At 36.8% G+C, this 72,089-nt stretch overlaps 1 protein-coding gene across 2 annotated transcripts; it reads right to left on the bottom strand.

The window, feature by feature from the left end:
- Positions 1-14,909: 14,909 nt before the first annotated feature.
- NUAK1 (NUAK family kinase 1) lies at positions 14,910-71,704 on the bottom strand. 2 transcript variants are annotated; one of them, XM_007430381.4, is made up of 7 exons: positions 70,670-71,704; positions 47,744-47,864; positions 32,904-33,055; positions 30,898-30,963; positions 20,899-21,018; positions 20,430-20,562; positions 14,910-17,239 (listed from the first exon to the last, which is right to left on the bottom strand). In XM_007430381.4, the coding sequence occupies exons 1-7, from the start codon at positions 70,997-70,999 to the stop codon at positions 16,098-16,100; spliced, it is 2,064 nt and encodes a 687-aa protein (XP_007430443.2). In that variant the 5' UTR covers positions 71,000-71,704; the 3' UTR covers positions 14,910-16,097. The 2 variants fall into 2 exon arrangements, with proteins under 2 accessions (XP_007430443.2, XP_087997221.1); XM_088141095.1 differs by lacking the exon at positions 20,899-21,018.
- Between the last annotated feature and the right edge of the window lie 385 nt (positions 71,705-72,089).

The following is a 72,089-nucleotide window of genomic DNA, read 5'->3' as shown; positions in this document are numbered from 1 at the left end:
CTGAAATATTCAAAACAAAATATATAAGTTATTTACATGTGATAATTATTATTAAATGCAGGTTATTTTCTTATCTTCTCCCAGCCCTTTGGAAAAACCTGAACACATTCCATGCCCATACATTTTTTTAATGTATGGTAATGCCTCACCATGGTAATGCCTCACTATAAAACACAATTTGTTTCAGTTACGCTGTAGCATATGGGTTAATTTACACTAAGTTGCCTGCACTTACCATTTTAGCTGCTTCTGTCCTGTGTTCATGCCAAATTGTCTGTCTTTGTTTTTCTGTGTCTGTTTCCATCTTCAGTGCCTTTACAGATGCTATTGTAATACTGCTTCTTGCACCTTCTAATAACTCTCTGAAATTCTAGCGAAGTTCCTTTGTGAGAACTTTGTCTTTCTTGGCTTTGGCTTCTCTTCTCCTTTTGGCAATTTCAACATCTATTCTGACATCTAGTTTGGTTTCTTCTGTTTCTTGGCCTTTGGCAGCCTCTCTTCACATTCATCTTAACAATTTCTTTGATTACATTCCACAGTTCTTCTAGTTCTCTATCAATGAGTTTCAGGATTTTGAATTCTTGATGAGGTCCTTGCAAATGGCGCATATATGTTCAATATCATATTGCAGAAACTGGTTGGCTTTGTTCTTCCACCTTAGCTTGATTTGGAACCTGGATATGAGCAGTTTGTGATCTGTTCCACAGTCAGCCCCTGGCCATGTCTTTGCTGTTATAATGAGCTCTTCTACCTCCTTATACCAATAATAGAGTTGATGTGATATCTGGTGATGTGAGTGTTTTGATTCTTTAAAGAATGTGTAAGCAATGAAGACATTACTGGATTGGCAGAAACTGATAAGTTGCTCTCCTGCTTCATTACTGTTACTTAGGCCATGCAGTCAAACTATGTTTTCCTCCTTACTTGGCATTCCAATCTCCAACTACAAGCAGCACATCTTGCTTTCATGTTCTGTCAATTTCAGATTGAAATTGACCATAAAACTCATCAACCTCCTCTTTTTCAGCATCATTGGTAGGAGCATAAACTGGTATAACTGTCATAATAGTTATCCATGAAATCTAATTGATATTGCAGGTAGTCCTCAGTTAATGACTTCCCTGTTTAGCAACCATTCAAACTTACAGCATAAAAGTAGGTTTACGACTGGTCCTCCAACTTACAATAGTCGCAGCATCCCCACAGTCACATGATCGGAATTTGGGTGCTTGGCAACCAGTGTACATTTACGACAGTCACAACATCCTGTGGTCACATGATTGCCATTTGCGAACTTCACAGCCAGCTTCCAACAAGCAAAGCTAATGGGGAAGCTGGCAGCAAGTCACAAGTTGCAGTCGCATGATGTCGGGCTTAATGACTGCAGGTGATTCATTTAAATGACTGCAGCGGAACTAAAGTTGTGAGGTGTGGTCGTGTGATATTTCACTTAACGACCACATCACTTAACGATGGAGTTGCCAGTCCCAAATGTGGTCGTTAAGTGAGGACTACTTCTATTCAATCACTGACTGCAATGTACCTAAGTACTGTCATTGCTATATCCTTCTTGACTATAAAAGCAATACCATTTTTCATATCCTGAATAATAAATAGCATGATCTTTCATTTCATTTCACTGATGCATAAGATATCAATGCGTAGTCGATTCATTACATTTTTCATGGTGTTGAGTTTTCCCATGCTTCTTATGTTCCATGTTCCCACTTTAATGTGATCTTTGCAGCTTCAGATTTTCTTCTTTTAAGCATTTTAATGGTTTTAATATAGCCACATCATAAACACCATTAGAATTTGGAAAGATCCTCAGCTCTTTCTTAATAACATGTTGAGCGCCATTTGATCTGAGAGGCCTATCATCCAGCAGTATATCAACAATCATTTGTCTATCCATGTGGTTTTCTTGGTAAAAGTACACGAGTGGTTTACCACTGCCTTCTCCTATACTGAATGATCTTTTCTGTTGTCACTAAAGTTATCATCTACCTCCAGCATCTACATCACTGCTGCCCAATATAGGTGCCTGCTTGATTTAGCTGGGCAGCTGGCATGACCTTCATGTCTTGGCTGACCCTGATGGTAGTACATACTCCTGGTCTACACTCTTAGTGTTCTCCAGTCATCCCTCTGCCCCCCCCCCAATGATGAAGCACTATAGCAAGACTTGGAGGGAACAGTTGTGAATGACAATTGCTTAAAAGTTGCCTGACCAGCTGAGGAGGGATGTGTGCAACTGCTTTTTTTTTTAAGCACCTAAAATGGCAGCACAAATGAGGGGAAATTAAAAAAAAAAACTTACTGGACTTCATTGGAGGCTGAACCACCCATGCAAGGCAACCTTCACTCCTGTACACAGGCTTAAAAAGAAACAAAATGTTCTGAGACCCCAGCATCCCCTACTGCTTTCCCCACAATTTCAAGGCTATTGATGGTACCCATGACCTTTTCAGCTCTGCTTGCTTCACCCACCTCAGAACACTTTGTATGGACAGGGGGCACTCGCTTGTGCTATAGACCTGGTAGACTCTATGCTGCATGACATCAGCCTTCTGAGCAACCGATCCATTTTAAACCAAAATAGAAGCAAATAGATGCCTCAGAAATGAAAGCGTTTCCAGTGGAGACAGTTCCTACGTATTTCTTTAAGGCTTTGGTCATGGTTGGTGGATCCTGGGTTCTTATTAAAAAAATAAATAAATAAAACTACATACATCCTGCAAGATCAGTGCCTGCCCACGCTCATCTTACATAACTCTGGTGACGGAAACAACGAGCTTGTTCCCTTGCCATAGCAATTGTGTAGAGCTGCTAATCCCGGAAATGCACGGCTTCTCTATTTGCTTAGAAAAGAATTAATAGCCCTCATTTCTGACTACAACCTCCCACACCTCACCCTAGCTATGGAAAGCAGACAAAGTCAGCCTACTAGAGTACTTAAGCCAGTGTTGTCCAAACTTGGCCACTTTAAGATGAGTGGACTTCAACTCCCAGAATTCCCCAGCCAGCATGCTGGGTGGGGAATTCTGGGAGATGAAGTCCATTCATCTTAAAGTGGTCAAGTTTGGACAACACTGATTTAAGCAGTGCTCTATAACAAAAGTCCTGCGTGCCATGCAGGATGGTTGCTAATGAGACCTAATAATTCTCTCATTGTTATTCTAACACGGTGCACCAAGACAAGTGAGCCTACAAACAGAGATCCAACTAAAATAAAACCATTACAATTGCAGCCTGGACTGTAAATCACTGGCTAGGGTATTCTACTGTGGTTTGACTGCAAGCCAGGGAATAGTCAAATAATCAAACTGCAGATGGTAAGGCAACAAATGTACTTTCATTTAAACAGTGGCAATGCTCCAAACACGCGGAAAAATGCTTTGTACAAGACAAGAATTCCCCCATTTCTCCATTTCTTGTTAACTAGCTCTGTAAAATAACCAGACACGTTAACCAATATAATGTTGCTTCTTAACTAGTGTGTGTGCCAGGGTGGGTTCATAGGTTTGACTGATCCATTATAAGATATTCCAATTACCTCTATTACTGCTCATAATTAACATTTCATTTCCAGACTGCAATGCTCTGGAAAGGTGATTCTTGGTGTGAGGAAAAATCCAGGCAGTTCAACCCTTTCAGAGTGCAGAAATCTAGTTTTGACACATAAAATAAAAAAAAAGAATTCTTTGCTCCCATTGTTCAAGCTATGTTGCCAGGACACTAAAGGAATTGACTGCAGGCCCTGCAGTTGACTTAAGGCTGTTAAGATGCTCAGGGATGAAGCCTGGTGGAACAAAATCTGAAAATGAATACCATGCTGTGATGACAAAAAATGCCTCTTTTGTTGTTGCAATTGTTTATACTTTAGCAGCCTTTCCTTATTTGACACCACAGTCTTTTCTTGAATTATATATAAACAGTCTGTAAAGTCGCATGAGGCTTTTGGAACAGCAGAATGCTTGTTCCCATTCTGGGTTTCAGTTGATGGATCCAAATAATTACCAACTTCTTCTCTTCAGCTGTTCCCTAGTTTACCATCTTCTTTCCAATGTGTTTTCAAAATAGCTATATTATGTTTACATTGATACGTCCACTTCAATTACACTTTCCTGCTTTTTGAAAGTTACAGCACTGGACAAGCATTCTTGAAATAAATATACAGTTTAAAATTTGGTGGAAGGCTATGGCATAGGAACAGTGTCCACATTTAATAAAACCTGCCAAAATCTAGCGCGGTATAGTGGTTAAGATGTTGAACTAGGAAGACTCAGATTCAAAACCACCACCTGTTCACCCACCAGACCAATGAATCTAAATGGCCCAGGGCAGCATTTAAGGATTGTGATGTTTATGGCTGAAGGGGAATTAAGACTTTGCAGAAATCTACCAGCATACTCATACTTTTTGAAGAAACTGACCTCTTATTTCTGGTTTCTTACCTCAAATGTATTTCCTTTATTTGGACACTTAGACAATAATCTATATGACTCTTGAAACTTTAATCAAAACTGGAATCCTTATGGCCATTAATTGTGTTTTCCTTGATGTGTTTCAAAAGTTAAAGAAAAAAAATTAAAAAAAAAACAACCAGGAAGATCTGGTGTAAAATGTTGATTTGCACGGGGAATGGATATGCTACTACACAGGAGAGTTGGCCGTATAGAATTGACATGTCAAACTGGACCTTAGGTAGTGTTTGGGGCTGCTTCCTGGAGCCAGAGTCTTTATCACTGATAGTAAACAGTGGTATGTTGGCATACAGCATTAACCCTTTTCCATTGTTTCATGAAAAGATTAGTATTAACATTATAAACCTCTTTAAGGAAAAGTTCGATTCCATTTATTTCTCTGCTGATCAAAGGCAATCAAAATGACTGGATCAGAAACTTGTGGTTAGTAAAGATATATAAATATATAAATAATGCTCTGCATCACATATTTATCATGTAAAGTAACAAAAGAACTATAAAATATAGCAATCAAACATGTCTCTATAAAATAACTTCTTTGAGCATTTTATATATTTATTCCTCTTCTTTCTCTTCCAGAAATACTTAGCATTTATCCTGTCAGTCATTTTGTGGTTTAAAAAGAGAAAAATCCCATTACCCAACAAGCAAACAGGTCAATATTCTCCTTAAACTAGTATATATAAAAAATTCCAATTCTTTAACAAGAGTAGCTTTTCAGATGTGGAACAGACCGTGTAGAATAAGGAAAGTCTATGTAGAAAGTGTTTATTCCCAAATTGACTCATAAATTCATTTTACCAGGTTTTTCTAAAACCTCACAGAGGCTTTTCATGCTGCTCTAAAGAGGAGGTAACTGATGAGAACTGCATTTTAAAGTTTATATTTCTGACTATTAAGGAAAACATTAAACTGTCTTTACTGTGTCTCTAGTGTAGTACTTTCCATAAAATGTTAGATGTTACACTTGCTTTGCCACTGGGGAAAACTTATCCTTTCTCTGGGAAGAACTAGAGAGACACTTTGCATCCTTGTGGTTGGAACTCCTGGTCATCAGCTTCAGTCTAGAATAAATTACCATTTCCCTTTATTACTCTCAGTAAATCTGTGGCAGCTCATTGCGGGACAGCCTTTGTTCGAGTAGAAGCTTCAAAGATTTCAAGACAAGAAGGAATACAAAACACTTCCTGGTTTGGTTGACACTGATTAAGCCTTAACAGCCTGGCCGGCTTTCATATGTTTTGCTGTTTTCTGGCTGTGCTCTTCTGCCACAACTTTTGGCTCCTCCCTCCTTGCTTCTTATTCCCCTCTGAATGTGGTTTTTCAGTTCTAAAAGCCCAAGAGCGGACAGGATTCTAGGTGCTTCTAATCACAGCAATGGACCGCCTGCCCTTGATTCTCCACAAAGCAGACAAGAAGCTGCATCCCAAAGATATCCAGGTAGGACAAGCTCCAATTTGACACTGTTACCAGCCTCCTAAAACTTGGAGCCATCCTTGATAAGTTTCATCAGGTATAGTATTCCCCTGCTTTCTTGCAGTTTTGTTTGGGTCCAAAAGCTGCAGTCATCAATGTAAGTGATGATTACTTATTCCAAAGTAAGTGTGATTACTTATTATTACAATACAGGTAGTCTTTGTTTAGCGACCACAATCGGGACCAGCAAAACAGTCATTAAGCAAAGCAGTTGCTAAGTGAAACCGTGATTGCACTTACGATCTTACTTCAGCTTTCCTTTGCTTTACAGACCTGCGAAGGTCATAAATGCAAGGATTGGTCACAAAGTTACTTTCTCATCACTGTTGTAACTATGAGCAATCGCTAAATGAGGACTACCTGTAATAACACTTTTATTTTTGCTTAGAAGGAACATACTCACTAAATGATTCTATTGACTGCAGGGCACACCAAGAAATGTTATTGGCTGAACTGAAGGACAAGACGGCCCATTCTATCTACAAAGCCAACTAGACTGATGGCTGAACCTAACTTCAATATTGGGACGAGGTGGTGTTCACTACTACATTCAAGGGGATCATGGTAATCAAGAGCAGAGAAAGCAGGGCTGCATAATGCATAGTTGGTCCTCCTACAGAGAAAAATTATGGCACTAAGGAGAAATGGTAGGGATTGCCTCTGCTACCTTATCCACACCCTGTCTATGATCTATATATACTCCTAAAGTCCAGAGACAGCAGGATTTAGATAAGCACTTTTATATCAAAATCTCTGTTTCTCTGCAGACCTGAGTTCCAATATGTGTTCTTTTCCAAGAAATAAAGCACTGTGTGCTCCCAGCCCAAGTGCGGAAACTGCTGTCTGGACAAGTCCCTATTCTTACTTCCTTTTCAAGGGACATTAAGTTCTTTACAAAATGGAAAAGTCTACAAAATTCCCCTCTTAAATATAACATTAAACGGAAGCAAACTTTATACGGGAAAGCATTGCTTCTACATTATTATGTTGGCTTGTACACTTCCAGTATTTCCTCTCTGCTGCATTGAAGCTGACACATGTTCTTCAGATATTTTTTTAATGCCATTCTTTCAGACCTAGGTTTACTGTAAATCAGCATTGCTAAGAGGAAACTAGCAGAGAAGCCCTCATTTCCTTTAATACATTCCTAAGTCTTTAATTTGGAGAACAAAATTGGTCTAGTATGTGATTTAATGCAGCATCCTTTGATTGCCTTCTTCAAGATAAAACAATGTAACCTGCCATTGCTGTAATATTATGCACCAGCACTGGATCAGAATTAAGTTGGCATCTTTGAAAACATACCAAAAGGTAAAGAACCCTCATTCTTTTCTTTTCTGTTTTGTAGTTCAGAGCATGAAACAAAAAAATCACAGCAAACAATTGAACTTGGGTTGAAAATCCCTGCCAAGCCATAACATTCACTGAGAGCTCTTAGGCCATTATTCTCGCTTAGGTATGTAATTTTATGAAATGTTTCTGTAGTGGCCCCCAAGACTTGGAATTGCATTCTAAGGAAGGCCTGTCTTTTCCTCGTATCTTACTAGAAATTAGTGAAGATATTCCTTTTCAGGAGCGCGTTCTACGTGCAATCTTCCTTTTTGATTGGAATGAGTTTTTCTCCTGCTGTTTTTTTAAAATACATATTTCCATTATCTGTTGAATTCAGGGGAGGATATAAATATTTTAAATAAATTAATGCTTTTTAAAGAAAAACTGGGATAATTCCACATACACTGTTCGAATTTTGGAGGAATTCTGGGATAGAGATATGTATGTAATTTTGAATTTTTGAAAGGGATAGTCTTGTTATCTGGAATTAGAGAGAGGAATGGTGTACCTTTAGCCCAAGATCATCCAATAAGTTCATAACTGAAATGAGATTTGAAGCTAACATTCTGGGCCCACAATGCAGGAAACAGTGTAATTCAGATACAAGAGACAAGAATATATGTAGCTTGGGGTTAAACTGTTGGGTCCTTGGTGCTCTCTGAGCTTGGTTGTCTTCATTACCCAACTAGGTAACATCATCAGTGTGAGGGAGAGTGGAATTTGCTGGCTACTATATATAGGAAACATCAGTTAGGGAAGACATACAAAGTTTCTTACTACAGATCTATTCTTGAAAAATAGTTGCATCTCTGTTTATTATAAAATATAAATGACAAGTTCCTAAATGGTCTTAAAATATCATGTATTTACATATGTGATTATGCAGTTTAAAGCATAAAAATATGATCACTGAAAAAAAGAAGTTAATGGGTGTTATACCCTGGTACCAAATTCAGGTAGTCCTCGCTTACCAATAGTAATTGGGATCAGGAATTCCGTTGCTAAGCAACATGGTCGTAATGTACAATGTCATGTGACTGTGCTGACTTATGACAGCAATTCCAGCAGTCCCAGTTGCCATTAGGCAAATCCTGCAGGGCCGGTGTTTTGTGGCCACATGATTGTGATTCAGGCACTTGGCAACTGGCTCACAGTTATGACGTCACAGAGTCCCGCGGTCATATGATCACCATTTGTGACCTTGACTGCCAGCTTCCCCTAAGCAAAGTCAATGGGGAAACCAGCAGGAGGTCGCAAATGGTGATCACGTGACCATGGGATGCTGCAATGGCTACAACTACGAGGACCTGTCATAAGTCCCCCTCATTCAGCACCTTTGTAACTTTGAACAGTCACTTTGAACGAGTGGACCTTAAGTGAGAACTACCTGTGTTTTCTTCTCCATAATTTGTTGGTTCATGTGTTTATGGTAGTATAATGAGGATGGGGGTGTGGGTAGGGATCGGAAAAAAGCAAAGGAGGCCACAGAAACCCAGCAACAGCCAGATTTCACATAGGGACTGATGGGCCAGACAAAAGTGATTGAACAGGAACAGCCTGTAAAATTCACAACTAGCACTGAGAGAAGATATTATGAACTGCAGCAGGGAGAAGCTGGTACAGCTAACATAATAGGAAAGATTTTTAGAAAGCCAGTCAGAATGGGCAGTGAAGGTTTGGAACCCTGCTTTCTCAGACAAAGGACGCACACAAGTCTATAATCATGACGTTTATTTGGGATACTCACTTATCTATGCCTGTCTCTATTATAGCAAGCTCTTGATATAAGCACATAGGAATGGGGAAAAGCCTGTGTTACCATCTGACCCCAGAAGGACTTTTCTCTTGAAATAAATGTTCTGCTATCTTTGCAGGCAGGATCTGCAATAACATCTTTAAAATGTGTTATTTTTTGCAATTTGTCCCTCTTCAACGACCAAAGCAAATGGAGATGACCTTTAAACAATAGTTTGTTTCTGCTCTGCTGGGTCTGAACAAAAAGCTTTCTATTCCATATGCATGTCTATGCAGCTGTAGATATTTCTATGGTGAAAGGTCAAGGCTTTTCATGACCTTTGCAATGGATGACCTAACTGAAAAATCACTACGGCCTCTTCTATTATTTTTTTGTTGCAATTTCAGAAAGGGTTCTCAAAATGTTCTAATTCCTTAAGGTTTGTGGAAATTACTGAAGTGCATCTAGCAGTTCTGATTTATTTGACTGACAAAAATTGAGTCAAATTATAATTCAAGTCATCGTGAATGAACACTAAGTCTTGAGGCTTGTTACTTGCAAAGATGTTAACTTACAGTTACAGCAATTTAATCATTACACTAGAAGAAATAAGGTCATTTTATTTCCTCCCTTGCTTAAAAAAAAAAAAATGGAGCACCCTGTGTTCCTTCCTTTAAGCATTTCTCAATGCACTGGAAGCAAGTTATTCTTACACCTGAACTGATTTAGCTGTTTTGGCTCCATTCATAAATTTACAGGAACTGCATTTCAGTGGCTTCAGAAATAGAATTTTTCAGACTTGTATGGAAGCTATACTATATGGGACAAACTTCTCTAATACTCTGAAGAATGATCTATTAGACAGAGCAGACCACTGTGGATAGATATATAGCTTCGCATTCTCAGTGTATCTGGAAGTTACCACATTGAGGAAGATAAATAGTCAGACCTACATTCCTGGCATCACAGCTGTCTAACCTTAGAAATATTAACTGTATTATGAACAACCTTTAAGTTCACTTGGATTCTAATTTCCAAGAACCCTTTTATTATTTTTGTTTAAATGAAAGTTTCTTTGGTATAAGCTCAGAAAAGATTTCCACTGGCAAAAAACAACAGAGAATCTGTGTTATAGGATAAAAGATATTTTATCCCAATAGTTAAATCTGTTAACTGTGTACCTGTTCATAAACATTAGATTGGACTGAATTTAAATTTCATTTAAAAATTGTTCAGTGTTCTGCCACGAATACAATCTTAACAAGTAACACATGCCAAGGTATGATGTGCGCTTTCATTTTTAAATGCAGAATTAGTTAATTATATTAGCCACACAGTCCAAGTGACAGATTATTCCATGTATATGTTTCTGGATATTCCTTCTTCCATTTGGGTATAATCATAACTAATTTTCTCCCCAGATCTCATGCTATTTTCAATCATTTGAGATTAAGAAATTATTCCTATTTTGAAAGTTTAAAGAGAATTCATGTGACAAAGAGATTCTACTTTTACATCATAAAAGAAAAGGAGATTTTCAGATTCTTATCTGCATTTCTGGCATAATTTAGACCATCAGTCAAGGGAAACCTTATTCCCTGTTATGTTAGTAAGCGTTACCTCCTCCCAAACCTAACTATTGAGTTATAGAGGCTCAGGGTTCTTGTTATGTTAATAAGTACTGTCCTAATCTGCACAAAATACAGTGAATACACTTTTCAATTTACATATCTATAATTTCCTGTCAATACCACAGCTAGAGATTTGCATAAGAGTCATCTGCTAGGCTTTCACTGAACTATGTTGATTAGATTAGATTATGATCTACCTTTTTGAAGTCAGTGACTCTTTTCACAGTATGTAGCTAAACAAGTCAGCCACTCCATCAGACAGCTGACCTATTTCTGTGAGCCAGCTGCACAGAATCACGGATAACCCAGTCAGATGCTGCAAAGAAAGTTCAGAGACTGCAAATTCATTCTGACCCAAGTGAAAAAAAAGTTTTAAAAAAATGTGGCATTCATGAGGAATGGCGCTATCATGGATATTGGGTGGCTCATCCCACCCTAAGGGATGACACATAAAAAGATGGAGGTCCTAGAGGGACCCCATATTCACATGGCATGGCACACAGGGTCAATGTTAACAAAAAATATCTGATCTGATCTTTCTGCACCAAAGATAAAAGCCAGAAGAATATGGCAATAGAATCAAATAAGGATATATATCTAAAGGAGATATGGGAACAAAGCAAAATGGCTTTCAGGAATATTACTCTATCAAAAATATTGTAATAAATAAAATATGGAATATGATTGGTAGGGTTTTTTGTTTTTGTTTTTTGGTATTTTCTCAGGCAATGTTTCTGAAAATTAAATTCTGTTTTCTTTCAGTCACTGAAGATCATGACAGATTGTAGCCAGCATTTTGTCTAATTATGACTTGTATTATGCAAACACTAACAGCTTTTTTTCTCTTTTAATATAATGTATAATTTCGGTTCTTTTATACTATGTATTAGGAAAGTCCATGTATTAGATTATAAATTAAGTAAATATTTCTTTTAAAAACATAAGCTGTGTTTTCATTAGAAATACTGCTTTTTACTAAATCAGGAAGCAGAAACCTCTTTAAACATTTATTTGCTCTATTTGGCTAATTCTGTTTATTTTAATTTGCTACCGTTTAGAACTTTTTTTTTATTTTTGTAAACTATCTTAAACCTTTCACATTTAAATGATATGATCTAAATTCTACAGATGGAAATAATTATCTCAGTTCTTTTAGTCCATTATATCTCTTGTAACATTCATGTTTCAAACTCTACTCCCACACCATATCTGGACACAACTGAATGGTGGGATATAAATTATGTAAATGAAGATAAAATTCTTGGCATCATCTTCTGATACATATCCACAGAAAACAAGACTTGAGAAGGGGCATTTCCACACTGCCACCTTCTACACTCCCCAATCCTTCAAAAGCAATTTGAAGCACAAAATAGGGTGAGGCAAGAGTTCCTGTCAATGGAAAGACAGTCCATTCACAATGCTCCGCAGAGCTTCCATGTTTCAATGGGAAATCAACTTCAGTGTGATTCCAGATGTTCTATACCTTAAGCTGAAACCTAAGAGACTCAGCTGCCAAACAATGGTATGAGATCATGAAGATGCTAAGCTGATTGTAGAGCATTGCAAAAACTACATATCAGGGTAACATCAACTCTCTAGCGCATTTTTTAGGAAATTTCACAGCATTCCTTAAAATGATCATTAAATACTACTACAAAGCTGATTTCTAAAAGAGGACACGGTGAAGATGGGAAATTGATGTGATTCACATTTTATTGATTTTTATTTAATAAAAAAAGACAGGATCAGATTAAAAATACAAACACTTTGGGTGATTATCCAGCGTTTCCCTCTGCTTCAAAGTAATCGAACCAACAATAAGCATAATGAAAAACAAAACAAAACATTTTTTAAGGTAACGTTTTGGCCAAAGCTGTAAAATAATGCAGAACCAATTAAATTATACCAAAATATATTATTATACCTTTGAAATGGCTTTCAGACCAATAAATTAAAAGAAGACAAATAAAAAGTCAACTTTAAAGACAAAAAAAAATCTTTGCAAATTAAATAAGGAAAAAAAAATTACACAGCACTAGTAATAACAATGTGCAGTCAAGAGTTCTGGTTCTTCTAGGAATGATAATATGCCAGTAAGTCCCTACAGAACATTTTCCAGTTTGGCAGCAATCAGTTAATCAGTCATTCACATTTGTATACAAGATGACAGGCCTGGGCCACAACTTAGATAGAGCTCCATTTGAGGACAATTCTTAGTTCTTCCCAGGAGCTGTTGAGAGTTCCCTTTTCTTCTCAAAATTTATTAACTGCATGTTAAACTGAGCTTGAGGACAGGTAGCAAAAGTTAGCAGTGTTCTACTCTAAGACAACTCAGACCAGTCCTGTCTTAGTTTTCAAAGGAGAAAGGTTTGCATATTCCTGGATCAAAGCATGGTCTTTAACTTAAAGCAAAATTTATCCAGATTACTGAAACATGCTGTTTTCTTTTCTTTTTTTTTAAGTTGTGTCTTTAAGCATATGTACCTTTCTAAGGCGGAAATCACTTAGCATAGCAAACATAAGATCTCACCAGTGAACTCAGTGAGGCTGATTAAGTAAACATAGTTTTGGGCTACACATTTAGCACTTGGAATTAAAATTCAAAAAGACTTGGAAGAGCTCATTATGAAAGTAAAAATAAAAAGTGAGACATCCAAATTAATGTTAGATATTAAGAAGACAAAGAGCATCGACATGAAGATTTTTTGGTTTTTTGAACTCAATAATAAGGATGAACTGTATGCTGGAGAACTGATGAGTAGATTGATTAAGAAGGAATGCGGTAACAAACTTATACAAAATCATGAAAGAGAAAGATACATCAACGTCAACAAAGTTCAGAATACTTAAAGCAATGGTAATTGCAGTGGTAATGGACAGCTGTGAAAATGGACACTAAGAGACAGTGAGAAGATAGATGACTTTGAATTATGGATTTAGGGTTATTAAGCATAAAATGACTTGCTGGAAGAACAAGTGAATCAGTCCAAGCCCAAATAAAATCTGATTGCTCACCTGAGACAATGATTAGCAAGCAAAAACATGCATACTTTAGGCATATGGTACAAGTAGATGATGGAACAGAAAAAAAAATGCTTGGCAAGGTTGAAGGAAGTATACGAACTGGAAGACAAAAGATATGGTAGGTGGATACAATCAATTAGTAAATTACTAGAATATCTTTGGAAGCATTTCTATTTAGTATCTAAGACAGGTCAAGATGACAAGTATTGTAGGGATACTGTAGGCATTTAGTGCCATTTTGGATCATTTCATCCAATGCTTTGTGGAGGGATGCAACCATCTTCCCATTATTCTGGGAAAGGAAATTAATTAGTTCAGTAGTCTTAATGGTAACATGGTGCCTAGAGATACCTGTCATGGTGCCCATCAGGCTCCCTGCTGCTTCTGTTTAATTTTTAAGACATTATTATTTTTTTTTAAAGGGGAACTGATTTGCTACAAAGCAAACCTCTATAGGCTCCAAAGACATTCTTAGAACATAAAAAATGTTTGGACGTGTGCACACCTCTCCAGAAACAATGCAAAATTAAGCTGGAGTATGCAGCATTCTGTGGACAGAAGCTAGAGAAGGCAATTGGAAGAAACTTGCCAGTCTGTCTTTTAGTAATAGTGTGTTTTGTAATTGAGCAGGATCATATGGCATCCATTTTAGGAACATTTAAGTCCACTCCCCATGCCAGCTATTTCATAAAAGCATCCATAACATATTCCCAAAATTCCGAATGCATCCACTTTTCCAAAAAGATTGCCTACCTCTGACCTGTGTGTTTAGATTTGAACACAAAATAATTTCAACTTAATTATGAGAAATATACAGCCAAACTGTCCACTAACTCTAATATTTTAATATCTTTACTTTGAAATCCCTTGGAATTGGCACTAGATTCCTGTAATTTTGGAGCCCCAAATTAAAGGGGGCCAAATTATGTTCTTTGTAATGAAGCTGGCATAGCTTAAATGAAGGAAATACTCTCAGTCTATTAAGTGTTGTTAGATCTGAGTTTGCCTTTTTTCTTTTAAAAGTTGCAACACTTTGATTCTGTAAACTAGTTTAATAACGTTACTGTATTGAAACTCTGAACTGCTTAATGGGATATCTATGACCTAAAGTAAGTCAAAAGTCTCAATTGCCCAGGCCTATCAACCACATAGTGCCTATTTAAAAAGAGGCTTACATTCATGTAATCCAGTAAACCCAAGTGGTACCTTTATGGGAGTTGAAACCTTTAATTGCAATTTTAGAATTACACCCACGAATCATGTCTTGTCTTCTCCAATTTGACTCCACTGACCTAATAATATCATCTACAATATGTATATATTCTTAAACTGAATTCCTCATGAAGTCTACTACCCTAATATCTTTTTCTTACTCATAAACTGTGTTCCTTCTAGTCATCCTCATCACTGTGTCCCTTCCAGCCCTCCACACTACTGCCTATTAACAAGGGCTCTGGAATTCTGTCCTAAAATTCCTGAGGTCTGCAAGAACTAAACTCAAAGTCTTTGATAAAATTCAAATTCTGCAATTGATTAGACTAATATTAGATCAATTTACATTATGTACTTATGGTTTCATAAATTATCCTTCAGAAAATCTTTACGGTTCATACAATTTACATAGATGAACAAGTAGTGAAAAGAAACTTGTTAAAGGTTCTTGGCACCTCAAACAACTTTTTTATTGCAGACGTACAGATTTCCAGAGTCTCTGCTAATGGGATAATAATATGGTTTTTGTCTCTCTCAACTCATCATTTTACTACATTGCTATTTCTTGCTAACTGAAGTTCTATAAAAACGAAAATTCCCACTTAAATTGCTAAATGCTTTTCAGAAGAAAGCATTATCACCTGATAACCAGCAATTCCAATAATTGTCTGGGCAAACATGCTCTCAATGTCTTTAGCAGGCATCCCAGTCCTGTTTGTGTATATTTCTGAGTCAGGGTCTCCTTTGGCTGAAAATCAGAAAATTTCATTAACTTAAAAGTTATGGATAATGATAAATCCATCTGCCAATGATTTATTATATTTAACAGCTGACTTTTTTTACTCTTAACATTATAGCTTTTCCAGTGGTTAGTTACCTTCTCTAACAAAAAATAAAAGTACCTTTTTCCAGTTTACATTTTATCTAGCTTCAACTTACACCACTGGAACATTATATTTTTCTATCTGCCAGAGATTTTACTTCATATATTACCATAATTTCTTTGGACATTAGGTAGTATTTTAATTGCATGAGCTACAAGTTTGCATAATAAGCATGAGGTGTCTTTTCTCAATATAATTGAAGGACTTCTTCTTAGTTAACAATGTTGTCACTGTCAGCTAATTGATAATTGGGCCAACTCCATCATAAAGGTACCCAAGACCCTTTCTCTCCAGTCCTACTTTTCCCCATCTGCTAATTAAGCTTGTTACAGATCTCCAGAGCCTTCTTGTAGACCTGAGTGACATCATCCATGTCTGTAAGAAGAGAAAAACTATCACTTGTCCGATTTCGGTAACGTTTCAGGTACTGTGGTCGTGAGCGGTTTTTTTGGAGTCCTTGGAAATCTTGGATCTGGAGGAAGTTTTCAGCTGACACACAGCTTCTTATTCTAAGTTTGTTCTCTTGCAAGTCCACCAAGTCAAAAGAGTCACTGGAAAGAATGCTATCATCGCTAATCACACTAGAAGGGCGACTGTAACTTCGAGATAATCCATCAACAGACAAACCTGCTTCCTCCATGCCTTCCAGCACTGGTCTATCAGAGCGGATTAAAGCTGAATGTGCAGTAGTGGTGGAATATTTGCTACTGTGTTTTAAAATACCCTTCCGTCTGTAGGAATGACTATGAGACTCTATCCTTAACGTTTCAATGATGTTTGGGGATGTGTCACTGTTTCCTGCCTCCTCATTATGGTCCAGGAGTTCTGAAGATTCACTTCGTTCTGGAGATGAGTAGTAGCCAGATTCTCTTTGCTGAGTCTTCTTGAGGATACCCTTTTTTGGCATTAAGGAAGACTGCTTAGTGCTGTATTTACCCGTTATATCCCCCTCCAAAACACTCTTAATGGATATACCTGTTCTACATAATTCTTGTTCTTTTTTAAAAGTGGAAGGCAATACTGGATTGACTACTCCTTCTATAAATCCTGCACTGTGAGATCGATGTTCACTATTGCTCCTCTTCTTCAAAATACCTTTTGGCCTCTTGGAATTTAATTTGCATGAGTTGTCAACTCCTTCTTGGATAGACTGTGCAATGTCATTTTCCTTCTTTGATTTTTTTAGGGATCTCTGTCTCTCTAAATGGACTTCAGATCCTTTTGGTTTAGAAAGGCACTTCATTTTGGTATCAGTCTCAGGCTGGAGCCCACTGGAACGATGATGCCAGTCTATGAATCTAGACAGCAGAGGGGACTCAGAGTCTTGCAAGGCATCACAATCACAAACAGTACTCTTATAGCCCCAGTTAACCCACCAGTGGTTGGCTATGTCTTCAATAGTTGCTCTGCGCTCGGGATTCACCATCAGCATCCACCTGATCAGACCACGAGCATCTATTAACAAATAATATACATTAAATACATTTGATCTTAAGATTTTACTTTAATTCAAAATCTAAAATCTAATGTAAAAGTTGCAAATTACACCAAAATTATGCAAGATGATATTTCAGCCTGGAAGGAAAGGGCAGGTAGGTAGATAGGTAGGTAGATTGACTGATTGTACCAGTAATCTACCCCTAGGAAATTGGTCAAACTGACACTAAAATACCTTTCCATATCATGGAAATTGTATATACAGAATACTTAATTACATTCATCTGTTTTTTTCCAAGGTTGCTGAATCAATACTGTAAATGGGAGCTCACATGAACAAACGCAGATTCATAAAATGTATCAATCTTTGCATGTAGATTTTAGGGATAAAGGCAAATGACAGTCCATTTCTCAATATATATCTGTAGGAACATTTCATCATGTAAGTATCTATCAGTAGTGTTAAGTGTTATAAGAGGATTTCCCTGAACAATTTCACAATCTTGAATTTAGTCTGCTTCTTAAAGGGAAACAACCTGATTTGCACTCTGGAGACTAATATGTGAACTTTCATATTTCGGTAAAATGTAGAGTTTGTAATAGAATTGTTCAAAAATGTATAAAAATCAAAACATATATATTTGTTGAATGTATATTTAGAGACTGACTGCATATAGGAATGTACATTTTTTGTGTATAAGAGAGAAAGCCCATGTATTTTTTCTAATAGACTGATGGATGAATGCAAATAACTTGAAACACAACTAGACTAATTCTTCTATCCTTTACACACAAGTTTACCACCTCTGTGACAACAAGGTTAAAATATATGGTAGATCCTTGGCATTCCCATGTCAAGAATGAAGGAGGATGTTTCCTATGAAGTAAATGTTTCCTCTTGTTTAATGGCCAGGCAGATCGAAACTTTCCCCATCTTCCTGTTGTTTTCTTTAGACAAATGAAAATTTGCCTTGAATTTTCAATGGTTTGTCTTAAAGTTTCCAGCCAGCTACCCTTAATCTCTTCAAATTCAAAAGGCAAATGTGTCATACTATTAAAGGTGTAACTGATAAAACATACAAACTGTGTAAACTTTATTTTATCTGTATATAACTCATATGATTAACAGATAAATAGAACTTGCTGAAGTATCATTAAAAATTTGAAATTTTAAAAAGAGAAAAACAAAGATTCTGAAATATTCATATATATTCCAATGCTTTATGGGTATTTTTTCCAAAAAGTGGTGGGAGTAAAAGGAGAGAAAAACCAGACATCTGTTTCAAAGCATTCAAACAGCTAAATCTGAAGACAAGAAATGTGACCATATCAGAGATTTTAAAAATATAGATAAGCCACATAATAGAGTAAAATTCTTTGCAGGTCAGTGAAAAGCGAAATAGTGCATTAATTTTTCAGCCTGGTTTTTTGAAAAAAATTGCTGTCATCAACTCCCTTCTATATATTTAATAAGCTATGGAATAATTGTTGATATCAACATAGGACTAAATTCTTAGGCCAATGATTTGCTCTCCAAAGTCTATTAATTTTTCTTGGTTTTTTTATATAAACTGCACAGTTGTAACAGGTGAAATGAATCTCTATCAGGTAACACTTTATAGCTTCCTTGCAAAGACTAAGAGACTTTCAACCATCACTGATCTAGCTAAAGCAAATTTGAACAGTCATTGTCACTCAGGTTAGCTATGGCACATAAGGAAAAAAAAAAACCCTAGATATCTCTTGGTCAACATTTAGGACATTAGAGGTTATGATCAGCAGCAACATTTCAGTCTGTCAACAAGGACAAGCTCAAATGCTAAAGTCCATGGCAATAAATACCTGGCAGCCAACATATCAAGAGGGAAGCTGTAATACAGCTCAATCTATCCTCAAGACTGCCTATTATAGGAACTCTGCATTACAGAAATAAAGGACTGAATAATGATTGGCAAGTAAGTATCAAATCTAAGATTAGAAATTTATTTTCAAGTCAAGGCAGCAGGATAGCTCCTGGACATTGTTATAACCTAGGTACCCCAAGTCTGTTAAAAAGTAATTAAAATTTGCCTGTGATGACTAGAGTCCAATTTTCCAATGCTAGCCATTCACTGTTTCATCAGTCTTGTCCAGATTCAGTTTGTCTCCATTCAGTAACTATATTCAGATATTGCAACTTTATTATCTGAACCAGATAAATTTTTTTTAATACATTTTAAAAATGAGGTCTAATATGTATCTGTTTGAACCAAGTTGGCATAATGCTAGCTCAGACCCACAAATACCACAGAACAGGCAAACTGCTTTTTGGTGAATAATTTTCAATAGAAGATTTAGGTTCCCTGGTGAAATCCTGGCTGCTTTATATGGGCTTCCATTCTTATTCTGAGTGAAAGCTGATTGAGAAGGAATCACAAAACATGAAGTCCTTATGGTACCCAAATAATGAGGGAAAATTAAATATCAAAGAGAATCTTAAAATTATATCAAATACTTAGTTGGTTTGTAAATGGTTATATGTTTATTTCTGTAGCTGCCCTTCAAAATGACTAAGCCAATGTATAAATAAAACAAGAAAACAAATATAAAATATAGTAAAACTACAAAAATTCTATCCAACAAACAGGACAGAAACCCAAATCCTCCTGACCCAGTGTTTGCGGGAAAGCCAGGTTATCTATGATCATGGTCTTGGTACTTTTATTCCTTGAAGAACTAAGATTCTGCATCTAGTAGGCTTGCAGCTCTGCCTAACTAGTGGTACTTGTAACCCTCTAAAATCCACCCATTTCCTTTTACTGTTCCAAAGAGCTTATCTCTTCCTGCTGAGAAAGACTGTGGGCATATACACTGCCAAGATTTATATTCAGAAACTTGGATGAATTGGAAGTACGGGCTTGAGAAATAATTATGGCTTCTAATCTCCTTAGTCTCCTCCTTGCCCCTGAAGGGCAGCTGACAATACTTTCCAACTATTATACATCAGATACTTGTTGCCTTAGAGAGATCTTCCCAGGACTTCTCACAATAACCTTTTGAAAATCAAAAGCAGCGAAATAGTTTTTGATGCAAATTGAGAACCATTAGTTTTGTATTGTAGTATTTCTGTTTCATCCATCCAACTCTTTCATATACCAAACATCAGAAAGAAAAACAAGCTATTATAAACCCCTATTATTTCAATGTACTATGACACATCTTTTGATACCTGAGGGCTGTGTTGGCTCACGATATTCTCCACTACTGATCTGCCTGATCAGATTTTTGTGATCAAAGCCATCAAAGGGCATTGTTCCATAAACCAGAGTATAAAGTAATACACCAAGAGCCCAACTGTCAACCTAAAGTAGAAAGATAAGAAACATAAGGAGTAAAAAACGTGACTCCTGAAGTCTCTGAAACTGCTAAAGGAACAAAACATCCATCTACCATTATTAAAGAACATATAAACATTCTGTAGAAAATCCAGCGATCCATGAAAAAATGAAAACAAGAATTTTAAGCATCTTGTATAGCAAAGATTATTGCTTTTTTTATTATTAAGAGAATAATTTAACCAAATTCCATACATACACAATATTTGCACCAGTTATATAAATTGAATAAATCAATAATTAAATTTATAAATATTTTTCATTCCATTTTTTAAACATTCCTTTCTTTTCAGTTCTGTTTACCTCTGGTCCTCGGTAAGGCCTTCCATTAACAATTTCAGGAGATGCATACAGTGGACTTCCACAGAAAGTCTGGAGAAATTTATCTTTCTGATAAAGATTTGAAAGCCCAAAGTCTGCAATCTGTAAAGGCAAATTCAGTAAATGTAGTTAGGGAATATATGCCTTAGGAAGCAGTTGGCTGATGAATAATATTTAACATTAATAAAAGCTTTCTTCCATTCTGTTCCTTTCTTAGTTTCAGAATAGTAGCATGAGGAGTTTATAACAGCTGTTACGTGTCTTTTAATACTGGTTTTGAGTTATATAAAGCAGTCTTCTGTATTAGTAAAACTTCAAAGACAGAAGACATTTTATTCTATGTGCTTTTCATGGACAACTCAAATGCACAGGTATACTGTGAACAAAATAAATACTGGAACCATACAGCACATATTCATTTCACTAAGACTATTTTTATGCAAAATTTTATGTTTGCATATACACTCATACTGCTAATTGGGTGAGCATAGGAGGACAAAGGCTGCAAAACATTCATGAACAATATTCTGAAAAATTGAGATATAAAAACTTAGAATGAAAATGGGTTTCTAATGTTTAGGGTCTTTCTTGGAGTGAGGCAATTTGGAAGTCTAAAATTTAAAATTATTTGTTGATCCAAATATGCTTAGAGATGAGAAACCTGAGAAGCTTCCCCAAAATTATAACTAAATAAATTTTGGATGAATTACAAAGTTGTTTGCACATATCTTATTTTGGCAATCTTTTTCTTCTTTATCCATTTCCATTCACATCAAATTGCAATTTAATAAATAATTTAATAACAATTTTTAACAATTTTGATACATTACTTAGTAACAAGTTTGATTAATGTTTCCCTTATACAATAATTAAAGTTTGCTATTAACTATAATTAATTATAATATTTTCCCATATATTCCCTTTTCTTTCATTATCCAGTAGAACTATTACATTTAGATGTCTCAGAGCAGTGTTCCTCAACCTTGACCACTTGGAGATGTGCGGACTTCAACTTCCAGAATTCCCCAGCCAGCTGGGGGAATTCCCCATGGCTGGCTGGGGAATTCTGGGAGTTGAAGTCCACACATCTTCAAGTGGCCAAGGCTGAGGAACCCTGTCTTAGAGAACAATAAAGCCACATGTCTTTAGATATACCACTGAGATATATCAGGGACCACCTTATCAAGCATGATTTTGCCCATGTAGCCCGGTCATTTAGAAAAGCTGTTAAGAAGCCCATTCCTTTGTGAAATCTATGAGGCAAGGACAAGACCACAGGCTTTTTCAATAACACCGTGAAACTCATGCCCCCAGAAATATAAATAGCTCTGATTCTCCTGGCATTCACAAATGCCATGAAGAGGGATTTATTCCAACACACCATTGGTTCATAGAATGGCTACTGGGTGATCTTTATTTTATGCTGTTGATACTGTTTTTTCCTCTGGGTTGCTTTGTTGAACATTGCCCAAAGTCCTTGATGAGGTATAACGTAAATAATTAAATCAATCAAATCATTAAAAGCCAATGTGATTTAAGCCAGTTTATGTGATATCAATACTGGATGGAAAAAAGTCAAAAGTTCGGCTTAAAACTTAAAGCTTTACTATAGTGTTAAAGGTTGCATTTGGCCTTTGATGTTGCTGAGGATCATAGCTTCCCACTCAAAAGGGAGATTCAAGGACAACAACTAAATCTGATTTAATTTAACCAAATATAAATGTAGGTAAAATAAAATTTAGTTAAACAGTTAATACTATTATTTCCCATAACAACATCTTAGAAAATCCAGTTCACACTCATCTTTTAGCGGGACTTTGAGGGTCCCACCCAAGACTTCAGAAGGCTGCATAAAGCCTAGGGACTCAGACAGTATACCTCTTCTGTAGCAGTAGCCTATAAACAGGGGGCCAAAATACATGGAACCAGAGTTCATGAAGAGAATGATTCTAAGAGACTTGAAAGTGGCATGGAACAGTCAGTTTACCCACTGCAGAAGTGGCATGCTGTAAAACTGTAAATCTATAAGAGTTATTTTCACAGAAATTTGACTGTAAACTGTGAAAGCCTTACCATAGTAGCATATAAGAAATCTTGCTTCCCTGCCCTCATCTTCTAAAATAGAGCTCCAGCTTCTTTGGAAGCAACTTAATAATTTAATTCAGTAGCAAATAAGGGGGCTCATGGATTGCCACCCAAACAGAGGATGGATCCCGTTGCTCACCCCCTATGTTTTAGATTTTGACTATGGAGCAAAAGTAGTGTTTAGATGTAGCAATCTCTGTTCGCTATAGAGCAGGGTTTTTCAACCTTGGCAAGTTTAAGATGTGTGGATTTCAACTCCCAGAATTCCCCAGCCAGCATGCAATCCTGGGAGTTGAAGTCCACATGTCTTAAACTTGCCAAGGTTGAGAAACACTGCTATAGAGAAAAAAGCATAACTAGGGGAAGAGATTATTTCAATTTCATAACGCCTGTATCTTGTAAGCTAATGAAATACAAACACTATTTACTTCACAATGGCATATACATTTACTGGGGATGTTTCTACAATTCTCCACTCTAACTTATCAAACTAGATAGGAATCTCAAAGCATGTTGCCTTCTCCGCAGCATTTGAATTGACTGGCTCATTTGTCCAAGCAACCTATTGTTTTATTAAATTGTTCCCTGAATTTAACATGCATTCCTGGCAAGGGATAATGACTCAGTATCTACTTCCTGAATAGTATAATGAGAGTGTACTAAACTAATCTAGAGAATGATTGGATGTGGTGGAAAGTCCTGCTCTGAAGTAAGAAAACTGCATAGATGGGCTGTAGGACCTTTTCCAGGCTGCACTTTTTGATATTTCGTTACCCTGAACAAGACTGTAGCCATGTTGGTGAACAGGACTATCATTTATATGCTACTATATGCTATATATATGCTATATTTATTTATTTATATTTATTTATTTGTATTTATATGCTATATTTATATGCTAGATGCTACATATATGCTACTCTATCTCTTCTGCTATTTGTAATTGCTGCTTATGTATATCATTGCTCCTAATGCTGAACTACAGTCTATGGAATTTCATCTTTAAGTTAACTCGCAATATAATGTTAAAATAAAGTCAATATCTCAATTTATGTTCCAGAGTTTTGAAATGGAACATTTCAGTTTGAGATGTAGGAAGGAAATCCTAGGGGAAAAGTCCCTATAAAGCCTTCACTTTATGTCTCAAATCCCATTGGAAGCAGCTGGTGTAGAACTTCAGTCTGCAAATGTATTTTCAAAGTTCAGATTGCAATTAATTGCCTCTTATCAAGTTACTCTGAGTAGTCTGCTGGAAATCCATCTTGAGCTAATGATCACCGCTCTGTGAATCAAAATTTATTTTTTTCCCCCAAAATTAGAGCTTGCTGCTAATCAGTAGAATTCCTTTGTTCAGAGAAGCTGTAGAGCAGATTTTTCTGACATTCATTGTATAGCTTATTAAGACAATCTGTGCTCTTATCATCCTACAATCTACAAAACACATGGATACTGGCATGCAAATGTGTGTTAAAGTTTAGATCCCTAACTGGCTCGAAAGCGTTTTCATTTTTGACCTTCAGGAAAAAGTATTTCTATTTCAGCCAACTCCTATAATCACAAATTTATCAGATTTTCTAGTTAAGACTGTCATTTCCCTTCCCCCACTATGGAGAAAAAAATAATAGTAGCCAAGATTCCTTCAAGTTCCTGTCACTTAAACGGAGCCAAAGAATTCAAATGTTTCCCAAACAGGGAGGGGTTGCTAAAAAACCAGATGTTGTATTCTCTTACCCTCAAGGAAATGACTGTTTCCACTACCTATATTAAATGTGATGAAATTTACTCACTGAATATGATGTTTGTATCCCCTCCAATATTTGAGCTTAGTGTAATCTGAATAAACTCAAAATTGGAGGGAGCACAAGCTTCAGACTCAATGAGTAAATTTCATTGTATTTAATATAGGTAGTGGAAACAATCATTTTCTAAGAGAACAATTTCAGAGTATACTAAATTCTAATATTGAGAGAACACTAGCTTTATACTTGGTGAGTAAATTGCTCAGCAAGGAGAACTGAAACAAATGCTATTAAGAAAACAACTTATAAAAAGCAAGCCCTAAACACTGTGAAAAATGTAAGACTACAGGTGTAGATGTATACATATAGAAATGTCAAAATAGGGCTGCATTTGTGCCTGACAATTGGAAAAATACTAATATTGTTCCACTATATAAATGGAACAGTAGCAAAAATGAATCCAAAAATGAAAGGGACATTAGTTTGTTGTCTTGAAAGGTGCTTTGCAACTGAAAGGGTACAAAAGCAACATTTGGCTGTATGTTGGGCAGAGGATGTGCAGATCAGATTTTTGCTCTTGAGAAATGTATGGATGTGGGAAGGAAAGTTTATTATACATCTGATTTAGAAAAGCCACATAATAAAGTGAATAGGCTTGGATTATGGAATATTTCATACAAGTTAGAGTTGAAGACTGATGCTGAATGTGGTAAGAGCAGGATAAGATGAAAATAAAGCATGCATGAAAATAAACAGAATGTTTAGTGAATGGATTCAACACAGAACAGGGAATAAAACAAAGATGTATTATGGCCCTTTGGTTGTTTAATATAATATTAGGAATGTTTGTGATGATGGTGGAGTAGTATTAGCTGGGGATATGAATGTTCATGTACTTTTGTATGCAGATGAAGGCTTAGAACCTGAATGATGTACAGTGAATCTTAGAGTGCATAATGCAATGAGATGTATGGATCTGAAATGAATGTATCAAAGATCAAGGTAGTTGGGTTTGACAGGGAAAACTGAGTGAATAATTGCAAGTTATAGATCAATGGCAAAAAAAACTAGTGCTAGCAGATGAATTTGTGTACTTCCAGTTTTATAAAGATGGGGAAATGGATGGAGAAATGTTAAGATAGTAGAAAACTACTGCTCTCTTTGTTACATGGAAGTGAGAGCTGGCTATGTCAGGAACAACATAAAAGTAAATTGAGTGCAAGTGTGAATGGTAAAATAAGAGAGGGTCTAGAATGATTGGGGGCTGAATGAATGTAGATTGAGTAAGTCACCAGTACGAAATAAGTATGTTGACATGGTTGGTCATACTGGAAAAATGAATGAGGATGGAAACACAAAATAAGTATATGAAGGAAAGGTGAACGGGTTAAGAGGACAGAGAAGACTCAGAAAGTCATGGTTGGATGAAGTTGATGAAATCTCAGAAAGAGGTGAGAATTTCAAAGCACAAAAGGCAGCATATGAAGCCACGTATGAACATAGTGGAAGCAAAGTTGGCTTGCAGGGAGAGAACGTTATGGAGACATCTACTGAATGGTATTGGTATAAAATGTAGCTATAGTTTCTTTTCATTTCTTATGCCTCTAATTTCTTTGATTTACTATTTCTTACTCCCTTTTTGTCTTATGCATATCGTTGTTTGCTTGACCCCTAGCCCTAGTGTATCATCAACTCTACTGAATTCTTTTCAGATTGTTTTATTTATCTGTATCCATGTACCATTTTCCAATATCTGTCATTATTTTTCAATTATAGGTGCAGAAGCCTGTCTGTCCAATTTAAATAAGGAAGAGGTAGAAATGTTCAAGAAAGTGATGGTATTCTATTCATGCCACAACACAACTTTAATATTAATGATATAATAATAATAGCATTGAAAGCAAAAAATATCAGTCTAGCAAGTTAAATTGACAGGTTACACCCATTTGAAAATTTCTAATATACACCATTTTGAAAATTATTGGATGAAAAATTACTTCCATCTATTTAAATTAATAGAATTAGAAATGCAAAACAATTCTATTCTTAGTCTTCTAGAAATATACATTTACTAATACAGACATGAAATTTTCCAGATTTACTCAACTGTACACATCAATGATTTATAATCCCAGATGTGTTTCCTGTCCATGTAATTAATGAAGAAAGCAAAATAACAAAAAAGCAAAAACAAGTTCTAATCCTACAATCTCAATGCTGGTATGGTAACATAGTTCCATCTGAAAAACTTCAATTACTAGCATAGTTAACTATGATGCGAGTAAGCACTGTTCAATTCTAACTTCTCACAAAGTTCATTAATACAGCCCTAAGGACACTTGTTCCTACATGTACCCATTCCCAAGACTATTATTTCCTGCTCCCTTGAAGTAGCACGTTCAGTATTCAGGTAAGTATAAACATATTAATTCATATATAGCAGAAGCAAAGTTACATACAGCTTCCTATTGTGTTTATTGAAAAGAAATTATATAGTAATTGGAACAGAATTTGAGATCGTTTTTCAGTACTCACCACTTACACTAAAATTAAATAAGAAATTAAAGCAAAAAACCAGGAAACATATAATGAAATATTGTTCCATAAATGAAAACTATTACCTGAGTTGAAAGCTACAATTCAAAGTAAGAATATATGAAACTATACTGAATTGAATCTTTTTGATAATAAATTTCATGTAATATGTTTAAGTTGGTACAGTAGTACTTTATTAACATTACCCTAATGACTGAACTGCAAAAGGTAGGGTACTCTGCCTTCTCTGTAGCAGTGCCTGCCCTCTGGAATGAGCCTCTCCCCAAGAGCCAGATGGCCCCCACTCTGCTGTTCAGAAGAGCCATGAAGACCTGGCTCTTCATCCAGGCTCTTTCCAAGGGAGAGGGAGACCCCTTGCTTCATTCCATCTGGTCTGTCATGCTTGCCACCTTTTATCTTTTATTGATTTTATTGTAATTTCTTTGTTTGATTGTTGTGAGCTGTATAGAGTCATTGGGAGTCAGGCTGCATACAAGTTTAATAAATTATTATTACGGTTGGTGGCACAGTCAGCCAGACTGGATTTGGCATTTTTATCCACCTAACGAATCCTTCCCAAGGACCTGGGATAGGCAGATGTTGTTGTTTGATAGTGTCAAAGGTATTGTCACAGGATATAAGCTGTTCCAAGTAAAGCTGCCTCCTATTATTATTATTATTATTATTATTATTATTATTATTATTATTTGGCAGCAAATAATTAAAGTCTGTAATTTTTTGCCATCTTCTAGGGGTTGTCTGGATTTTTGCAGCTTTAGTTTAATTAGCAAGATTTAACCTGAACTGGCCTTTGAACTCTTTTTTTAGCTACCCAAAAACCTGTCCATACTTGCTTTCTCTTTCACTGGGAAAGAGTTTATGGCTGACTAGTTATTTCACATACCTAGTTCAGATATTTGGGCCATTAGGAAGAAGCTATGCAAAATTTCATTCTTTCCTCTTGAAGTTCATGTTAGGAAAAAGACATAATGGGATATAATGGGAAGGGGTAAGCGAAGAGGCTACAAGGGAGATGCCACATCACCTGATATAACAGCAGGTGACTCCTTGCCTAGCAAACATTTGCCCACTTTCAGACTGGGGTGGAGAGAGACAGAGAAAAACAGGAAAACAAGTTCAATGTTTCAATGCTAAGATCCCTCAAATGTTCCCACATCTTATAAACTGCAATAGAAAAAGAGACAGAAGCAGAAGGATGATAATTCCCATCCTGAATTTCTTGCAGGGAAGCAATAAGCAAGGTCAGATCCCACAAAGGGTATCTTGGAAGAGGGCTAAATCCAATTCCCATAATTAGGCTAGAAAGATTGTTGCCAGAAGGGTCCTGGTTTTGGCCAAATTATTTTGGGGAATCATGGTTTATGTAGCAAAATACAAACCTCACTCCAAACATCAAGGGGGAAAAAATCTAGGCAATAGTGCAAAAAACAAACACTGAGCACATTGTCAAGGTTGGAAGTTTTACTTTAGCATAGCATTATCAGCTATATTACCATGACTTAAAAAGAGCACCTGCTTATATTATGTTAAAATTACACTTTAATAAGATTTTGTATGTTGTATGATTTTTCCCCCCAAAGGGGTAGCCATGATAGTATTTTGCAGAAAAAAACAATGAACTCCTAAGTATCTTAAAATATATATAAATGTATATTATATACATTTCTGTGGGATCCCAGTCCATTTTGCCAGATTCATGGAGTATAATTCTGAAAAAGAAATGTTTTATATATATACATAGAGCTGTCTGGGGGGAGCAAAGAATCAGAGAGATGGGAAGAAATATAAAAGGAGAGATGAGACAGTGAGAATTACAGTGACCCTGAAGCAGTAGTTAGATGTGACAGAGGCCTTCATGTATTGAAGATAGGAAACACTGGTCTTTCTTTAACTTACAAAAATGTTAGAGCTTTAAATGAATTCGAGTTCAGCTGTTTCATGAAGAATGGAATCTGTATAATACATTGCTTCATTGTGCTATGCTTTGTTCATGCTAACACAAGTACAAAAATCAAATTCTAGGCAGTGCTCTCTGTGTCAAACTACAAAGATGCCAAAATGTTGGTGTGTGTAGTAATATAATCATGCAAAGGCCACCATTTTGTGCTTGAGTTCCAAATTCTGATGCAACCACATAGGTTGCCACATTCAGATGATGACATCAGGCACATTTCATAATTTGCCCACCCACTCTCCTGAGGACACCCATGTCCTAAGGCGGATTCCAATGCTACTTCTGCCAGATAGATAAATCTAATAAATAAATAAAATAAACTAACTGGGCAACACTAATATCACCCAGAACGTCAAGGGAATTTCATGGGAAGAGCCATACCATTACTTATAGTTCAATACAATATATGCAATCAGTATCCATATACACTTTATACTGGATCAGATGGAGACTAGTAGCACCTTTTCAAACTACAAAATTTTATTGAAAGACATAAGCTTCCATGAACTACAGCTCACTTTATCAGGTGCAGCTTCTGTTCTTCTCCTGCACACTTTACATTGGATCAATCCCTATGCAAAAGAATAAATGCACCCAAATCTGACATCCCAAATGGCAGCTTTGCAATGCAGAAGTATGTCAGTTTCCCCAGACATCTATCTCTAACTTCAAGTTGTAAATACTTAGAAAATCAATGTGTGATATATATGTAATAACAAATTTCTTGGTCTTTCAGGAACCACTAGAACCCTTGTTGTATGGAAAGAGTCATTACTAAGAGTGTTTCATAAATATGGACCAATGCCACCCATTAAGTATTACATATACATGAGGAAAAATCGATTTGTTTACATTCAAAGTAGCACTAATGGGGTTCTCAGATGGTATTCCAATTCTAGTTATTGACCAGACTGGGATCTGGTTTTTGTCAGCCTGGTTGCAGGGTGCTTTCATGCTATACTGTAGGGAACCCTAAAGTATAGCATGATCCAATATAAGAAAAACCTTTATTATATAATTAGGCATACTTGGGATTTTAAATAATGGAATGTGAATTTTGGAAGCAGCATTAGTTTCCCAGAAAAGCATCACGTAGCTTGTATCTTAGCTATCCCATTTTTCCAGGAAGAATGAAAAGGTCATTCCCATGCTTTTACTAAGGATTTTTGACATAGTTATGACATCACCAAAAACTAATCTGAAAGCTATCATTGTGCCTAGAGTTCTAAGGCCGTTTCCTAATGAAGGACATGTGCTCCGCTTGAGTTTATTTTGAAAGTGGATTTGCTTATTTTTCAGATGCAATCAAAGGAATGTTCAGAGGGCTCTGAAATAAGCACTTGAAACTTGTAAGCCAAGAACTTGTGCATAGTTCCAGCAACCAGCAAAAATACCATCTGTAAAATACATTATCTTGTGAAGAGGTTCTCCTGATCCTTGTGTTGATTGCTGTTATTCCTTTTTTTTTTTTAAAGGGGGAAAAACTATTTCTTTAGCTTTAAATAAAAATTAAATAAAATAAAAGTCTAACTCGTTTTTAAATCATCACATCTCTATATTCTTTAGACAGACACTGCATAGGTTTAACAGTAGGAACTTTGATAAAAATGTTTAAGGCAATATACAGAGAATAGGAAGGATCCTTACCTTGATGTTACAACTGTCATCAAGAAGAATATTTTCCAGTTTTAGATCCCTGTGAACGACACCATTCTGAAACAAGAAATAAAGAAAACATGCAGATGAATAGAAAGGAGATTCTGTGAGGGGGGTTTAATATTGGCTGGATTAAAGAAGCAAACCATCAGGGTGGTCTTTGCATTTACACTTCAGTCATAACACTAGTAACTAGTGACAGGAGATGTATTAGTCGCTTGCTATGTGGTTAGGAGAAGAATGACTGGAATCTGTCCTCCCACAAAGCCTGTAAAACAGCAGGGGAACTCTTCGGAACTTAATTCCAACCCCAATCTGTCCCTCACTATGTAAAAGGAATATATTCTTCCCAGGCACTAGAAAACAGCCCTTAGGCATGATGACTTATATCCCTCAAAGGTGCTTAAACATGAGCTGAACTCTAATAACTTAAAATTCATTAACATTAAAATTATAACACTAAAAACCATAGTCTGTGTTTTAAGTGGAAAAACATCCGCTTTTCCCCTTCAAAATGCTTTTTCTATTTTATGAGGCATTTTTAAAAAGCCAAAGTTGGTTTGATATGTAAGGATCACTGAAAAATTAGGGAAAGCACATATTCTCATTTCAGAATGAAAGATGACCATACCTTGTATATATTATATTTCCTTCTGCATAAATTAATCCTCTTGGAAACACTTGGTAACAGTATAACCAGCCTGGAAACAGGATTCTCTTAACATGTCACTATTATGTAAGAATAACTTGCAGGGATTCTTTTGATCTTGTCAACTCTGAAGTTGTGGGCAGGGTTCTTGGCAACATGAGCTCTGTGGGTGGGACCCAGGGTGCATTAAGCTCCTTCAGGAAGCTAGATAGAGTGTATGCATTTGAACTTGAGAGGAGCTGTGCTTCCTGTCTTGAAGATTGTGGTACATCCCCTGCTGAAGAGGCCACTTCTCAATCTAACCATGTTAGATAAATTCTGCACAGTCTCCAATATTCCCTTCTTGGACTGAAGCTAGAAAGAATCCTGAAAATAATCCAGGTTCCTTTCAGTTGGGCTTCAGACCTAGACATGGGATTGGAACTGCATTGGTCACTCCTATGGAAGATCTCCATTAAGACCTGAATAAGAAGAGTACAGTTCTACTGGATCTCTCAGCTGTATTTGATACCATTGGCCATGGTATTCTTTTGGACTTCCAGTACCAGTTGGAAGGGGGCACTGTTTTGCAGGGGTTGGGAGCAACTTAAGTGGGCATTTCCAGTTAGTGGTAATTGGGGGGTGGGGGGGAATGAGCAATCAAACTCTTAGTCAATTCTCTATAGATGGTCACAAAGCTTGGTTCTTTCCCCAAAGTTGTTTAACATTTATATGAAATCACTGTGTGAAGTTACAGGTAGTCTTCACTTACCGACTTCAACTGGGACTGGCAACTCCATCGCTAAGCGACACGGTTATAAGTGAAAATCACCTGACTGCATCCAACTTACAACTTACAACTGCAGTTCCGGCTGCAGTCATGAAGCAAACCACCTGCAGTCATTAAGTGTAGCATCACATGACCACAACTTGCAACTTCCTGCTGGCTTTCCCATTCACTTTGCTTGTCGGAAGCTGGCTGTGGAGGTTGAAAATGGCAATCATGTGATTGTGGGGAGGTTGCTAGGGCCGCAAGTTTGAGGACCAGTTGTAAATCTCCTTTTTCAGTGATTGGTAAGCAAGGACTACTGGTATTGGTTAGTTCAGGGTGAGGTATCGTTGTAATGGACAGGAAAAGCAGTGGAAACAGTTAGGGATTGGATGGAACAAAACAGACTGAAATTGAATCTTAACAAGATGGAGTTGCTATTTTTCCAGAAGCCATCATATCTGAGAGAGAGCCCTACACTGAACTGAAACCTAGTTTTAGTTGCTCTGGCATAATTTCACTTCATAGTCTGAAATCCATTGGGTACAAAAGGAAGTACACACATTATCACCACATACCCTCCAAATATTTTTTACTCACCTTATGACAATAATGAACTGCCAAAACAATTTGCCGGAAGAAGTGTCTTGTCTCCCTTTCATTTAGCCTTCGCCTCTCACTGATGTAATCATACAATTCCCCTTTACTTGCATATTCCATGATGATCACTATTTTATCTTTGTTCTCAAATACTGAGATAAAATAAAACCAAACACTTTTATTTCATTATATTGATGAATTAAATACAAAATACTCACAAAAACTTATATGCAATCAGAGCTAACATCTTCCAATGTAGAGATGCGCAAATCATTCATTTTCAAGTCAAATGCAGTTCCATACATGTTCTTTCTTTCTTAATTTATATTTGCACTTTAGTTGCAGAATTAAGCGCATCTTTAAAATTTAAATACCTTGATTTTTTTCACAAGATAATGCAACTCTAAGCATATCTCCTATCAAAAGAAGTATTTCATTTCAAGTGAAATTTTGTCATAGAATAGATACCTTATAAACACTGTGATACATTTTGAGCCATAAATTGAATTGCAGGATTTAGAACAGTGAAAAACCTATTCCAATCTGCATATTAATCAAGGAGGTATAGATAGCTTTGAAATGCAAATACAAATTTTAAAAATCATTCTTCCATAATGCTTCCCTAGGTTCTTCTACTAACCTCATACAAAAATAATTGCAGCTGCATTTAGTTTTTCTCCCACTTTCATAAATAGAAATAGACATTTTATTTGAAGACCTGTTTTTAAATTAGGAAAGAACAAGCAAAACAAGAGACATATTGTGAATGGAGGGAAGATGTTTAATAAATAATTTTGATCACCGCAGGCTAGCAATTAAGTAATTTATATGGGCTGCAGAATTTTCTTCAGGAATACAGTAAACTATCAATATAATATTTAATACATTTCCTTCCTTGTCTAGTAAAAAATATGAATTTCCCACTTGGAGCACCAATGAGGTCAGGTGGAAACTGAGACTACGGTCTTTTCTCGGTCATGCTGTCATAGTCGAGAAGAATGGATTACTACAAGCACTGGCATGTAATACGAAACCTACACAGTTGGTTGATGCTTTTTGAAGAGGAGTGAACAGGTAAAATGTAAAATAATGTATGCTGTGGATAAACTGTAAGTCACTTATACAAAAATAATTAGAGCAATTTTTCATAAAGGAAGCGCAATATCCAGTGTGCCCAGCTGAACACACATCTGACTATCATAGGAGGCTGCAAATAATAGCATGCTGTAGTGCTTTACATACTCTGCTTGCTTGCCTGTCTTCAAGACCTAGCTTTTCACTATGGAGAAGTATCTGTCTACTCTGTCAAGGAAAATGAGCAGGGGAAAAATTGACAAGATTCTGTCAGCTCTCCCCCCTCCTATTTTTTTTAGGTATGAACAATGTACTAGTCTGCCTCCTTCCTTCCTTCTCTCCCTCCTTCCTTCCTTATTTGGTTCTGGTTGCCACATCTGAAAATGAGTATTATAGAGCTAGAAAAGATGCACAAACGGACAACTAAAATGATTAGGGGCTAGAACAGCCCATCTACAAGGAATGACCATAGCATGTAGAGCCTTTTTTGCTTGGAATGAAAGCAAATAAGGATGTACAGTACATTCTTGCCTGTTATGGAGAACGTGGAAGAGAGAGATTTCCTTTCTCTCACACAATATTAGAACTTAAGGGCGCCTATTCAAATTAAATGTGTGGATATTCAGGGCCAATGAAATCTTTACACTGTAAATAGTTAAACTGTACAGCTTTTGGGTTGCGCACTACGCACCACCTTGCCTCTGAAGATGCCGAGCCACAGCTGCCAGTGAAACGTCAGGAAATGAACTCAACGCTGAAGCTCAATGCTGCCCAACAGATACCAGCCATGAAAGCCCACACCAGTATATTGTGGAGCTTTCACTGTCGGATGTAGTGATGGCCGTATAGGTTATTTTAAAAGATCTGGATAAATTGATGAAAAATTGGGCTATCAGTGGCTATAAATCTTAGAAAGTCTTTCTGCTACCTCCAGAATCATAGGAAGCATATCTTGCATATCAACTGCTAAATGAGCAAGACTGAAGAATGGCTATCATACTCCTTTGATGTGTGTGCAGAACTGTCCTGTACTTATTAAGACAACATTCAAATTCTGTCAATCTTGACTGACAACAGCTTTCCAAGATTTCTGGTAGATCCTTTTCCAGGTCTTGGTACAATAAAATTATCAAATGGTAATTGTTCATAAGTGAACCTGGAGAAACTCTCTAGATAGGTCCACACAAGTCTTTTAGAGAAACACTTCCATCATGTAAACATTGATACCATTACATTTCTGAGATATTAAGTTGTAGTGATCTTCTTGTAACATCATATTTTATAACACTGCTAAATACAAACTTATTTAGCTGTAATATTATTTATTACAAATAAAAATTAAGTAAATATATATTCTTCCCTATTAAAACCTAAACTTTAAGCTTCATATAGTGTTAGTTATACTATAACCAAATTTGGTATAACTATTTGGAATGTTTGGCTCTGTTTTGTTTTGTTTTTCCCTGCATTTGATTTATAATATATCATCATAATGCAGATTATTCTAAATCTGGGACAGCTTCTATATAAATTCTGTGCTGTTGCTACCACCACTTAGTTCATAGAGACAAATTTAATGAGGAATGTCTGCTTGCAGATAGATAGAGAGATATAGATAGATATAGATAGGTATAGATATGAATCAGTGACTATGATGCATAGCAGATTATTCAAAATAGATGTTAGGAATCTCCTCACCAGAAGGGATTCATTTATCCCTTTTTTATAGGATTTTGTAAGGTCAAACAAAAATCTCCTTTATAGGATTATTTTCCTGATATAAGAAAGAATACATAAGCAACAGAGTTTGAATAGGAAGGTATATAATATAATAAGAATGGCCAACCAAGAATCTCCATTTACTATGGCTACATTTCAGTTCTGTCTACAGCTGCCTTTGTAGCAAGCCACCAGAACCTCACCCTAGGCACTGAAGTATTCTCAGCCCCTAAACTGGTCCTATCCACCTAAGATTTCTACAGGGCCCCTAGCCTGGAAAGCCTATAAGGGGGATCCTATTTGGGATGGGATTCTGTTTGAGAAACAATGGATTTCCTGATTATGTGGTATTCTTTGATTCCTGGTTATTCTCTAACAGCTGCCTACATCTCAGCCTTGACAAATCCTGACCATGTTAATCATCTTGTTTCTATGCTCAAATTGTTTTCTATCTTCACCTGCCCCCTTCCACCCAAATCCTTTCCAAAAAGAATGTTCTTTAAATAAGAATCTTGTCATGTAAGTAAATATTTTACTCTAAAATAGAACTTGGCTTTTCTTGATGCAGCACTGGAAGAATGTACAGGCCGAATAAATATTGCCTGTAAATATTTATTTACATGTTCAGATATTATTTAACTGCTATTTTTGCAGCAAACTAAATTTCATTTCATTGCTACAGAAGTCATGTGGGGGGAAATACTGCAGGTAAAGCTCAACGCGTGATATAATACTTTAATAGGATGTGTATGTATGCTTTTTCCAGTTCTGTAAACCGTTCTGAAAGGTCTTTATGCAGTTAGTATAAAGTGTTTATGTTCAAATATTGAATATATTTACTTCCATCCTTAGACTCTAAGAAGGAATTTGTTTATTCTGGTCTCTGTGTCTCTGTGTTATTTTTTAATTCCTTGTTCCTGAACAGCTAATTGAAAACGCATATTTTGACTTTGGATTTTACTAAAACATAAGGAATGTAAAACTGGGAAAGAATTTAATTCTCATTACCAAAAATATGTCTGAGTTGAAGTACATTTTGTAACCCAGTGTTTCTCAGCCCATTATTCTACTATTCATAATAACTCCTGAATGTAATCTGTCTAACTATATTTAGAAAATCTGAAATGATGAGCTCAGCTTCTATTTAGAGCTCTAAACTTTGCAGAAAACCTTGTTAGCACAAAGACTTCCCTCTACATCTGCCTATTCAGAGTTTTGGAATTCTTTGCATCCAGTGAGGCATCATATTCCTCCTTAAAACATACTTGGTCATTAAAAAGAAAACTGAGACTTCATTATTAAGCCAACTTCTTTTTAAAGTGAAAATGGTATATTGGTATATGCACAGTGACGTACCCTAACAAAACTGCATTTGAACAGCTATGGACCACTTTGCTTAATACTTACATGCTTGTTAGATCTTTTATAACTGTTACTTTATAACTAAGATGGGATTTTATTTCTATATTTTGGGATCCTAAAGTTTGACTGAAAACTGCAGATGCTTAATTTTTTTAAAACAGACATCTACCTTGAGAGTTGATTGCTTTTTGTTTACATGTAACCTCAGGATAAGAATTTTAGTTTGTTATTTTAAGAGAGGCAGTCAATCGCCTCACACTGGAACATCTGAATTCTCCTCATGCCTTTGCTCTGTATCAGAACAATCTCCTAAATTAGTTCCAGTGTGTTGACATTCCTTCCATCTGGTGTCTTTCCATAAAGGGGTGTTTTTATTACCCCCTTATAGCAATAGTCAGAAGTACCTTTGCAATGATACAAAGTGCTCCTATATTAAAAGGTCAGTCAACTCAGAACTGCAAGTAAACTTAATTTCAGAGATATATGCCGGTATAACATTTTCACTGACCAAAAACTAAAAATCAGTCAAGTAAAAAAAGTATTTTTTTTCTAACATACATTTAAATAATTGGAAAAATATTATCTAAAATCTTTTACAATTTATCTGTTCAGTCCAATATGGTTAACACTGCTAAAATATTACTTTACCAATGCTCTAGAACACTGCTTTAAATTATTAAATTTAAATTTAATTATTAAATTATTATTACATAAATATTTTAAATTTTATCAAACTAGGCTTTACACAATTTAATAGGTACAAATGTGTGTCCCCCAAATCTCCATTTAGTTACATACCATCCAACTCATCATCATCATCGTCATCATCATCATCATCATCTAATGTTAAGCATAATATTATAAAGCATTTATCAGTAGGGCTACTTATTAAGCCGAAATCGTTATTTTTTTGCACCAGTATCTTCTGTCAGTTTACTGGAAGCTTTTAAAACTGTTGTGTGTGAAGATTTAATTCTATTCTATTGAATTTGGGGATATTTGAGCAGCAGTGTTGTTATTCTAGGGTTCACTTGTGACCAGAGTTTTCCATTGTTTCTTTGTGAGATCAGGAATTGACTTGACTTGACACAGAATACTGAGTATAACAACAATAACCCCCTCCAAAAAAAATTAACACTTGGAAATATTTTGTTGATTAGTTTTGTTCATGGCCAAAGTCCTAAAAAAAATAGTAAGGCTTAGATTCCTATCAATTCCAAACCTGTACAAAGGCATATTCCTGTATCTTTTAAAGAAGTTAAACGTTTCACAAGTGTACTTTTTCCATAATCAAGGTCCCATAGTTAACAACTATAATTATATTTAACAATTAAACATTTATGAGCCTTTTTTCTGAATATAACAATCAGATGTTTCATCGAATCATGACTGATATAATTTTTACTTCTTTCTTGAGGCCCTTATGCTACTTTTGATAAGATCTCATAATAGTGCAATATATATTAAGAAAGATGAGAATCAAATGGGGGAAGATCAGCTAGTTTGTTATTCATGGGCATACCACAGTGGGTTAGCTCTTTCAGCAAAAGATAGTCACTCTTACAGCATGACTTCTAAAAAAAATGCTTGCCTACTCTTCTACAACAGTGTTTCTCAAAACAAATTATTGTAATATTTATTATTTATTCCCTAGCTTTATATGCAGCTTTTCCTCCAGGAGCTCAAGGGCAATATACACAGTATTTCTTTTCCCAATGTACGATAACAAGTTTTCAGATTTTCAGGCAAATTATTTTGCCATCATGACAAACTTCCATAAAATATATCTGGACATTAGACAAGATGCTTTTTCTACCTACCAGAAGGTTACGAAAATTCCTAAGGTTAGGGAAATGAACAAATGTGTGAATGGGGCCCAGCTTTGAGAAACTCAGCACTGGACCCCTCTGGCTCACAGTGTATAATATAAATTATGCTATCTTTAGAAGACATGGCAAATTGCCAATTTTGTATAACCTTGATAGCCTGGATTTCTTTGAATAAGCAGCTTTAGGTGTTAAATTATACTGATTGCAAGGATGTCAAGTACTGTGGAGTGTGTGATTTTGGAGATTAGATTAATTCATTCTCAATCACTGGTTTTTAATATATATATATATTATAATCTTGGGTGTTACTATGTATAAACAATGGAAACAGGAGTGTCAAAAGTTGAACTGAATTAGTTAATTGTTAGATACTATTGTTTAAGTAACTAAACTAAATGGCTGACATTCCACATTCACAGAGTTCACAGAGGTCAGTCTCACCCCATTTCTAGGATTTTTCCTGTTTTATTTAATGAAGATATAATTTTATTAAGAATATCAACAAACAGACACTGAAATCATTTAAGAAGCAAGCCTTCAGGAGGAAACTGAGTGTTCTATTTTTTTTAAATCCAGAATGAAGTACTGGGAATAAAATTCTACATATATTCTCGAATAAATTAACATGCACAGTATTTTATGTGTGGATGTAATCTATACACTCTGTTCACAAAGCAACTTTTTTAACAGTTAAATTATTTATATCTCATGGGAAACATGTCCCATGGATTTCATGCATTCAATTAATTTATTTTTCATCATTTTCCATCGCAAATTTGAACAGCATCTATCAGAGACCTGAGCGCTTAGAAATTATTTAGAAGTAGTGCTTTGGACTTCTTGTTAGCTCAGCACCTCTTTGCTATTCATTAAAGCAGTCTGCTGGGTTTCCTCAGGGAACCTAATAAAAGGGTGCAGCTGCTTTAAGATTCACATTAAAGAATGACTCCTTAAAGCCAAAGTTTTCTCAAAATTTCTGCAATTATGGCCACTAAATAAATATTCAGAAAATGTGGAAAATTAAACTCTCTTAAATACTCTCTTCCTTGCATTTTCTGTTAAGGACATGGGAGTTTTTTGGTGAACAAGCTAGCACTTATGGTTGAATTGGTATATGCTTTCCCATCCACTCCATTTTAAAGGCTTTTAAACTAACCCCCCAATCCAAAATCATATATTTGTCACCTGATTTATTTTATGTACCTTATTCCAAAATAACAGCTCAAAAATTTGATGATCAATAATGTTTTTCAATAGAAACCTCTGAGTAGTAAGGGGTTGAGGTAAAAGCATCACCAGCACAATTAAATCCCATTTTTAAATATATAGCATCCTATCTCCTACATTTCTGAGAGGGAGGTTAGCATGTTTGAGATCACAGTTCTATTTAGCATAGAACATACAGACTCACCATTGGTAACTGCACTCAAAACTATTCACTATTGTCAGTTTTCTGAATATTGATGCTCACAATATTACTTGAATGATCACTTTTATGCTTCAACAAACTAGTTTTCAACCACTAACCCATTTTCATGAACCAGTTGTCAGAGTATGCAGAGAGGCAGGGCTAAGGTGGCAAGTGAGCTCTCACTGGCTAACAGGCAACTTATGTAGGCAGGCACCACTAAGGCAGTAAACTGGGCTTTAACCAGCTGATTGTAAATGCTTTTAATATAGTTCCACTGAGGCAGTTAGTAGGGTCTCACACATGAACATGCAGAATCTGCAATGGACTACCTGGTTGACCTGCACAGACCATCCTTCAGCAAAACTGACTTGAAGAACTGGCATATTTTTTGATACTCATGTGAAAAATGAAAAGCAGAGAGATGCTTAACTGATGTAAGAGCCAATGCACCTCTTCCCAATCATTTTTGAAGCATATGTAGCCCTAAAATATAAAGGGACCTTAGGCAATATCCCACTGTAGCCACTGGGAGTCCCTGTTGATTAAAGAAATAAATGGTTATCCCTAGACCTTCTTAACTTCAGTAAGGATTCTGCACTAAGTGTCTTCAAACCACATTTTAGGAAGTATGCTTGCTATATAATTCAGCACATACTATTTTTCTAAAGGGCTTTTTCCTTTTTCATATAAATTTAAGATTCATATATTAGAAACAGTTTTTATTAAAGTTATTATCTTCATACTGCATTTCATAAATACTGTTCTTCCTTGTTTGATTATGAGATCCTTGCAGATCCCATTCCTCAATGATGAGACCCTTAATGAGTCTTCTCTCCTAGTTCTAATAGGATGGGCAGACTCAGCCAGGAGCAGATGGTCATGAAGGCATCCAGCTCCCATAGCAGGGGTCTCCCATGGACAAATTTAAGGATACCATACCTATACCATACCATACCATGGGCCACTGCATGCTCCACCAGCTGAAATTTTGGTCTTCAAGGACAGACATATAGAGAGCAAACTTCAATAGTTTAGTTACAAAGTAACAAGGGCATGAGTGACTATGCATCATGCCTCTTAATCCAGGAAGTGCCATAATTGGCACAACAGATGTGCAAAAAGCCTCTTGGCCACAGCTTCCACCTGCTGCTCAACCAGGAGGACTCCCAAATTTCAATCTCTGTCCAGGAGAGCACAACACTCTCCAGAGCTAAGGACGGATTGTTCTCAAATTCAACTGATCTTTGAGTCCACAATCTCACTATGGTTCAGTCTGAGCTTGTTATTCCCCCCCCGACCCTAACAGCCTCCAGATACTGCATTTCTTATCCAACCAGATGTAGATATGTATAACTGGGGTATCATCTGTATATTAAGAATACGTTATCCCATGCCAATGGAAATATTATGTACTTTAGACATTATCATTTTCCATTTGTAATCTTTCTACATTGTCTTCCATCTTTTCTTCTTGTCATAGAGAACATTTTAAGGAGGGCAAGATTAAGATGTTGGACTAGAAGCAGGGAGACCCGTATACTAGGTCACTCTCAGCCACAGAAGTGCACTCACTTTGTGCCAGCCACTCTCGTGGCCCAACCCAACTTGGTGAGTTACTATTATGGGAAAAAAGAAGAGGGTGCACTATATATACCACTTTGAGATTCCCAACAAAAGGTGGGCTATGAATCTATTGAATGAATGAATGAATGAATGAATGAATGATAAATAAATAAATAAATGAATAAATAAATAACTTTGTTTTTGAAACCATCCATCTAGTAGCACCTTAGATAATATCACTTTTGTGCTCTAAATGATTAAGGAACTACATATTATATTTTCTTCAAATTCTAAAAGTATATAAAATATTGCCAGATGGGTTATTTTTCTACTTTTTTATGTCTATAGCATGATGTTTCTGTTCATCTAGTTATTAAATACAGGACTCAGGGGAGGGAGGGGAAAGTTAAAAGAAAAGTAAGGGCTTTTCTTTTTAAGTTAAAATTTATGCCCTGAAAATCAAAACACTTATAGAGAAGCCAGCTTAATCCACCCAATCCTTAAAAATTACTTGAAAGTACTTTCTTTCCAGCTGCAGTCAAAAGGCTGCCAATTACAATCCTGCGGAGAAGATGGAATTTCTTCTGATTATGAATGGTGAGTCTGCTTCTTACAGGTAATACAAGATACACATTCGTTTTAATCAAGTTCCAAAAAGAATTCTGAAACAAGAAATCCTTTTTACATATAGAAGGGGTAGAAATGGAAGCAGTAACAGACTTCATTTATTTGGGCTCCAAGATCACCGCAGACGGAGACTGCAGCCATGAAATTAAAAGACGCTTGCTCCTTGGGAGGAAAGCTATGGCAAGCCTAGATAGCATATTAAAAAGCAGAGACGTCACCTTGCCGACAAAGATCCGCATAGTCAAAGCTATGGTTTTTCCAGTAGTAATGTATGGCTGTGAGAGCTGGACCATAAAAAAGGCCGAGCGCCGAAGAATTGATGCCTTTGAACTGTGGTGCTGGAGAAGACTCTTAAGAGTTCCCTGGACTGCTAGGAGGTCAAACCAGTCAATCTTAAAGGAAATCAACCCTGATTGCTCATTGGAAGGATCGATAATGAAGCTCAAGCTCAGATATTTTGGCCACCTAATGCGAAGAGAGATCTCTTTGGAGAAGACCCTGATGCTGGGAAAGATTGAAGGCAAAAGGAGAAGAGGACGGCAGAGGATGAGATGGTTAGATAGCATCACTGAAGCAATGAGCATGAAACTGACCAAACTCAGGGAGGCAGTGAAGGACAGGAAGGCCTGGCGCAATATGGTTCATGGGGTCACGAAGAGTCAGACACGACTTAACGACTAAACAACAACGGATTTGGCTACAAGTGAAAATGGCTAGTTTGTCTTGATGCTGAGTTGATAAATGCAGAAATGAATCACCTTTAACCAACCAAGGTTAAAAGATGCAAAAACATGGATTCTGTTTAAAGGAAGCACATGTTTGGAATCCTGATATTATAAAAGACCTTCCAGCTCATACTAAAAAGACTCAATGCATCCATTAACCAGTAGTCTTCAGTTTTTCCAGATTCAGAACCAACTTTCAACTCCAGTATAGATTTTATTATGGGGGGGGGGGGGTTATACCAGATGTTAGTTTTTCCTCTCCATCATTCTCCCTCACTTTTTCTACTTTCTTCCTCTCACCCATCTTTATTCATCATTGATATATTTAAAGAAAATAGTGCGTTACAGAAGAAGAAAAAGGGTAATGCGTTTAATTATTTATTATTTCATTCCATTCATTTTTATTTATTAAATTATTTCTATACCATCTCATTATCGAAAATATTGAAGCAGTTTACAATAACCATTCAATTATATACTGTATATGACAATATTTCCTCTTACAACTTTTGATTTTCTGAGTTTAATTTCTTGTTTAAAGAAGAGGACCCAAGATGAGAATTAAACATTAGAATTGATGAAGATTATTTTCAAAATGTAATGCTACTGTAAGACACATTCACTGTGTAAGCAGTATACTGCTACATTATACTGTAAATGTTATGGATGGACTTTTTTACAAATGTTTCTTTGTTTTCACTTATCTTTCAGTCTACAGACAGACTTTTGAAATATAGGTTCAGGTTTGCCTGATTCTGCCTTGGAAAGGGCCATTATGTAATGTAATTATTTTAATGAATAGCATTAAACAAGATACAGGTTTGCATTAAACAGAATTTTGGAAACCCTCCCTATATACAGAATATTTGCTCCATTTGTTATTGTTAGGCTGACACAGCAACCCTCCCTTTCTTTCTTTCCAGGGCCTGTTAAAGTTTTACTTAATAAAAAAAGCCAGATATTCATCTCTTCAAACAAACAAACAAAAATCCTTTTGAATACTTCAATATGTGATCCTGTAATATGACTCCAAGCAATTGGAATGGGGTTTCCATTAAGGCTATGAATTTTAACTGATTCAATTGATAGGTCAGCAACTAAAGCTCTAAAATATAATTCCTTCCCAAAATTTTCAATGGGGAAAAGACAAAAAGAAAACACTTCTATGGAGGCTCCAAAATATGCCAGCTTTCTCTTCCTAACGCCATATTGGATTAAGGAGAAATTCAAAAGAACTTTTTGGGGTTTTCTACACTGCTTGTCCCCTGTGTGTAAACTGGCTGCAAATGAAATTGGCTTAAGACAGACTTTTCTGGATTCAGCCCCTTCTTCCACTTCGGCTGTAGTGGTGGCCAGGCCTTCTTCCCAGACTATGGTTAACACAGCCCCCAAATGGTGGATTCCCCTGTTACTTCTCTCCTTCCACCCAGGAAAGCAAGTGCCAAATGCTTTCCCTTCTCTGGGTGTGTCTTCGTAGGACTGGTGTAAAAAACCCACCAAGTTTTACAGTTCTTCCTGTCACTTGGACCAGAAAGAGAAACTTGGCAGAACTCTTGCCAGTTTCACCCAGTTAAAACGACAACAAAGCAATGGTCAGCATTTCAACATTTCTCTGCTGAACCTGTTAAAAAATTATTTTTTGGTCATCCAGTAAAGGAAAGGAAGAGTGGTCCTCTGATGAACCTGTTTAAAAACAAATGACAAACAAAGAAAAAGAAAGAGTCGAGCCTTCCATGGCAGGCAGCTCAGCAACCCAGTGCCAAATGGCCATTGAAGGCAGAGAGCAGGGACTTGGGCACTGGGGGGCACCACTGCACACATCGGCCAATTGGAACAGAGGCATCTGCATAAGACAGAATGAAGCACAGCCAGTGGACCAGATTGCCCTACTTGTGCCAGCAGAGGAAGGAAAATGAACAAGAAAACTTCAGAGGAGGACAGAGGTGGCCTCGAAGAAAAAATCAACAACCATTACGTAAATATCAGCTTAGCCAAACAGAAAGGAAGGGTAAGGAAAAAAATCAAGATTGCCCTATCTTGATTCTCTTTAGTAAAGGAAGAGAGAGAGAATCCTTATCAGGCCTTCAAGATTTTGTATTATATCCTATAACAATAAAGTAGAGCTCCAATAGTTCATGTGATGTCTGTTTCCTGATCTGGTCTACCTTAAAAGGCTGACAAAAACTCAGGTGGAGGTTGCCTTCCTAAGGGCTAAGGGCAGTCTGAAGACAACATTATCTGTTCCTGCACACCTAAAATGAAAGATGATCTGTCCCGGTGCTGGGACAAGCAGTCCTAATTGCAAATTATAATATAATTCCTTCCCACAGTTTATCAATGAGAATGAGACAAAAAGAAGCACTTCCAAGACATGCTAATTTTCTCCTCCTTGTGCCACCCTGGATGAACGAGAAGGTTAAAAGATTTTCCCCAGTGTGGAACCAAGCTAAAAGATATGTCATATTTCTATTTTACATTCAAAGATGCCATTTTGTCTTTGCAATGAATCACAGCATTTGCTTATACTGACAAACTGAAATTAAGGTGCTGTACTGGAAGAGTAAGGCCATGAACCATGGTTTCCAACAACTTGTAACCAGTATGTGACCTCTTGTACTATTAATATTCTGGTTCTCTGGGAAGCCTGGCAGACTAAACTTTGAGCATCAAGCATGCTATTTTGGCTACAATACCCTCTAACCATCTTACTTCACAAATCAGTTTAAACATACCAGCTCAATATAAATCAAAAGCTCAAAACTACTCTTCAATCTAAGTGAGTCATGATCATGTCTCTATCCATAACTGCTTTAATGTCTGTGAATAAATGTGGGATACAAAGGTAGGATACATAATTACAATCAATATCTGCCTTTGCAGCTAAGGAATCAGATGAGCATTATAATTGGTGCCACCCAACTCCAAACAACTCTGGGTGGCTCATAATACACCAAACTCTATAATAAGAAACAACAAGCAACAAAACCCAAATTAGAACAGAAGAAAAAGAAAAAACAAGAAAATGGTGAACCTTACAGATACTCCAAAACATCACACTGACATCTAACATTCAGCAGAGGGGGCTCCAACCACCATAGCCCAAGGCCTGGGAGAACAGCTCTTTATGACTTTCCTTTATATGGACCACATCATCATCAAAGCTTTTAAGACCACTGAGTAAACCAAGTGTTGCCAATGTAGGCCTCATGGCGTATGTGGCTTGCTTAAATGACATCAGCAGATGTCAAAATTAAATAATAAAAAATATAAATAATTAAATGACTGAAATCTTGCAAGAGTGACAAAACTAATGAGAGTTTTGTATTCCCATGAGAGTTATCTAATCAGGAATGTGCTGGTTACAAATATACCACCTACAGTATCTTTGCCCAAGCCACAAGTTGGAACTACTGGATTAGATTAAATAAACTGGAAACAAATTAGGTGGGGTTGTCAAGGTTGGACTTGAAAAAATGTTTTATGTTTGTTTATAGTTCCTTATAAGAGCACAAGTGTGAATAACATAGACAGCAGCTTAGGAAAAAATTGCTTGCCAAAAGAACACATTTTAATAAGCTCTCTATCTGAAGTAATGGACAGTACTAGGGAGATCTGAAAACAAAATGACTTAGCAAAGCATCTGGAGAAAATTAATATATACTATTTTAAGAGACTACTTTCTAAATCTCATCTGCTAAATAGAAGCCTGCAGAACCAAGATCAATTTAAAAGGCCCATATGGGTTTGCTCCAACCAGCTACTCTGGATGATAATGTTTATACTATTGTCATAACAGCTGAAAGCTTGATCCAAATTGGACTCAGATTAAAAGAATTTTAAATAAAATCTTTCCTCATCTATGGCCTTCATTTATATTTCCTATGTCTGCAGAAATTCTCTACTTCACAGATTCTCAGTTCTGAGAACCATCCAAGTTCATTTGGCATGAAGCAAAGTCACAGTACTACTGATTTTCCTACACTTACGGAGAGTGTAGAAGTGATTATACACTTATCACTGAACTACCTGAGAAAAACAATGGATGGAAGATTGGATTCCATATGATTTCTATGGTGGTGACATGGCTGTTACATGGCTTTGATACACTGACTGAAATGGAGATGAATCCTTTCTCTTCAAGCTTGAATGTGGAGGAAACGGTCATATGCTATGCCTAGTTGAAAGTCAAAGCTCTAGGTACTAGAAAGGAGGACCAGGCTTACCTGCTTATATAATTGCTGTCACATGCTACTCTAACATAGCAGTACACAAGGTGATGTCTAGATTTGGTTGTAGTTTCTTAGCTGAGGCTCCTTGAAAAACTAGGCTCCAAAGGCAAGTACATTTTAATGAAGTGCCTCCGTGATAAATACCTTGACACTCCTTCCATGGACATGCTTTACCCATGTCATCCAAATAGATATATTGGAAAAATACTTACTGTAGAAAAATCTGCTGGTATTTAAACTGCTGTTAAAGGGAATGGGAAACTTAAATGGTATAAATGATGAAATAATACCAGTCACTAACCTTCATATATAGTGATGATATGAGGATGGCTGAGAGATGACATAATCTCAATCTCCCGTCTGATGTGAACCATATCTTGCTCATCCTTAATTTTGTCCTTACGGATGGATTTTATTGCAACCTATAAATTCAGGAAATTGATCATTACTCTTAGAACAAAGCACATAAAAGTAGTCTATAAGGAGAGTTCAGAAAATAAATACAGATGGTAGATGCTGGTAAAACATGGAATGAGCAAAATAAAATTTTAAAATATATACTGACATTTTTTTCACTATTGTATTATGCCAAATGCCATCCACATTGGAGAAGCTAGTAATACCGGATTTGAGATATTTGTTTGTTTGTTTGTTTGTTTATGGTTATGTGCCCAAACCAGCAAAACACATATTGCAATATTCTTGATTATTATACTGATACCATGGTTTTTTGTGTTTCTTCAAAGCATATATGCACATCAGTAACACAAGTGAAACATAATAAAAATGAAATTTAAGCTGAGTTAAATTGTGCAAATTTTAATTCTAAAATTAAATATTGGAAGTTTTGCAATATTTGGCCAGAATTCAGGAGAACCCAGATTTCATTTTTGTTACTGTCTAATTTCATACTGTATACTGTGCAGTATAACAAAATGCTTAAAAAAGCAAAGACATGATCTCATGTTCTATTTCCATCAGCTATGATTCCAGAAGAAACTGATAAACTCTTATTTGCCATATTGCTCTCTGAATCCTGAATTTCCATATACCCTGAAGCACTTGGTAATCACTCAGTAACCATACCCTTCCTGCATCCTTCCTTAATCATGTGTAGATAATTTTTTTAAAAAACCGTGGGAACAGAGAAAACAATAGCCAATCCTGTATCATAACTGGGCAGTCATGGAAGTATGTATAACATGTCAAAGGCAAGAATTTAAAAGGCCACCAAGATCAAATCGGGCAAGATATGGACATATAAGCCAACAATATACAGCAGTGTTCCTCAACCTTGGCAACTTTAAGACGGGTGGACTTCAACTTCCAGAATTCCCAAGCCAGCCAGCGGAATTCTGGGAGTTGAAGTCCACCCATCTTAAAGTTGCCAAGGTTGAGGAACCCTGATATACAGAATGAGTAAACTTCTACTCCCATATACATAGTGCGAATAATTTATTTTAAAATACAAGATGCAAGTTTTCAAAACACACATATGCAACAGTTGAAGCGTTTTAACGCTTGGTATTCAAACTTTTAAGATGTAATTATTACTTAATGCTTCCCTTTGCTTGAAAATCAAGATTATTTGGTGCAAAACATGTGACTTTTCATTCCACAATATTATTGGATAATAGTACTTTTTAACACTTATCATTAAGCCTTGTCATTAACTTAAAATGAACTAGGAAACGTTCTATTAATTGTATAATGTGATTTTATTGTTTTACTAACATCTTAGATACTGGAAGATAGAGGAAAATACATAAAATGCTATCCAACTTAATATAAATATAAATTACTTTTTTTAGGCTGATTCTGCATATTATTTCACAAACAATGCAAAATATTTTATGAATAACTATGGAGTTATTACTCACATGCTATGAAACATCAGCCTTCTTTAGGGTAATTTTGGTTTACTACATTACTCAGGAGTAGAACTGTATATTATTTTCAAAATAAGTAATTTATTTTATTTAGGATGGCAAATATGAAGAAAATATTTCTATCCTCTGGCTGCAGTGCCCAATTATTTTAGTTCCTGCCCTTGAACAGTAAAGTCCATCATCACATTTTTAAAAACAAGGTTGCAAAAATTAGTGATTTCCTGCATAAAACATCTATCCTTCTAGAAAAAAAAGTGTAATCTTTATGATCTGGGGAGGTCTAGAAGTTATGATATTTCTATATTCTTTTTACATCATGACTTTGGTTTGAGGGATCAGCTCAACAATCTTACTGTTAGTAAGGCTGGATGTAATTTTAAACATGTTTTTTTTAAAAAAAGAGAGGAACAAATGTTTGAGCAATTCCTGAGGGGCGGAAAGCAGCTTCAAGTATTCAGCAAGGCCTGGTTTTTCTTTTCCTTTCATTCTGTTCTGTGGGAGAGACTGTGAAAGTGCATATATGCTGAGCATGAAAAAAGCATGTGGGTGGCGTTTGGATCCACACATGCATTCCTAAGGAAAAAAATAAATATAGACATTGATTTAAAAATATGTATAGCATAAAACAGTTCTGTATTTGGTTCTCAGAAAGAATGTTAAAAGGATGTTATTGTCAAACATAGAAAAGAATAAATTCTTCACCATTTTGGGTCAGTGGGGCAATCATACCACACAGGGAAGGGAACATATTTGGGATCTCAGCCTACATGACAAATAGGAGATAACATAAACTGTATACTGTACAGAAATAGCCAAGCCTGAAAAACAGGAATTTAATTTTAGATTTGTATAAAACTTAATAAATGTTCCTTCCAATGTCTCTTTTAATTTAGCCATGATGACCATAGCTCTAAATCTCATGAAGAGTTGTTTTATACCTTTTCTTCAGAAGAACTGAAGAATACGTCAATATATTACAATGTTTAAGAGCTACCCTTCAATTAATAAAACATTAAAGTTTTATGAACTAATATCAAGCAAAATAAGCACAAATATGGGAACATAAAAAGCTACCATGTAAGAAGATGTGTCCTTCCTGGCCTCTATTGTTGGCATTGATTGGCAATTGCAATCCAGGCTATCAGGAGGAGGATGTTTCTAGCCTTCTTGGAGATGACAGGGATTCAAACTGGGACTTTCTACATACAAAGCTGGAATTCATCCAGTGCTGGATAATCTTAAGTACCATCTCTGCTCAGCAAGGGGGCACTTGGATTTTTCTTTTCCCCTTTAAATTATTAATCTAATGTTTGGATGGGCTCCTATGAAAGAAGACCATCCTTTGGATAGCTTGATATTAAGTCATTTAGATTTTTCAAACGTAAGCACTACCACTTTGAAATGGGTTCAGAAAAACAACCATATTGGCTACTGGTTTAAGAGTCAGTGAAATGTATCTCCTTCAAGCTAATGAAGTTTGAGAGAAATCTTCAAGAGCAGCATCATGTATAACACATGATCTGTACTCTAGTCTAAAGTTTATAAGAGGATGGGGCAAATCCAAATGATGCTATGTTCCATGACTCAATGAGGGTCAAATGATATCTCAGAAATATTCTATATTTTGAGCATAAAGTGGGGTCTAGTAAAGCTATCTTTTCAAACTTCCCTTTATCATCTGTCTCTGTCTCTCTCCCTCTGTGCAATTTCCCTAGAGTAGTTCTTCTATGTTACAAGCCCTCTGAGGGCTGCAAAATAGTTGCTAGACACTCACAAGTGTGCATTGACAAGACAGAAAAACGTATCAAAAGAGCTGATTTCTAATGATGCTATCCAAGGAAATTTTTAACAAGTCTGCAATGTTTAAAAAATGTCATTATAGTCTGAAGCCTTTTATCTAGCCAAATGGCCATGGAATCTGACAACTGTATATACTCACGGATAAGATGAGAATTTTAAGTGCCAAAGTACATACAAACAATTGGGTTTGGTTTATCCGTGGATGGACTTATCTGCAAGTAAGCAGACCCTTGAATTTTTAACCAAAATAACATGAAAAATACATCACCCACAGATAAGCCAATTTTGAAAATTAAAACATACAAAAATTTCAAGGATTTACTTACTCGCGGATGGCTCATTTTTCATGGTATTTTGGTTAAAAATTCAAGGGTTGGCTTATCCACAGATGGGCTCGTAAGTGAGTATATACGGTATTATTGCTATTTCCTTAAGGAAAATATGTCTATTAATTTTATGTGAAAGTAGAAAGCAAATAATACTAAACTATATACATCCTAATAAAAATGGATCTGGGGAGGAGCCTGCTGCCATAGCCCATTCCTCTTGTTCTCCTTGAATATCTATTTTACTATGTATTAAGATCTAAAAAACATGTTTGTTTCATTCTTAAGTACTGTACCTCAGATGACTAGTGAGAACAAAGTAGAATAACCCTTCATTTATGGCCTTGCAGCTAACAGTGTTGAAAGAAAATTAGAAGAAAACCCTACTTCCTGATCCCCAGGCTCCCTTCTTTAAGGCTTTACGAAAAGCCAAGAGGGAGAGGGCCAATCTAATCTCTGGGGGAATCATATTCCAAAGGGTGAGTGCCACAAAAGATAAGGCTTTTCCTCAGCCTCACCAGGTAGCATTCCTTAGCAGATGGAACATGGAGGATGCCTCTTCTGCTGGACCTAATGGGACAGACAGACATAATCGGCGAGAGGCGGTCCCTCAAATAAACCAGTTCCATGCCAGGCAGTGTTTAAAAGTTGCAACCAGCACCTTGAACTAAACCCAGAAGCAAACTGACAACCAATGCTGCTTGCAGAGCAGAGGTGTTAACATGCACTGATTGAGGAGTATATATAACTGCCCACATCATTCTGTACTAGCTGTAGCTTCTAAGTGCTCTTTAAAGGCAACCCCATGTAAAGTGCATTGCAATAGTCCATTCAGGAGATGACTAAAGCATGAGTGACCTTGCACAGGGCCTTATGGTTCAGGAAAGGGCACAACTGGTACCCAACATGAAGCTGTGCAAAGGCCCCTGGCCATGGCTGCCACTTGTTCCTCAAATAGGAGCTATGAGACCAGGAGGACCCCCAGGCTGCACACTGACTCTGTTTGGGGAAGTGCAGCCCTATCCAGAACTAAAGATGGTTTATGGACTTTGGAAGACAAATAAGGATACTTGATGGATGAACAAATGAAGTTACCTCTAGGCGATCTGAATTAAATTATTATAATGATTTGTCATAATTTCTGTAGTTAGGTTCATCCTTTTACATTTTTCCTTTCAGGTACAGTTCTGAGAATTACAGAAATTTCTGGCTATGCCAATATATTTCAACATATTTATATGCATTTTGTGCTACTGTAAAAAGATAATTTTCTTTTTATAAGAATGCTCAAATTATAGGTAGGGATAAATGTTATTTAATCTTGAAGACACTACAATGAAAAAAAAATGGTGTAAAATATATTTCATTTCCCTAACACTCTATCCTAATTAAGTTTGGCATTTTATGAAGCCCATCTGATTTCTGATTTAAAAATAGTCATTTGATCCAGCTGGAATTCCAATCCGTATTTGGAACAGAATTTTACTTTGGAAAGGAAAAAATAAAACATAATTCCCTGATGGAGAGAAATATGCTACTGTCACTGGGAAATATGCTTAAAATATATCAAATTGCTTTAAAACATTTTCACCTTTAACAGTTCCTTCACCGCATTTAGATACTGCATTATACTTATATATAATGCATGTTTATTTATAATCCTTAGTTTATTCATACTTAGAAGTAATGCAAACCTAATATTTAGGGGGGACTGTCAAAAGATTTTACTTCAGTGATCCTAAAGAGCAATCAGTGGGACAATCTGCACCCAACACAATCTAATTTAAGTACAGCCTTGGGGTTTTGGATCTGCTGGTTTTTTGGTTTTGTTCTGTTTTGTTTTTTGCAATTTACATATTTCATCTTTCTGCAGGTGTTTATCTTGGTGCCATCTACCTATGAGGCCTAAAAGATTCAAGGAAAAATACACATAAAATTGCAAAAGTGGAAATTTTAGGATTAAACTGTTTTATTACATTCTTCTTGAATATAGTATCAAGAAGCAAAGATGTATTATATATGCATAAGAGGAAAGAGATGGAAACAGCTTAGACTTTATTTTCATTCTTTGCACATTGATTTTAAAATTATTTTATTGGGATGGTTTAAGAGAATCCATATAAATAAGTAACAATTTGCTACAATATTTGACTTCTCAATATATCAGTATAAAAAAGTCTTAAAATGTACAGTGCTTTAACAACTCATGTATTACAGCTTGTAAAAAAAAATGCTTCCCTTTTAGACATCACAAACCAAGTGTCAATGCAAGATGTTACTTTAATAAATTGATGTATTCATTCTGCAATAACCAGGATGCTTTTAAATGTATGTACTGTGTTTCAGTTTCATTTTGACAATTCTTCTCACTGCAAGAAACATTATTCTTTCAACAGGGAGATTCGGCAATCAAAGAGGAATTAGAAGAATATTTTTATTCCCTCAATGTTACACAGATTCAAAGACAGCGAAATTATATCCTAAATGATTTATGCTACACTTACGTAAGCCAAAGGGTGGAAGGTACATTTGCAACTCCCTTCCTACCCTCATGTGATAACAGGAATTTTCTGCGCACTTCCTGAACCCTGCATGCTAAAAAATGATATCCCCTCATTGTTTCATACTTGCCATACCTTACTGTGCAAGCGCAGCTGGCTTGTTTCCAGCAGAAGTTGCTGGAAAATTATATTTTTGCACTTAGAAAGAATCATGCACCATATTTTAATTAATTCAAGTAAATCTGTTAGTGCAGACTTTGCTTAAAGGATTTAAAGGACTCTACTAGGAAACAAAATTTAATGATTTTTATACCTATATACATGCCTGTGTATGAGAGAGAGAAAGAGACAGAGACAAAAGGCTGAAGAAGCTCAGTAACAGAATCTTGAATTCCTTTTTTCTCTTCGAGCAGTGGTGATTATAGTGTGTGGAATGTTTAGAACTGATATAAACATCACATATTTTGGTGCCTAGTTAGTAGGAACAAGAACTTAATAAAGTACATTAGCAACCTACTGGTTGCTAATATATTTCCTAAATTTTGTACTCAACAGAAATGAGATAAAAGTTAATGTGAAAGATATAATGGTTTGAAAACAACAAATAACTTAAACTGTTTGTAGTTACAGAACAACTATGATTATCAGAACTTCACATATTCAGTCATCCTAAATGACAACATAGCAGGAAGGGGAGAAGCAGCCTGAAACAAGGGAGGGAGGGAGGGAGACAGACAGACGAACAAACTTGGAGGAACTCTCAAAGCATCAGAGAGAACCTTTTTTAGAAAACAAGCAGCAAAAGCTCTCTCACAGGAAGAGTCATGAATAAAAAGGAATCCAGTATCTTTCAAAGCAAATTCACATTGCATCCAAAAAAGGGGTGGAGTAGTTCTCAGAAGGTTTACAACTGGAATGGAAATGAAAACTATTTCACAACTGTAAATATGAAGCCCTAATTCTGACTTTAACAAACGTTGACCAATATTGAGTGCCAAATCCACCAAAAGAACAAAACTGCAGTTATATTTAGCTTGTAGCAAAATTGCCAGATCCTTATTTTTGGTCTCCACTTTCACTTGGGCCAAATGCAACATCAGACTAAGATTCCATTATTTGTAGCTACTATCCATCCAAGCAATTTTTAATGATACAAAAAAAATTGTTGGCATTTCTTATAAATGGGTTGGAAATGGCAGACTAGTACCAAAACTTGGCCATGTGGGCCTCTTCATAATAAACTAAATCAGCGGTAGAAATTTTGTTCCTGACCTTGCTATGTCCTGCAAGCCCTCAGTATCCATTCTGTGCAGGGCTAGTCAAAAGCCTCTCCTTATGCACCTTAATTTTAGTCTTTTATCTGGTATGTTATGATCATTTTTTGCTTCCTGGGCATATGAAAAGGGACTGCTTTTTTAGATAAACAAGAATTCTTTCTCTCTTGATTTTGCACGAGGAGAAGCAGACTAACATTTTCTACAGGCAGGATAAAAGCTGCTACTTTTCAGCGGGGCATTCACTCCCTGCATTCTGCTCTCAGAGAAATTCAGTCTTGAAGGTGCAGTCTGGCTCATCCATGATGTTTCCCAATCTGATTTGAAAATATTTATTGATTACATTTGTTAAACATGGCTTTCAATCATCAACTCCCAAGTGCTCCAAATCTATTTGTTCAAAAAAGGAAAGCTATCCAGCATAGATAAGCTCTTCAGCACCAGCTTTGTAAGAGTAGCAAACAGAAAAGGAAAAGAATTCAAAATAAGCTCTTCCAGATGGCTGAATTAAAGTGCTATCCAGTAATCCTTGAGCCAGCAAAAAAGATACTAGGAGAAGAGGGAAAACACCACTGCAGAACTGGAATAGCAAAGGATGACTTTAAGCTGCCTCAGATAAGGGCTGGGGATGAGACAAAGGCAGCATCATAAGGACGTGGCAAGAAAAAGAGGTTACCAGGTCATGTTTGTGCCATGGTTAGGGGCATGCAACAAAGATAAATAAATAAACCAAGAACAAGAAAGATAAGAAGCTTAGTGATACATCTAAATCTGGATCTTGGCTTCTTGCTCCTCAAAGGACCTTGGATTCAAAGGCCAACTTCAAATTCTGACTTCAATTACAGTGGTACCTCGGGATACGAACGCCTCTGCTTGCGAATTTTTCGGGTTACGACCAGCTCCGGCCCCGAAAATTTACCTCGGTTTGCGAACTCCGCCTCGGGGTACGAACCGGATCGGCGGCCATTTTCCACCGTGACACGTGGCCCGTGGCCGTTTTCCGCCCGTGCCACATGGTCCGCGGCCATTTTCTGCCCGTGCCACGTGGTCCGCGGCCATTTTTCTGCCTGTGCCACGTGGTCTGCGGCTGTTTTTCCAGCCCTGCTGCGTGGTCCGCGGCCGTTTTCGCGCCACGCTGGGCCGTTTTTGCGCCGCACCGCACCGGGCCGTTTTCGCGCCGCGCCGCGCCAGGCCGTTTTCGCGCCGCGCCGCACTGCACCGCACCCGGCCGTTTTCGCGCCGCACCACACCGCGCCCGGCCGCTTTCCCGCCTGACGTGTGGTCCGTGGACGCCAGAACGGATTAACGGTAATTACATTGAACCTTAAGGGAAATTGCCTCGGGTTGCGACCAAATTCGGGCGGAGGGCGGAACGGATTAACCGGATTTACATTGAACCCTATGGGGAAATTTCCTTCGGGTTACGACCAACTCGGGATACGCCCAGAGTCACGGAACGGATTAAGTTCGTATCCCGAGGTACCACTGTATTAGTTTGCCAGCAGCAGCACCAGGAATCCCAATTTGTTAACTTCCTGCTCTAGTTAACTCCTGGTTAGTTTAGCTGCTCTCACTGACAGCAGGAGCCAAGGTGGAGTGATTAAGCATTAAGTATGATTCAAAGGAATTCAGGCGTAATGTTTTGTTTATACTGAAATACCATAAAACAAAGATACATTAGAATATAACTATGCAATTGTACTCCCTATAACAGATCTCTGTGGAACCTGTGAAAGTACAGTAATTTCGTAATAGAGTCCTTGTAACCCATGTCCAGTCTACATTATTATTTATGAAATTTATACATATCCTCAATGAGGTGGGGGGGAAAATGACAAGGCTGTTTGGGCAATAATAATCACAGCCATGGAATCCCTTCCACAGGGTTTGTCTGATTTTAACTTTGCTACCTTTTAGAAGCTAGGCAAAAATATTTTTAATCTATGAAATCACTTTAAAAGGTTTGGAATACTTTAGCTCTTTGAAATTCTGGCAATTAACTGTGCTTCAATTTGCTATTTGTTTCATTTGTACTGGATATTGTGATGTAGTGGTTAAAATTTTGGATTAGGACCTGGAGACCCAGGTTCAAGTCTACCTTAGCCATGGAAATGCATTGGGTGACTTTGGGCCAAGCACCCTCTCTTAGCCCAAATTACCCCACTGTTTCTGGGGGATAAAATATAGGGCTATTCCTTTGAGATCCTGGGGAAGAAACGAACAAAATATAAATCTAATTTAAATAAATAAAATTGATGAATAAGACAGTATTTAAACATTTCCATCTTGTTTGTTTGCTTGCTTGCTGTACCCTTGCTCCATCTACCCTTTGCTCTACTATGTCAATTTTCTACTACCTCATTCTATTGAGACCTGGACTCAAAAGTGAACCGCTGTCTGACAGGTCTGCATTTTTGTTGCTATAAATTCTGACAATCTGTATTAATCCATGTGGATGTTTTGTGAGCACTACTAATGGAAAGTATTTATTGCTTACTTTTTAGAAAACACCTATATTTTGAAAAAAAATACTATTTTTAATATTTGTTTTCTTAAAACCAAATGTCAGTATCAGGACCAGCTTCATATATTGTGCAGAGCATAAGTCAGGATGTGGGCACACGCTGTGCCTACTTCACTTCTTTTTTTAAAAAAGATACACAGAATTACAACAGCGACTCAGGCTTCTCTAAGGTAAGACAATTACCTTGTCACAAACGTACATCTCCAGGGTACAGATATAAATCCTATTTTAGCTAGAATTTAATTTCAGCAGATACTACAAATCATGCCATTCTGTAGAGCGTTACTTAAAAGTTTTACTGTGCCACAGGAATCAGCCAGTTTAAGCCAGTCTTTCTGACTTTAATCTTTCTATTTAAGTTATCCTAAATGGGATGATTATGATATTACATCAGAACCTAGAACAATATTTCTCTAATTGGCAAATCAAGTTAAGTGGAAAACCTATTTTAATGCAAAAAGAAAAAAGGATCCTATAAAAAATCAGGCTTTTTTTTTTTTTACATGTATCAGTTTTGTCTTCTAATATTTGCAGGTCCCATATCAGCTAAAATGAAAACATGGCTTTATATTTAATTCAGTTACAACACAGTACAGTATATTATTTCCTTAGGCTCTGATGAAACATATATTCCCATGCACTAGCTTTTCTATTCCTCTAACAAGCACATAGGAATGCAGTTATAAATAATAATGATATCTCCCAATAGGACAAGTAAATTTGTAAAAATTCTCCATAAATCCTGTGACTGTATTTGATAACCTAATCTTAGCAACCCCTTTTTTTAACTGCTGACTTTGTTCTACAGTGCGCTCTATAATGTTCATACCAGCTTAAAAGCATGCTCAAGATTGAATCAGCTTATATAACAGGATATAAAATGTCATAGCAAGTTTTGTTGGAATGATAATGAGAAGAATTTGTGCACAGAATGAAACAAAGATGCTGGCCCCTGTGCCAAACATTCATGTGATGGCAACACTTCAAATAAATTATTTCTTATAACAACTGGATTGTTATATGCTACAACCACATCCCAAGCAGCCACCCAGCTGCGCTCAATAAAGCTATTTTCCAATGTGCTGTATATACACACAAACACCCATACTTCCCAGATGTTCTCTGTGTAAAACATCTGGTTTCAAATGCATAGTAAGTCTTTCCAAAAAGCCATTACATTTGTTTAATGGACTCATACAGCTCAGCTAAAATATCCTGGAGCAGACATCTGACTGCATTTCTACTCTATGAGCCCCATCTGCAAAAAGCAGAAACAGCAAATGAGAATTCTTTACATGATTTATGCTGCCTTCATGATCAGCCAGTTCATAAAGAACAAACTTAGCTCAACAGACAATAACACAGACTGTCTTAAATATATCATTAATATGCTTTCTGTGTTAATACTTTCCACTGAAGCAAAGGACCCAATTCTGAAGACTCAAGAGATATCACCAGGCATGTAATTTCCTGTTTTCTTTTCCTGATAATTCCAAGAATCTCAGGAATTCATAGTATATGTGGTAATTCTTATTATCAGAGGGAGCTGGAAGAAGACAAGTTACACTACATAGCGTTTGATTTCATTTATCCCTGTGACAGCTATTTGTTCCAATAAACTTACATATGATTCATATGATCTGAATTTATCTTTCTCTTCTTTGTCTGGTAGTGGCCTCATATTCATTTTAATCCTAGATAAATATTGATTTATTTCACTGAAGTGGGAAGACTTGCATAAGTGGATCTCTTGAGTGAACATTTTCTTTTCTGAAAATAGCAATAAATTCAATTTTCTCAGATTTCATTTCAACTGTTGAAGACTTATTTTTAAAAAGGCTTATCATGCTGAATTCTGAGACTCTTCTATGCACTACCAGTTAAGTCATCAAATGTAAGCCTCTTCAATGCATAGGAGAGTCTCAAAATTCAACAATAAAATAAAGTCTTCAAGATGGCTGACAGCTTAGTTTCTACCTGAATGAATATAAACAAAACAAAACTTAAGACTTGGCAACTTGTTTCTAGTTGCACAAAAGCTCCTTAAAGATCAGAAAAATCCACAAACTGGAGAGGGCATGTGAATTACAAGAAAAGGTCCAATTAGAACTGAAAGATAAAAAGTAATCAGTAACAACCACATCAAGCCTATTTTATGATAATGCTAAAACACCGAACACCAAAACTAATTTAAATATTGGAGAAGGAACACTGATTTATGTTTGTGGACTGTAAACTGTCTGGTAATGTAGGTGGTATACTAATATTATAATGAACTAACAAATTATAACCAACATCCCAGGTGAATCTAGCCCTGAACCAGAAGTTTTTTTTCTCCAAGAGGGTGTCCAAGGAGAATAACCTCAAGCAGAAGTGGTCCATTAGGTTTATGTGAGACAACACAACTCTCTGCCAGCAATGTCCACAGCAAGTTGAGATTTTACAAAATGACAAAACGTTAATGTTGACATCACAACACAAGCTCCAGCCCTTACATACTTGCATACAACACAGTGATGCATGTACAATGAAGAGTTCGTGTTATGATGCACATCTTACTACTGATCACCCCTTGGAAACCCATGCTCTCTTCTCATAAAGATATGCAAGATCTTCTGACAATGTTTCACAAAACAAACAAATAAATAAACCTGAATCATACTAAAACTTTTGATCATATTGACAGTGGGCAAGGCAACAGAAAAAAGAAAGCGGCTGAAAGAAAAAGAAATGCAGGAAGAAGAATAAGTCTGAACTAACTGCACTTATGCCTTGAACAAAGGCATTCCATTATGAAAGGTCAATGATATGAGAACAAGATTATTTTTTAAAAATACCAGATCATCAGATGTTCAGATATAAGCACTGCACTAAAATTATTTTCTGGGTTTGATCATGCAAGGCTGAACTGAAAATCGTTCTTAGATATAGTAGGGAGGGATCATCTTGTTCAGGTTTGATAGTCATATCAACGGTGTAATTATGAGCTGATTATAGGTAAGCATCATTTGCATGCTTCCAGATTTCTGAAAATATTTAACTGCAAAGCAAGATATGGCATTCAATCTACAATATATCCGCACTGAAATTCCCACCCTCAATGGAGATGTTTAAGTTGAAATTTTAATATATGTGAACATTAAAATGTTTCAAATAATATACATTTTTGCTCTAAATCTATTAGCATTTTTCCTACCAGATTTTAAAAACTCACTGTATAATTATGTGGACTAATAATATTTTAAAAGACTGACAGCACAAATACTATGAAATACACTCAAGTGCTTCCCCAAATCAGCACAGCATTGGGAAATATGAGATGGAGTTTGCAGCCAGAGGGAGCCAAAGCAATTTGGTGCCAGGACATTTTCTCAAGGGCAGAAAAGTTTTGTAACAGCTGATCATCATAAACTGGATTCCAAAAAATCATACAGTTTTAGGGCTACTTGGGCAATTTGTAAATCATTCCATTAGGATGGCTACAAAAGCAACAGCATCCTCCAGACTGGCTGAGGATATATATTTGATCTTTCTTGGGCTAGCATCACCTTAGTAAGGCATACATATTTTCAAACAGAATAGGCCAGATGATAAGAGTAGTAAGACTGGATGCAATAGAATAGTAAAAAGACTGGATTTTGCCTCTGTTTGTTTGTTTGTTTGTTTATTATTAAATATATATGCTGACCATCTCCCCCAGAGGGTGACTGGTAAATTAACCATGCCCATGCTTGCAAATTAATGAAGTTGTGGCCATCTTATAATCATAAATATCACTTTTCGGGGAACATGTGATGTTGCTATTGAATGTATACACCATCTTTCTGCTTATATAAATATTGAGGGAAACTTACAATAAAAATACAAAATATGAAACACAACAAAATTAATAGGATTTAAATCAAAATTAAAGACAAATTCAGTTTAACAGTTAAATACTCAGTGAAAAAGATGAGTTTTTGCCACTTCACTAAATACTGGGAGAGGGGGGCCAAATACACCCATGTAGGGAGAGCATTCTACAGATGTTTTCCCATGTACCATTTAAACCAGAGTCTGGCACTAGGTGCATTTTCAAAAGGGCTCTCCTGCTCACCTAACTAGCCAGATTCATAGCAGAAGACAAATTCCTCAGGTAATCAGATTTTAAGACATTTAGGGTTTTAAAGGTCAATATCAATATCTTAAATTGTGATCAGTAAGCAACTGGCAGGCCCTGCAGATCTTTCACTACAGGCTTCACATCATCTCTGTACAGTAAAACCTTGATTCTCTGAGTTACCATTCAGTGTACTTTGGATTCAGTGGACAAAATCTGACTTCAGACTTTACTCTTAAAGCAGTCCAGACAGTTGGCATAATGTTATTCATAGAAGCAAGTAACAGGAACTCTCACAATCCCTACTCTTAATAGGGTCTTTCTATCTCTTAATAAATAGAAACAGAAATAAAAACTTGACCCAAAGGGAAGTGTCCATGTCCATTTGCTGCTCAAAATGTCAAGGGCTACATCCTCATCCTTTGGCTTTTGTCCATATCTTCTTTACATGTGTGTCTATGCACAGATAATACTTTCACTAAGATTGCTGCCATAGTGTAGTGGCACACCTCTGCATACATAGGTGTCCTCACACAGTGAGGAGGCCCTCCAAGCTTTACTGAACCTTCAAATGAATTCAGTAGCTCAATACTTGGGTCAGTGGGTTCAGAGGGATGCTTTAGTCACTTTGGAGAGCACACTTCCCAAAGGTTCACAAAGCACAAATTAGGATTCCAATCTTAATAAACTAACAGGTGGGCTGTACCTCTGATTCTAGCCTTGATGCTCAGGTTGTATTCTATTCAGATTTTGTCTCTTAACATAAGTCCCTATTTTATAAGTGGGAATCACATTTGGGGAATATGTATGAACAATCTAAAACCAGAAGAAGCCTTTAAAATACATAAAATGGTGAAATACTATTGAAAGCCTGGTCCATCTTTACTACTAATAAACTTTACTAAGCCTTGATAAGCTTTAAAAATGCTTAATTCTATCAGAATTGACTTGGTTCCCACAATATGCTAAGTCCCACTGAGCCAAACTAAACAAATCACCATTAGAGTTTAGTTCAATGTGTAGCATAACTGTAGTGTAACGCCTAAGGTGTTGGACTATGACTAGTAGCCCAATTACAATCTTGAGTTGCACAAAGTAAAGGTGGTATATAAATCTAATAAATAGATAAATATTGTTTGACAATAACCAGATCCCATATCATTCTAATCCTGGAAGCTTTTTTCCATAGCCAATTTTTTTTCAAATAAATAGTTACTCACAAACAGATTTTATTCATATCCCCCAAATGGGTAAGATCTGAATAAGCATATTTACATTAGTTTTACATTAGACCAGTTTACTTTTTAAGGTTTCTTATTTTATCAAACATCAAAGCTAATAACCAATTTTCATCTTAAGGTCAACCAAGATATAACTATTACCTAAGATAGTTGAATGTAAAGGAGACATAACTCATTTGTATGCATGCTGGTTTATTTTATATATTTTACAGCTACAATTTGAATATCAAATAACTTTGCATTTAATTAGTGAACACAGGTATTCCTCCTCATTTAAAACTGAACATTACTGAGGGGATTTTTAATGTATTAATCATCTGGAATTTCTGATATTTGATATTTCTGGAATCGTAGATATTTGATCAGCATGGTCAACTACTAAACTCCTATGCAGTATCTCACCCAGCTCCCTAATATTCTGCATCTGAAATCTCCTAATTTATACAATGTATAGTGTTTTCTGTGGAGACCTGGTGATAAATATGTGCTGTTTGAAACTACACTTCACAAACTATAACTTACAGATGTTGAGGACTTTCATGTGGGCAAGACAAATGAGAATCCTATGCCTGACCCTACAGGCTGAGTCCAGGAAACAATAGCAGGAGAACACAAATGAAAGCCTAAGTACACTTGTGGCTTTAATGAACTAGTCATCAAATATTGCACAGATGCATGTATCTTACTGTTCTTTCTATGAAAATATTCAGCAGTAGAACTAGGCATTTTTAATCTTACCAAATGAACTCCCAAAGCATCTGTTAAAAAGGATCAGCATTTGCTATATATAATGTATACCAATTAAAGAATGTGTGAGTGGAATTCTATGAAGAATAAATACTCCCTTGCAAGAACTGATCATTCCAAATAGCTTTATTCAATAAATATTTTTATTTATTTGTCAATTTTATATGGCCACCCATCTCACCCGAAATGACTCACCCAAAGTGAATATAACAAACGTAATTTTATCCAACTTTTCAGATAAGATTTCCTCCATATGTTGCATAATTTCCTAACCTTAAATTTAATTAGGTAAGAGACCCACTCACATAGTACATTAATGTTACTTATCAATTTTATGATCTTTTTTCTCAATTTTTTTTTTGAAATTGTTAGTAACAATCTATTACAATGCAATGGTGGTTTTAGTTAAGAGCTACTTGGAAAATAGATTCCACTGTGAATTCATTTCATTCAGCTAACCTTTCGCCAAAGTTTCTAATTCTAAAAGCCATGAAAATAAAGTCCAAAAGTCATATATTCTTCCCATACTACTGATATACCAAACCACTCACCTTCATACAATCCACAGATTTCAAACCAGAGACTTATACCAGCCTTATCCAACCTGATACTCTTTGGATGAATTTCTTCAATTCCCATAATTCCCAATGCCAAACTCAATACCCAAGGTTCAGCATTAAAAGAAATTGCTACTTTCAGTGATGCAAAAACTGTGTTGTTAACTGATGAAACATATGACTGATTTTAATGTCAGTGCATAGCCTAATTTTTTTGAACCCCAGTCTTTGATCATGATCATGAAGATTCATTTTTCCTCCTGCTGTCAAATTCACTCTACATGTCTCACTGGCACTTTCTGCCAAATGTTCATCAATTTTTCATAGATGATGGAAATAACTTTAGAACACCAGGAATGCTTTCTTAAGAAGTCCGGTGAAGTTGTCAATAACAGTAATGTTAGAAAAGATCTAATATGACAATCTTAAGAGAGATCCTCTTGGGGTAAAATTACTCAAACATTTGTATCTATATTACCACAGCTGATTCCCAGTTAAAAATAGCTTTTAAAGATTCCATTGAATAAAATGACCAAGCTCCAAGATGAGAGAACTTCCTGTCACTGAGGCAAGAAATCAGTCACACATTGTCCTCAAAGAGTTATTTGAGAAATATGTATCTCAGCATTCCCAGAAATCTTTTTCACTCTGGATGGAAACATGCTCTCCATCTCTCTACATATGACAAGCCAAAAGTTAGCTAGACTGACTTTGGTTTAAAAATAAATAAAACTAATTTTTCCTTTAAACAAAATAGCTGAGACTAGCTATCTTTTTGTTAACCCTTGCATGATACTTGATTATAATTCTATATTACAGCTGCTAAATTTCCCTTTGGGAATTGTCCCCACTTTATGCAGCTTTTTCAATACCATGACTGCAAGAACAAAAGCTTTTATGCACCCTTACAGTATGCAAATTATATTGCTATGCAAATCAGATTTTTCTTTTAAAAAGCCTTGGGTTGCTGCATATAGCTCATCAACCATTGCCTGGTCTCTATGCCTTAATTATATTTGCAAGTGAATCAAGAATGTACTGTATTCATAGTCATGAAGATATCAATGAACAGTTTAATAGACGTGTTAATCACTCTTCTGATTTGTAGGTAAAATTGGTATAATATGAATTCTTTTGACTACAGTCCACAAATTATGCTTGGAGTTAGCAGCCATTTTTTTTTTCTCAATGACAAGGATATTATAAACAGGCCTCTAAATATGTGCAGACTGCCCTTCCCTTTGCACTTAGCAAATAGCAGCCTACAGAATGGCTAACAGCACAGATGGTACTGATCTCCATAAAGTTGGAGTCTTTTTCTGAAAACGAAGCATGGTCCCAACAAAGCACAGCAAGCATCCGTTTTGAAAACCAGGTTTAGAAAGATTAGGAGGTATTTTCATCTATTCTGAAGAAATGCCTCCCAGATTTTCCTTCCGTTCCTTTAGCAGCTCCCATTCACAAACTATTTCTTTTTCTTTTTTAATCAGACTTTTCTTTCATAGAAACTGTAAGTGAAAGAGAAGCCAGCTGCAAGTGAGCAGAGTCTTCAGAAAAACTGAAGAACTAGACAAGTTGAAGAAAATAAACAGGAGACCTGAAATTGTTCCCATCTAATTAGTCAATCAATTTAAAAAATAATTTTTCTCTCTCTGTTTTTTTAATAATCTGTAACCAAACTTCAGTTGCAGTTGACTGAAAGATACAGTATTTAAGAAAAATATATTCTCAGGATGATGGGTGGAGGTGGGAAATAAAGGAACAAAAACATATAAGTTTTTCACATGGAACAGGAATAGAAACTAAAGCACAATATTAAGTAGTATCAGAAGGAGATTGAATATTATACTGCCAAGCAACCAGTCTGGTGTGCAGAATTCTTGGAAAAGAAAATGAGAGGAAAGGAAGAGAATTCCCACAATTCCTAGTGCCACCACAAGGAGAAAACATTTTTTCTCATGTGTTTATTTTCTGACAGCCTAATTTAGGTGTTGGAATGCCATTTTCTTCCCTGAACATTCTTGCTTACTCAGTCTGGGCTTTAAATAATAAAATATATGTCAAACTGAGTTCAATTCCTGGTAACTTCATAGATACATCCATGTAGTTTCCTGGCAACAGGGCAAAAGTGATTTGTCAAGGCCCTCTTATGGGATGCCTTTTTAACTTTCAACTCTAGTATGAGCTCTGAGATTTCCTAATAGTCTCCCATCCAATCCTACATGCTTAGCTTTCAGCAGAATAAAATTGATATTCATATATATGCAAAACTGCTTAGAGATTTTATAGGAATCAAGCTATTGTGTTCTGTTCTACTGATGATTTCTAGAAGATGTTCCTCCAACAATTAAGCCACAGATTGCTAGCAATGTTCATATTAACTGAAGTACAGGAAGTCCTCATTTAGCGACTGCCTCATTTAGCGACTGTTTGCAATTTCAACTGATGAAAAAATAACTTTGCAACCAATCCTCGCATTTATGACCTTTGCAGGTCTGTAAAGCAAAGGAAAGCTGAATAAGATCATAAGCACAGTCACGGTTTCAGTTAGTGACCACTTCACTTAACAACCAAGTTGCTGGTCCCAATTGTGGCCACTACCTGTATTCCAATTGAAAATGGTATTGAGGAAATTGCAAAAAAAGCTCCTTAGTGTTAAAAGGGTATATAGCAATTCCAGTTCTAACTTGGAATGGCTATATAGCCTTATAACACTATCTTTTACTTGACAAGCTTCAAAGTTGTAAAGAGAAATGATTACATATTCAGGAACAAATATAATTTCTCAATTCAATTCAAATGCAAGCCTACCATACAGATTACTTTACAGATTACTTTTGTTACATGTTTATATAAATTGGAACAGTTTAGACATATTCTGTTCATTACTTCTATAATTATTAGATAGAGAATCCATGATTTATGGATATATTTAGAATCCAAAATAGATTGCACGATACATAAAATGTTGCTGGACTGCATCTGGGTGAATTTAAAAAATGTCCACATTTTTTTCACTATAGTAGCCTCGAAAGTATGGCCACAAAAATGTATTGGTCTGTTTAAGAACAGATAGAATTGCAGGAAGGTACAATTTATTTTTCAGCAGAATTAATTCTATGCCTGGTTTACTTAGAAACAATTTGCACGTTACTGGGAAGATAGGAGCAAAGTGCCTCAAATCTGGCATGACTAGGCAGTAGCAGTGAAAGAGAATGAGGTGTCCAGGCTTGACTCTAGAGCCCAAACCGAAGATTGTTTCTTCCTTGCATGTAATTCTATGGCAGACAACAAACCCTTAAATGCAAGCCTGCCTTGCATTTTACAGATTTGTTCTGTACAGATTACTTCTGTTACATGTTTATATAAATCATACTTGCACTTCAGAAGCCCAGTGAATGTTTGGAAGGCTGGCCGTCCCGGTACAAGTGGGCCCTATTCCTGCATTTCATTCAGCGTGCAACCCAATCTCTGTTACATTTATTAAGTAAACAAGGGTAAATAACAACTTGCTGACAACAAACTAAATATAACATATCTATAATCCACCTCACAGTTCAACAGCCCTCACATAAGCTATGGGTGGAAACGTATTATGCATTTCTCAAAACAAATGTCAAATTTTTAAGCATTTTTCAGACTAAAATCAAATTGCTAGGTACTAATATCTAGCTTGTAGGAGTTTGGGAATACTGAGCATCTGCAGGAAAGCAAAAGAAAAGAGTCCACATATATTATAATGTTTAGTATACAATTTTTTTTGTATAACATGCACATTTGAAGCACAGTTTTCTCTCATTTGGGGATGTTTACCTAACAGAGGTCTTCCTGCAGATTTCATAGGATTTCTCCCAGAAGCCAAAGGAAAACCACTATCTGACATTTTATTTGTTGGTGTCTGATTTTTCTGTAAGAAGTCTGTGGCAATATGCTTCAAACCAAAATTACAATTAACTAATAAAAAGTTAATGGAAATGTTTTTGTTTAGGTAACTTGGTAAGAGTAGGCTACCAAAGATATTGCTAGATGTTGCCCTATGTTTCCAAATATTTACATACTACTGTGTAGGAAAATGCTACCTAACCTACTACTATGACAGCAAACAAATGTCACAGGTGGGAACATGACCTTGAGATTTCTAATACAGTATTAAGGTTTTCTCTGCATGAAATCATGATGGGAATTATGCTGGTCACATTGCTCCGAGGACCCCCTCTGCTGGCCACCGTACAGAGCCATTCTAATCAAAGCTCTTTAACAATTCCATAAATGATTATGACTAAGGAGAAAGGAAACATAGCACAGATAGAGAAGAAAAGGCTAAATGAATTCCCAGTATCAATTCTGGGCCAAATACTTTTCATAACTCTCTTATGTGTGAAGAGAGTATATTTCACGTGTTAACAGATAAAGATGTTTATGTGTTTTTCAGTAAAGCACATTGCCATTTTTAACATAAGTAAGCATTATCTGGAGGCATGGAACACATATTCCAATGTAAAAGCCAAGAAACTTTAATCTAGAAACAAATAAATAGATTATAAATATCAACTGCTACTGCATTTGATGGTTTCACTCCATTTTCCTCAGTTTTGTCTCTTTAACTGCAAATGTTATATTGCTCTGAAGCAAATCTAAAAAAAAACTATCAGCGCTGTCCTAAAATTAATAAACATGCAGTTATTGAAAGGAGCATACCAATACAATCTGGAAATGATACTCTTGGGTTTGTACATTTTTTGAGCTAGATGTTTTGCTAATTTTAAAACCCTGTAATATGATACGCTCCAGGCAATGTTCTTTTTCAAAGAAAAAAAACAGGCAGTCAAAGTGAACATGAGCATTCGCTTCTGCTTTTGATTAACTAACTTAATGATTTAGTAAAATGACAGAGAGCATAATACAACATTAAGACTTATCTGTACCAGGTCTTTAAAAATTCTTTTCATGCTACATGCAGTGGGATATTATTTAATTATTTATTTTGACCTCTGCACTAGGATTTAGGGTTTTTACTACAAATCACACTATGGAAAAGCCTAAATGTTCTTAAATAGAGGAGGCTGTCACATACATAATCACACCACATGTAGCTAAGGTGCTTTTTACTATTGCTTGCTTGTTTACTTCAGTCTCTTGTTCAAAATATTGACTGAGCAAGCAACAGGCAAAATTGTAAATACAAACAAAACATGGAGCTGTACCAAATCTACTGCAAAATACTTGATCAAACAATTGTATAATCTGCATACCTGATTTAAATGCAGAACCCTCATACATAGCCAGACAGCATCAAAAGAAAATAGTTGTACTTTTAGCTTATTACATGAATACTTGATGCATGTGCCTGAATTCCCCTATGATATTCAGGCATCTTGTGACAAAAGCACCAAAGTTGGGCTGGGAACAGTTATATTGCACTGCAACGTTAAGTTTGCTAAATAAAGTGGACTCTAAACTTCACTTTGATAGGAGCAACTGCATCAATGTGTTTGTTATAGAGGTCAATAAAGTGCATGTCATTACCACCCGCAACACGCTGTTGGGCTTTAACATTTCTTCAATCTCAAAGGCATCTCTGGTTAGCAACTAGGATATGTATTTCAATGGATGTTATGTCCACACTTTAAACAACAGAGCAATGTCTGATTGCTGGAAGGGAAGAGACAAATGGTGCCAATTTACAGATGATCCAGTTCTCCTTATTCAAAGAACTATCTCTGATTTCTATAAATGAACTCAGTTGGTATTTGGAGAGAAAGGCTCAAAATAAAATTCCAAGATCAAACACGCATAAACACTCCTCCAGTGAATCCTGGATCTCAGAAAGTGGGGAGGAGGCAAGAACGTAAAAAACTCCACAGAAGCTAAGAGGCTACAACGTGAGATACAGAAAGCAAAAGCAAAAGCAGGATCACCTTCAAGCTTTGAAATTTTGGGTATATCACAAAGTTGTCTTCCCCAAGCTGGTGCCCTCCAGATGTGTTGGAACTACAACTCCCATAACTCTCAGGTTTTGTGGTTAATGGCTGGGAATTCTGGGAGTTCATTTTATTTCTTTTTTTATTGGTAAGATTTTTAAGCCCCTTCACTCCAGAGGCAGTGTACAAAGCAATTGTTGTCCCCAAATTTCCACAGAGCATCACCCTAGGGAAGGCTGCCATGAATAAAAGCTCTACCCAAGGAACGTCATGCTTAGATGCTTCAGTAAGGCCACCAACTCTCCGCCTGGAGCATGCCCCTCCCGGGCCAGCCGTCTCAGCCCTTACCACTCTGCCTGAAAACCTCTCGATGGCCCTCTTGACTTTGCCATAGGTACCCTTGCCCAGCGTTTCTTGCAACTCGTAGCGATGTTTCAGGTTGTGCTTGTGATGGTGCCTCTTGACCCCCTGCTGCTGCTGCTGCTGCTTCAGCTCCTGCTGGGCAGCGCCGAGGCAGACGGCCTTGAGGGCCGAGGCAGCGGAGCCCCCTGAAGCGGGAGCCTCCGCTGCGGACTCTTCCATAGCTGCGCCTGCTGCTTCACCGACAGTCCGCGCAGCCTCCTGGCAGCATTGCTCGGGAGCGTCTGTGCTGCTGCCATCCAGCTCGGTCCTATCCATCTCCCGCTCGGCAGGCGTGCGCCGAGAAGGCACTTCGCGCAGCGCGGGAGGAGCCTCGGCGTCCCTCCCTTCAGGCGTGTTCCGCAAGGGCTGCCCCCATTTTTTCGGGGCGGGAAGGGAGGGAGGGAGGCCGAGGAGCGCGAGGCCACAGCGCCGTCCCCTCACCCCCTGCTGGGGTGCCTGAAAGGCATTCGACAATTACTAAGGCGGGAATTTGGGGACGGTGAAGGCGGCCGGCCGGAGGGGCCTCGGCTACACCCGGTGCTTTGGCGGAAGGCTCTTTTCAGATGAAGAGGGGAAGGAAAAGAAGCCGCATCCCCCTCCTCCGTCTTCTTTCTTTCTTTCTTTCTTTCTTTCTTTCTCGCTCCCTCTTTCCTTCCTCCGGCCCGTGCGCCTTTACGCAGCCGCCTCAAAAAGGGATGCGTTTACTCTAAACGCGTCCGGGTTGCGGTCTTGAAAGCCCAATTTCCCCGGCGCTTGTTCTTAGAGGAAATTTAGCGATGGGGGCTGGGGGCAGGGGCGGCGGTGTCAGACCCCCGAGGCGACATAAAGCAGCGCAGAGCCGCCTCTCCCCCTTCGCGCTGTTAGCGAAGCGGCGGCTGATTCGGCCATGAGAGGCGCTTGGGAGAACTCGCCACGCCTCGGCGACTCCCAGCGAGCGTCTGCGGGGCGGACGAGCCGCTGCGGCCGCCCGCGCAGTGCCTGGGCTGGGATCAAGGCGGGCGGGGCGTGGAGAGAAATCGCCCTCGGAAACTAACGGATCGGGCAGGAGCCGGGGACCTCCCCTTCCGAGCCTTGCCTCCGATCTGGGCGGGCTCTTTTGGGGCAACCCCCGCCGCCGCGCGAGAAGGCGGGGGAGCGACGCGGTTCGGGGTTGGAGGTTGTGCGAAAGGGTGTTGCGTTATTCTGCCCGGATCCGCAGATAATTTAGGGGCTTTTCTTCAGAACAGGCTGACCTCCCTTCGCAACGAAGGACGCAGTTGTTGCGTGCCTAAAGCCGGGGGCACCTCTCCGCCTTTGCGGGTGCGCATCTGTGTCCCAAGAGAGCCTCTCGGCTCTGTAGATGTACGTGGTTATGGAGAATACAGAT

The sequence above is a fragment of the Python bivittatus genome, unplaced genomic scaffold (assembly GCF_059951505.1).
Source record: "Python bivittatus isolate LINGU-HERP-01145 unplaced genomic scaffold, Pbiv_v1 ctg000330_np1212, whole genome shotgun sequence".
Taxonomy (NCBI): Eukaryota; Metazoa; Chordata; class Lepidosauria; order Squamata; family Pythonidae; genus Python; species Python bivittatus.
The sequence above is the reverse complement of the archived record's forward strand: the minus strand, read 5'-3'. Positions and strand labels throughout refer to the sequence as shown.

Bases quoted from the DNA above. Each gene is read 5' to 3' on its own strand.
- NUAK1 (XM_007430381.4), bottom strand. From the start codon at position 70,999: ATGGATAGGACCGAGCTGGATGGCAGCAGCACAGACGCTCCCGAGCAA. The intron at 21,019-30,897 runs GTAAGGATCCTT...TTGCCTTTACAG, and splicing joins ATGACAGTTGTAACATCAAG to ATTGCAGACTTTGGGCTTTC. The intron at 17,240-20,429 runs GTATCAAAAGAT...ATTTGTTAATAG, and splicing joins TGAGCCAACACAGCCCTCAG to ATGCTCGTGGTCTGATCAGG.